General features: G+C 32.7%; 8 protein-coding genes and 1 long non-coding RNA gene across 20 annotated transcripts in view; 6 read left to right on the top strand and 3 right to left on the bottom strand.

Annotated features, from left to right (window-relative positions):
- Positions 1-2795, top strand: part of LOC109363307 (sulfoquinovosyl transferase SQD2-like) — a 4392-nt gene extending 1597 nt beyond the window's left edge. The window contains exons 4-11 of one of the 2 annotated variants that reach the window (XM_019609540.1): positions 265-382; positions 491-564; positions 725-780; positions 863-946; positions 1083-1170; positions 1252-1329; positions 1618-1674; positions 2088-2795. In XM_019609540.1, coding sequence (XP_019465085.1) covers positions 265-382; positions 491-564; positions 725-780; positions 863-946; positions 1083-1170; positions 1252-1329; positions 1618-1674; positions 2088-2610 — 1078 coding nt within the window. In that variant the 3' untranslated portion in view covers positions 2611-2795. Of the gene's footprint in view, positions 1-264; positions 383-490; positions 565-724; positions 781-862; positions 947-1082; positions 1330-1617; positions 1675-2087 lie in introns of both variants that reach the window. The other variant, XM_019609531.1, reaches the window with a different exon arrangement.
- LOC109363286 (protein NRT1/ PTR FAMILY 8.1-like) lies at positions 6469-10318 on the top strand. 3 transcript variants are annotated; one of them, XM_019609503.1, is made up of 5 exons: positions 6469-6541; positions 7721-7895; positions 7987-8204; positions 8646-9196; positions 9438-10318. In XM_019609503.1, exons 2-5 carry the CDS (start codon positions 7769-7771, stop codon positions 10261-10263), a joined length of 1722 nt encoding a protein of 573 aa, XP_019465048.1. In that variant the 5' UTR covers positions 6469-6541; positions 7721-7768; the 3' UTR covers positions 10264-10318. The 3 variants fall into 3 exon arrangements, with proteins under 3 accessions (XP_019465048.1, XP_019465055.1, XP_019465064.1); XM_019609510.1 differs by having other exon boundaries at positions 6486-6522; XM_019609519.1 differs by lacking the exon at positions 6469-6541 and adding an exon at positions 6657-6729.
- Positions 15485-17052, bottom strand: LOC109363277 (UPF0503 protein At3g09070, chloroplastic-like). Its single transcript, XM_019609492.1, has one exon. The coding sequence runs from the start codon at positions 16852-16854 to the stop codon at positions 15604-15606; it is 1251 nt and encodes a 416-aa protein (XP_019465037.1). The 5' UTR covers positions 16855-17052; the 3' UTR covers positions 15485-15603.
- LOC109363258 lies at positions 24857-28131 on the bottom strand. 3 transcript variants are annotated; one of them, XM_019609480.1, is made up of 4 exons: positions 27971-28131; positions 26628-27011; positions 25247-25925; positions 24857-25216 (listed from the first exon to the last, which is right to left on the bottom strand). In XM_019609480.1, exons 2-3 carry the CDS (start codon positions 26975-26977, stop codon positions 25271-25273), a joined length of 1005 nt encoding a protein of 334 aa, XP_019465025.1. In that variant the 5' UTR covers positions 26978-27011; positions 27971-28131; the 3' UTR covers positions 24857-25216; positions 25247-25270. The 3 variants fall into 3 exon arrangements, with proteins under 3 accessions (XP_019465025.1, XP_019465008.1, XP_019465017.1); XM_019609463.1 differs by having other exon boundaries at positions 24857-25925; XM_019609472.1 differs by having other exon boundaries at positions 24857-25925; positions 26628-27003.
- LOC109363242 (IRK-interacting protein-like) lies at positions 31361-34614 on the top strand. Of its 3 annotated transcripts, XM_019609445.1 has the most exons (3): positions 31385-31413; positions 31605-31661; positions 33060-34614. In XM_019609445.1, the coding sequence occupies exon 3, from the start codon at positions 33126-33128 to the stop codon at positions 34380-34382; it is 1257 nt and encodes a 418-aa protein (XP_019464990.1). In that variant the 5' UTR covers positions 31385-31413; positions 31605-31661; positions 33060-33125; the 3' UTR covers positions 34383-34614. The 3 variants fall into 3 exon arrangements, with proteins under 3 accessions (XP_019464998.1, XP_019464990.1, XP_019464981.1); XM_019609453.1 differs by lacking the exon at positions 31605-31661 and having other exon boundaries at positions 31361-31413; XM_019609436.1 differs by lacking the exon at positions 31385-31413 and having other exon boundaries at positions 31461-31661.
- Positions 39621-40305, top strand: LOC109340193 (21 kDa protein-like). Its single transcript, XM_019577832.1, has one exon. The coding sequence runs from the start codon at positions 39676-39678 to the stop codon at positions 40303-40305; it is 630 nt and encodes a 209-aa protein (XP_019433377.1). The 5' UTR covers positions 39621-39675.
- LOC109363223 (methionine aminopeptidase 1A-like) lies at positions 41545-51743 on the bottom strand. 2 transcript variants are annotated; one of them, XM_019609408.1, is made up of 16 exons: positions 51578-51741; positions 51060-51110; positions 47053-47241; positions 46716-46791; positions 46518-46565; positions 46403-46447; positions 45141-45240; positions 44650-44701; positions 44524-44565; positions 44326-44387; positions 44123-44221; positions 43760-43833; positions 43597-43666; positions 42685-42750; positions 42508-42596; positions 41545-41775 (listed from the first exon to the last, which is right to left on the bottom strand). In XM_019609408.1, the coding sequence occupies exons 1-16, from the start codon at positions 51649-51651 to the stop codon at positions 41695-41697; spliced, it is 1218 nt and encodes a 405-aa protein (XP_019464953.1). In that variant the 5' UTR covers positions 51652-51741; the 3' UTR covers positions 41545-41694. The 2 variants fall into 2 exon arrangements, with proteins under 2 accessions (XP_019464953.1, XP_019464961.1); XM_019609416.1 differs by lacking the exons at positions 41545-41775; positions 42508-42596 and having other exon boundaries at positions 43565-43666; positions 51578-51743.
- On the top strand, positions 42689-43679 carry LOC109363237. The gene is made up of 2 exons (XR_002109478.1): positions 42689-42796; positions 43534-43679. It is a non-coding gene; the product is annotated as an uncharacterized LOC109363237 (long non-coding RNA).
- On the top strand, positions 60126-65375 carry LOC109363197 (scarecrow-like protein 27). Of its 4 annotated transcripts, none has more exons than XM_019609387.1 (3): positions 60126-60413; positions 60598-62046; positions 64066-65007. In XM_019609387.1, exons 2-3 carry the CDS (start codon positions 60692-60694, stop codon positions 64835-64837), a joined length of 2127 nt encoding a protein of 708 aa, XP_019464932.1. In that variant the 5' UTR covers positions 60126-60413; positions 60598-60691; the 3' UTR covers positions 64838-65007. The 4 variants fall into 4 exon arrangements, with proteins under 4 accessions (XP_019464932.1, XP_019464940.1, XP_019464923.1 ...); XM_019609395.1 differs by lacking the exons at positions 60126-60413; positions 60598-62046 and adding exons at positions 62146-62432; positions 65093-65375 and having other exon boundaries at positions 62617-64867; XM_019609378.1 differs by lacking the exons at positions 60126-60413; positions 60598-62046 and adding exons at positions 62147-62432; positions 65087-65375 and having other exon boundaries at positions 62617-64867.

Here is a 65803-nt window from a genome sequence, read left to right as displayed (position 1 = left end):
ACCATTGCTTATTATTTGTCGATTATCATTCAAGCTAATCTCATATGGTGCTTGTATATGTTGTTCACTTCTAATTTTAGTTTCACTAGTAACTTCTGATGGCATTCATATTAACATCATCTTTCGAAATTTGACTTCTTAATATCAATTTAGTTTTTAGAATCTTCTTAGTTCGACGATATGTTGTTTAAAGTTATTGTTGCTAGCACAGCCAATGCTTTATACTAATGATTTTCTTTAAAACTAAAAAAATGGAAAATGCAGCTTCCCTCTTCCCTGGTATCAGAAGGTACCCCTCTCTTTGGCACTTAGTCCCCGAATAATTTCGGCTGTCGCTGAATTCAAGCCTGACATAATACACGCATCATCGCCAGGCATAATGGTTGGTCTGCAATTCCTGTATCTCTTCATTTAGTAACTTTTTGATGCTAAAGAGTAATATAAGAGTGAAGGCTTCTTTATCTCGTACCTAAGAGTGTCTGAATTTTAGGTATTTGGTGCTCTAATCATTGCAAAGCTTTTGTCTGTTCCTATTGTCATGTCCTACCATACCCATGTACCGGTGTAAGTTATACTTCACTCACATATTTTACATGAGAATTTGTATTGTGACGATTCTTCTTCCTACCATTATTTCCGAATATATTTCACATTTTCAAAGCTATGATATCGGAACTTCTTGAGATTAAATCAACTAGTTCTTATTGCCGATCTTGTTGTGCAGATATATTCCAAGATACACCTTTAGCTGGCTGGTGCAACCCATGTGGTGGGTTATAAGTACGTATGCGTTTTGCAGCCTTTATCCGAATCGAAATCATTTCTTTTTCTGAGAATAACATGAACTTACTGTTTTATGTAGAGTTTCTGCATAGAGCAGCGGATTTAACTCTAGTGCCATCGGCTGCCATTGCGAAGGATCTTGAAGAAGCTAGAGCAGCAGCAGGTGATCTTAAACAAAAACCTTATCAAGGGTCTTAAAGCTTTGCTCGATTGATAACTGCGGCAGAACATAAGCATTTATTTATTTACCTTTTCAATGCCGCAATTTTATCTAACTTGTTTCGATTGTTGATGTCCAGCTAACCAGATTCGTCTCTGGAACAAGGGTGTTGATTCTGAAAGTTTCCATCCCCGATACAAGTCCCACGAAATGCGATTAAGACTGAGGTGTGGACCTTTTGTTATTTTCATATGCTCAAAGTTTGATATAATGAGTCTTGATCTTATTCTAAAACATGTGTCATACAGCAATGGTGAACCTGAGAAGCCCTTAATAGTTCATGTTGGAAGGCTTGGAGTTGAGAAGAGTTTAGATTTCCTCAAAAGGTAAAGAACATCTTAAATTTTTCCGAACATATAATTATATAGAAGCTTATGCAATCAATATTTAAAAATGCAGAATATAAACCGGAAAAGCAGTGAAAAATTCTTTGTTGGTTATTGATGTACCGAACCTGAAAGATTGTTAAAAACATTTTCAAGCCTAGCAATTTACCTTAACATGCCCCTAGTTTCTTCTGTTATTGCTTCAGCTCTTCATAGCATGGTAAGTAATAGCATGTAAACTTGAATATCTGTATCTTTCATTGACATTTGAAAAACATGATTTTGCAGTCTCATGGATAGGCTCCCCGAAGCGCGAATTGCTTTTATCGGAGATGGACCATACAGGTGAAATATAGTTACATGTCTTTGCTTTCTGTTTCTTTATCAAATATTTGATGTTACTTTTAAGTAATGTGTTTTCATAAGTAAATGTTTGTATATTAATACTTATAGCTCCTTCATTTCTATCATATAATGGCAACTTACATTGTGAAAAGGGTTTTCTCTTTTGCCATTTTGTTCCCTTTTTGTAAACTGATTTGTCGGAGTCGATGAAGCCTAACTCAGCTGCCTCACATGTCATACTTTTACTCCAAGATTCAAATGTTACTCCCTTCATGATCTCCAGGTCACAAGGCAAACAATCTTATTGTTGCGTCGAGGCTGACCCTCTTAAAACTTACAAAATCTTAAAATTCGGTAACACAATGTATATAAATCTTTTGCACGGTTTAGTAATATGGGTTATTAACTGACAGGGAAGAGCTGGAGAAATTGTTTGAAGGTATGCCTGTGGTATTCACCGGAATGTTAGGAGGGGAAGAACTCTCACAAGCATATGCCAGTGGAGATGTCTTTGTCATGCCATCAGAGTCAGAAACACTCGGTCTCGTCGTTCTAGAGGCCATGTCTTCAGGGATTCCAGTGGTGGGAGCACGCGCTGGTGGAGTCCCAGACATAATCCCTGAAGACCAAGACGGCAAAATCGGCTACCTCTACACTCCAGGCGACCTCGAAGACTGCTTGACAAAATTAAAGCCTCTGTTGGACGACAAAGCGCTAAGAGAAACCATGGGCAATGCTGCGCGATTAGAGATGGAGAAATATGATTGGAGAGCAGCCACTAAAAAGATTCGAAACGAGAATTACGACGCAGCCATTTGGTTCTGGCGCAAGAAAAGGACTGAACTGTTAGGACCCTTACAATGGCTAGCTAAGCTCATTTTACCATCTCCAAAAGCCAAACTTATTGGTGATGCAAATGCACCTTCTAAGGTTTAGTCTGGTTCATTATTGGATGCTGATTTTGATTGAAGCATTGTTTGGGATAAACATTTGGTTGATTAGTATAAATGCATTCATTTGCTATATATATTGGAACAAAAGTTATAGTGGAATGTACCTCATTTTGTGCCATTATAAGGTGGACTTAAAAGTTGAATATCAATTCATAGTTTGTACATGAGAGTAATTGTCATTGACCAGAGAGAAACTTCTGTAGAGACATATATCATGTCATATTTGGAAACAAATGTATTTATGTTTTTTGTGATAATATTTATGACTGGATTTTATTGATTATCTTTACCTACATACATTTTCACATAAGTCTTTCTGGTTATAAGGTACATTGAGCAGATAACATTACTGAATTTATTCACATTTAAAACAAAAATATGGAAGAGCATAACATAAAACTAGAAGATGACAATTGATTAATGTGTATTATATGATGACAAAGTTCATGTATTTGCAATAATTTCAAATACCATCCAATCCAAACAAAAAGTTAATTTCTCTATAGGGAAGGTTTTGGAGCTATGTTATTGGTGTATTTTATGATTATCAAATTTTTCATTTCTCTTTATTTTCCTCTAAATGATCTAGATTTGAGAATTCTTATTGATTCTTCGTTGATAGAATGGAAATGATTAGCATAAGAGGGATCTGCAGACTACGAAAATCAATAGGAAGATCAAAAAGTTGGAAGGAGAAATAAAATTTTAGTTCGGCGCATGGAATTAGCTATGTACTTTATTCGAAGAAACTCAACTCATAAATAGACCATAAACTTTATTTTCTATTCATTTCTATTTAAAACTTAACTCGCAAATATATCCTTAAAAAAAAATTGGTTTTAATAAACAACACCTAAGAGGAATATTTTAAAGATGATGAGGATTAGGGGAATACGAGGATACAAATAATTATGATAATTGTGAAGCTATCTTGGAACTGAAGAGATGATGTTTGGATTAATAGAAAATACATGAGAAAGGTCACGTGTATATATTATTATTATTTAATAACAATAAAACATACATGACATTCATCATGAACATGTGACATTGTTTTTCTGAAAAAATACATACACGTGAACTTGTATTTGCATGGGAATAATATCATATATATATATAAGAAATCACTTTTGGAATATATGACTGTTAATCCCAATGTTCTTATTTACAACGGGCTATAAGTGAATTATTTACAATGTACGGACCTGTCAGAATCGTCCAAGACGGATAATTTAGTACAATAACACACATAACCATAAACCAAGAAAATAAATACAAATGCTTACCTTCATTACTTTTATTTTTATTTTTAAAAGTCTGGCTTATCTTAATCTAATTTTTTTGACAAGTTGTCTAAATTAAATGCATGCCCTGATCACTCTATCTTGTTTGATTCTTTTTTCAAAAAATATCAAGAGTGATAAAAGAGCACGTTTTAGAAGAAAAATAAATAAAAGAGAAGATATAATACTAAGTTGACATATTGTGTTACTCTAACATGTAGCTTTCTGGACAGTAAGTGAAAACCTTAATAATTATATTTGCATGTCAATAATTCTACCTTATATATGGTTATGATTTTAATCAATTCTTCATAAGACTTCTATTTCACTCACATTTAAATACTCAATGAACCGATATTATTAGGCTATACTAAGTTAAATGAAACCACATCTTCTTTCTCAAAGTTTGTATCACTCAATCTATTTCTTATTTTTTATTGGTCGAAAAAGTAAAATATGAATTAAACATATATTAAATTTATATTTTTTGACTAATAAGAACAAAATGGGTACATAAAGTGGTTCACATTTTAGGATAGAAAATGTTCTCAGAAAGTAAATATCTCGGTCTTGCAAATCTTGATAAAATGGAAGTGTAGATGTTTAATGATGATTTTAAGCAAGCTAGTTCTAAAATGGTTTGGATGGGAAGATTTTTATGATTTTTTTAGAAGTTTAGAGTTTTTCTAAAAGTTTGAATTTGATGAAGTTGGATGAACAATGCTTTTTTATTTTTAGGATTTGCCCTTCATAAAAATCTAGGTATTAGAGTTCACGTTTTAAGGCAAAAATAAGTTTAGAGTTATTTATTTTCCATTGATTCTTTAAATTGTTTTTAAAAAAAATCGATTTTTCTACTCTTAAACTTAATCATATTTTGGATTCTATTTGATTTCATAGTTAGCAAATCAACACAGATTAAGACTAAATTCACACCCCTAAATTGAAATACAAAAACATGATAGGGTAAGTGTTGCATTCCACTCCAAAAGACCACCACCTATGTCATGATGTCTACACAAGACTGTCATGCCCTTTGAACAACACATATTTCTATCATTAGCCACATGTCATTTACATATTGTACTCACTTTCTGCTAGACAATAAAAACAAACATATCATATGGTTATGAGACGTACAACATGTTATAAGTCAACTATCCATGTAATATTAATCTGTTAGAGTTGTCCAACACAGGTAAAGCAACTCTTGCTTATCTGGGATAGGTCCGACAAGACAAGATGTTCGGCCATGCTAAAATCTGTCATAAAATGTATCATGTTCCTCTTTACTATAAATAAGGGTACCCCATAGGAAAAATATCTTATCTCTCATTTACTCTTGCATATTATTCTCTCTATTCTTATTTCTCACTCATATACTGACTTGAGCATTAGATAACATTTTTCAAGTACTTCCTTATCGCTCCGAGAATGGTCTCAGGCAAATTCCAAAAGAGTCTTTACTCGAACAACCGCACATCCACCCACATATCACAAAAGAACATTAAGTAAATAAAACATTAATTAATGTCTTATTGACTTTTTAAAGTAACAAATGAAATAAATTAAGGAGAAATTAATAGCTGAAAAATTAAATTATATTATGAGAGAATATTCTTGAAAAGGAAAATTATATATGTAATGAATATGTATTCTCAATACGTATCTACATGTGATTCTGACATAATTCTTCAATGGTTGTATATTATGTAATTAGCAGGACCAGTTTTTGGAATTATTTTCTTTTGAACAAAAATTCTAAAAGTAGTTTTACTAGTAAATTGTCTATTTGAATGCTGATTTGGAAACCCATTATTTAAAGGAGTTTCATTTCTTTGAACTTGGTCCATATATTTGTTTCTATACAACAAAAGAAACAAAATTTCCATAAAAAGATAAAAATTGTTTAAGCAGTTCCCATTTAAATTGGTAAAGTGTGCAAGTATCAACTGATTTGATAGGATTTACATTCCTTTTCCATTTAGTCCATATATCTATACAAATACAAAGTTTTCTTCATTTCATTATTACTTTTTAGGACATATATTTACAATTTTTTCTTTTAAAAAATTATGACCAAGAGAGTGTATATATATGAGTTCAAAATCAACTTTAAGATGAAATTAAAAACTAATCATAATAAACAACATTAGTATTTTATGTATAGTTTTTTGGTATATAATAATAAGATGATATTTTTATCTGAATAAAATATCTTCTTAATAACTAATATCATCTTTTAAAAAATCTAATTAGTAAATATAATATTTTTGAGTGCTTAATATAATGTGTTACTGAGCTGTGATGTGCAAATATCCTTCCTACTATCCAACATTTTTCTAAATTTTAAAATTCAACTATTATTATTTTCTTAAAAATAAGACCTATTTATTAAAATGTCCTTAAAAATAAATTTATTAAAATATGTAACATTAAAATAAAACAGTTTTTTTATTAACAATAAATAAAAGGACATAATTGCAAAATCATATGCATAGATCTCTCTCTTTATGGCCTATATAAGAAAACAAAATACATGGAGTTATAGCAAGTACATAGGGAAGGAATCAGAGAACAAAGGGAAAAGGAAAACATCCTCAATTACTCTGGTAATTGTTTTCTGTAAAGGTAATATCATACTTTTTAACTATTATGGTCACGATATGGTTTCGACAACTTTAATACATAGATATCTGTAATAGTCCTAGACCCAGATTTAAAACCGTGATCACGATAAAATAAAGTTCCTATCCCATCACTGCCCTGAAACTACTGTCATACTCTAGAATATAGGTTTGCATGCATCATTTCAAAAGGTTCTTTTTTTTTTGTCTTCATCACCTTTGGTTAATGTTTTAAATTATGGCTGCAATTGCACTAGCTAGTGCAATTGTGGCCATGACGTTGTAATTGTGGTGAACATAATGTAACTGTACTTTAACACCATGTTGATGTTGGTTTCCTTTGATCTGATATATTATTGAATTCTGGGGTTGAAAATAATCTTGGTTTCATTTTGGTTTATTTTTTTGTTGCTATTTATTAGTGATAAATACACCAACAATGTGTTGGTCTAATGATGTAAGACCCTCCTCGATTTCTGGGAGCAACATTTGTTGATAGGGATTAGTTCCTTACTTGACAAGGTGAAGGATACCTTTGGTAGTACAAAAAAAGTGATAAATCGGAAATTTTCTGTATGCTTTTTGTTATGTTATGAAAGTGGCTTGTGGGTTTTATGTATATGGGTATCTGTTGTTTCTGTTAGGTGTTGCTACCATGCTGTTGGTTTGTGTTTTGAGTGCATGTGATATCATTATAAGCATTCTGCTGCAAGATTAATTGAAAAAGTTCTAAACTTTATTAGTGTATCTCAATTTTGATCACAATAATGGTAATTGAAAATTGAAATTAAGACCTTAAGGGGTTCATTTCATTTACAGTCTATAATGATCATGTGATTGGGAAATATAGCATGAAATTCCATTTCGAATTGATTGATTTCAGTAATGGTTTTCCATCTGTGAATAGTTTAGCACTTCTTATATGTTATGAAAGAAATGTTAAGTTTATGGGGTTTGGAAGGTCATGGTAACAACTCAATCCTATATTCATGTAACTCTGTGAACTATATTCATAACACGATTCGTTGAACAAACGATGCACGGATGAATCACATTAATGGGTACTAGAATTGTGAATCACATTGAAAAAACTTATATGCAGTTTGCTCAATTTTCATGTATGCTTTTTGTTGACTCTTGTATCTTTAATTGTTTTTAGAAATTTGTAAATTGACCTTTGTAGGTAACGAAGAGAAAAAGAATCATCAAATAGGAAACCTCCGGTCATAATATGGAAGATTTCACAAAAGTTCACGACGATGACAACTTATATACTCAAGATGGTACACTCGACATTAAGAATCAACCTGCCAACAAGAAGAAGACTGGAAATTGGAAAGCATGTCGCTTTATTCTTGGTATTGATATTTTTTGTACATTAGAGTCTTTGCTTGTGTAAACATTCAAACCATTTGTGTACACATGAGATAATCAAATTAATTATGACAGGAAATGAATGTTGCGAAAGATTGGCATACTACGGCATGAGTACAAACCTTGTTAACTATCTCCAAGAGCGTTTCAACCAAGGAAATGCAACTGCTGCGAATAATGTTACAACGTGGTCAGGGACATGTTACCTTACGCCATTGCTTGGAGCCTTTTTAGCCGATTCATACTTGGGAAGATACCGGACAATTGCCACTTTCTCATCTATCTATGTAGTTGTAAGTTCATTTTAAAAGTATTGGCATTTAATCTACACTTTTTCCAATCTGAGCTCGTATTTTATTTCCGAAGTTCCTGGTCATTAATTATCAAATTTGGTTGGGCAATCAAGTTTTATTAATATAAAATGTGTTTCCTTTCAAGCATAATCCAAAATTTCAGTGCAAAGTTCATGTCACTTTGTATTTTGTTTTGAGTGGTCAAGCTAATATAATTTCTTTTCTTAAGCATGCTGTTCTTAACTCCATAACAAGGTGGAAAGTTTTATTATAGTTTGAGAACAGTTTGGTACTAATCTTGTCTCTAGTTTCATCTACTAATATGCACATTACTTTTTTTTACTCTTGAGCTGTGTTTCAAAACCTTTTCATGATGATTAAAATGATAAATCAATAGGAGTGTAAGCCGTGTTAATCGTGAATGCCGATTTACTTTTGCAGGGAATGACCCTTCTAACATTTTCTGCTATATTGCCTGGACTAAAGCCTTCTTGTGATGCTAATGTTTGCCATCCAACATCGGGACAAACCGCTACTTGCTTTATAGCACTCTACTTGATTGCTCTTGGAACTGGTGGTATCAAACCATGTGTCTCGTCTTTTGGTGCTGACCAATTTGACGACAATGACGAGGATGAGAGGAAAAAGAAGAGCTCTTTTTTCAATTGGTTCTACTTCTCAATTAATATTGGTGCGCTCATTGCTTCATCGGTTTTAGTTTGGATACAAATGAATGTTGGTTGGGGATGGGGTTTTGGAGTGCCTGCAGTTGCAATGGTCATTGCAATTATATTTTTCTTCATCGGTAGTCGATGTTATAGACTTCAAATAGCTGGAGGCAGTCCCCTTACAAGGATTTGTCAAGTTATAGTCGCAGCCTTTAAGAAATCTAGTGTACAAGTGCCAGAGGACAAGTCTCTTCTTCATGAGACTGAAGATGCAGAATCGAACATCAAAGGAAGCCGCAAACTTGAACACACAGATAAAATGAAGTGAGTTATTAAAATTTTGTTTGCATTTTTATAAACAGTGATGAATAGAAGTACTCTTTTAGTTCTTATTTCTTCATCATATTTGATAAATCATTGGTCAATTAGATCGGAGTTGACAAGTTAAAGTAGTTGCAAGAATCTCCTTTTGATCTTGTCAACTTCAACATAAAGCATCTGTTATTTCTACTTTCATTACAGAGCTTAGTTTAAAATCTCTAATGTAAAAAACCTCTCTTCCCAGGTGTTTGGATAAAGCCGCAGTAGAGACAGAATCAGACCGCGTCAAAAGTTTGCCAAATCCATGGAGGCTATGTACAGTAACACAAGTCGAGGAGCTCAAATCTATAGTTCGATTACTCCCGGTCTGGGCATCATTGATTGCCTTTGCAACCGTATACAGTCAAATGGGCACCATGTTTGTTTTACAAGGCAATACAATGGACCAACACATTGGCCCGAATTTCAAAATTCCATCAGCATCCCTCTCCCTTTTCGACACTCTCAGTGTCATCTTCTGGGCACCGGTGTACGACAGCGTCATTGTCCCATTGGCAAGAAAGTTCACCGGCCATGAACGAGGATTCACACAACTTCAACGCATAGGAGTCGGCCTATTCATCTCCATCATTTCCATGATTGTCGCTGGGATTTTAGAGGTCATTCGCCTCAACATTGTCCAAAAAAACAACTACTACGACCTCGAAACCATCCCCATGACAATCTTCTGGCAAGTACCCCAATATTTTCTTATAGGAGCTGCAGAAGTTTTCGCTAACATCGGCCAAATGGAGTTCTTTTATGGTGAAGCACCGGATGCAATGAGAAGCTTGTGTTCAGCTCTATCACTCACAACAAATGCATTGGGAAATTATGTGAGCACTCTTCTTGTTACTATTGTAACAAAAGTAACAACAAGAAATGGATCACTTGGTTGGATTCCAAATAACATGAATAGGGGTCATCTTGATTACTTCTATTGGCTTTTAACCATTCTCAGCATAATCAACTTCATTGTGTATCTCTTCATTGCTAAGAGGTATACATACAAAAAGGTTGCTCCTTATTGATATGTTCATGGAATCATTTACAACTATATTTTCTATATGTTTGTAATTTCATATTGTTCTACTTTATTTTTCATTTTCTTATGTTTAATTATGTATAAAACCTATTTGGGATGTTTTTAAACTAAGAATAGTTTTGTTCTGTCTTACTTTTAATAAAATTCTCTTCTTTATGTTCCTATATGTATATAAGCTATTTTCTATTTTCTAGGACATGGTTGAGAGCCGGTTTTTGGAGTGAAAATAGGGAAAATAAATGTTTTAGAAGTTTCTATTTCATACTTTCTAATCTTTCTCATTTCATGACTTTTCTTCCAAAAATTAACTTGCAAATATATCCTAACCCGTCGAATTTGTTAGGTTTTTTAAAATGATATCTTTTACACGTGGCACCTTAGCAGTGTTTGAATGTTCAAATCATTAACCACCAAAGTACTAGGTTGCAATCTTTACCACTAATTTTTATGAGAATGTATTATTATATAAAAATGAAGTAATTATAAAGTGCAACTTTTTTGTATTATTTGTGTACTTGTAGAGATTTATATATAATCAATATATCATTTATTATTTATTTTGTTATTTATATTTAAAAATCAATGGTGACTAAATACGAATGGTGAATGATGCAATGATAGTGTAAACTATTACAGTTAAGTACATACATATCCTTTCTCATTATTATAATGTTAAAATATTTAATATTTATTGTTTTGATTTACTATATTTTTATGAGAATGTATTATTGTATGAAAATAAAGTAAAATTATAATAATAAAGATTTAATATCCATATTACTTATTAATAATCTTGTTTTGATTTAGTAAAAATCTTAACTGGTTTAGTGGTTAGGCTAGCAAAATATTCATCGGTTCCATATCTTTTGATTTCTTAAAGTCAAATACTGATTTATATTTTATTTTCTATCTATATCAGTGTTATATTAAGATGTTCGATTTAATCTGATTCAAATATTATATGCGATTTCAGGTCAGTTTAGTGGAAGTTTTTTTATAAAATATTGAAATTACACATACATTCAAAACTCATAAAAAAAACGAAAGCATAAAACTAAAAAAAAAGTAGTGTTTATTAATAACATCAAAACAACATTAAAAAAATGTCCGATAACAATGTAAGAGCAGCATAAAACAACAATAAACACCAAAACATCAATAATGAAAGCAAAAAATAACAAAATATGGCAACAACAACTCAATAATAATAATTAGAATGTGTTCCACAATGAATAATAACAATAATACTTTTATAAAAATAGAATTGATAATAATGCATCTAATTAGAGTCAGCATCGGAATCCTCTTTATTTGGTTATGAGATTGGTTAAAGTTCTAAAAAATGTACCAAATATAATCAATATGATTTAAAAATATCAACATATACATGTGTTATAGAATATAACAAATAAAATAGAGACACAATTTTGGAGTTGAGACTTAGGATTAAGTCCGGAAGACATTTAAAAGTGTTACAACTTAAACTTTACATATTATTTCAGTATGGTTTGGATCTAAGAGATTGAACCAAAATTCGGATCAGACTGATCGGTCTTTTAAAAATAAATTCAATACAATTCCAACATATTCGGTTTTTACAATTTCAATCTATTGGTTTTTGGTTTTATTTTTTAACCGAGTTGAATTTGAACACCCCTAATAAATCATCCTGTGGTTGGTTCAAATAATATATGATAATTCTTGTTAAATAAAACCTGAATTTGAGCCTTGCGTAAAGAAAAGTTGTCTAAAAGCTAGTCTACTATATGATGGATTCATCTGCTCAAAATAATATTATATCTATAAAAGATATATGTGACTAGAAAAATAAATTTTTTGCATTTTATGTTAGACAAATATATAACTTGACATAGGTGTTATCATCTTCTCAATCATTCATTTTCTTAGATCTGATGGATCAAATGAGTGAGTGCAATAAGTGATGAGAAAAATATAATCTTAAATAACTTTTAAGTTTCACCCATTTGGTCCGTTAGATCTAAAAAAATGAATGACTGAAATTGAATATAACTAGTGTAACCTAACTTGGTGGAAACATGCCCTCCTTTTTCTATTTATATTATCTATTTTGAAGAATTTGTTTCTTCCTATTCATCTAGTTTAGATGTTTAACAGTATACTAATTTGCATTTTCTATGTTTAGCCTTATTTAATACTTTCTTGATTTATAGAGGTAGTGCAAAAGATTATTAACCATATAGAAAGAAAGGGTATATTAGGGGAAAACACAAGAAATGTCATACAAATTAACATAATCAAGGACGTCTTTACCCAATATTATTAATATTGTATCAGTCACTAAACTAACCAGGATACTAGTATAATGATATAGCGATTTAACCATAGTTCATTAACTAAACTGCATACTGGCGAAGTTAGATATACATATATAATATATTAACATTTATGTTGAAAAATCAATAAAAAAACCAATAAAAAATTTATTCATTACAAAATTAATTTTAAATAAAAATCAGTCAGTATAACTGATAGGTTCAATTGAAAACCGGTTGATATGATCAATTTCAACTGATATAATTACATGACTGATATAATTATTATATCATGTCAGTATTGAAACCAATTTACTGATTAAACAGTTTATCACAAACTAATTTTTACAATAGTACTTATATTAATAAATAGGAACAAATGTAGTAATATTTATTGACATGTTAAGCGGTGTTACTTTACCATCCTGGTTTATTAAATTGCACGAATATTACTTTTTTTACATATACATGCTTGTAAATCTAGGTATATCATTATAATCATTGAAATGTCAAAGTTTCAAGAGTCCACAACATCACATCAAAACGATAAGGACTATTTATTTGTTCACAATAGCCTATAACTTTAATGTTTAAGTAAATAATACTTTTGTATAAGCAATTATTTAATATTATTCAATTTATATATATATATATATAACAAAATATATCTTTATATCAGGAGATAAATTATTTCATCTGACCACTAAAAATTTAATTTTTTTTACACATGTCATAATTTTAATAGTGAGAATAGATAATTTGAATGGCGATGATGCAGTGACTCATATAGTGTAAGTCAGTGCATAAATCTTTTTCTCTCCCTATATGTAACTTTGAGTGTGACAAATCCCCGACCCACATATTCTGGATAATTTGCTTTTCTTTGTAGTTGTCAATTCTTATCTTCAAAAACTGCTTAGTGAAGTTTGTGCATGCCTACAAAACATATTCTAATATAATGAAATAGCCCAAAGAATCTCAACTGTTCAACCTATCAAAAATAAGACAAAACTTAGGTATCCTAGTTGCACTGTTCCTTAATCAACACACGACATGTCAAAATTGTATTTTTTTCATGAAAACAGTTACATGCCGTATATGGTTTACTTGGGTATATGTTTTGTCACTTTTTGCACATTTGATTACTTCGATACGTGGTAATTTGAATGAACTTTTTTGGTACTATCAAGAGTATCTTTTCACTCCTTTGGTACTGCCCCTTCCAATGACTGTCGCTCTCACGAATTGAACCATCAATCTTGGGGATTTAGTGAAGCCTTAAATAATTAGACCACCGCCTTGTTGGTAAATTGAATAAACTTTGTTTTGTTTTTATTTTCAGATTATTAACCAATTAAATGGACTTTTAAATTATAGTTAAAAAGAATTGAACTTGACATATGATGCAGATTGAAAATCAATTCTTAAAATTATGTTGAATATAATCAATTCTTAATGTTCTTGATGATTTATCCTAACAAGTGAAAGTTATTGTGGGATGGAAGATGGGTTGATAGTTTTGGAAGGTGAGATTGAATGATAAGGAAAGTTCATTTTCCCATGGGTGGTATATAACGTTTTCCTTGTGTGAATAAAGTTATAATATTACATACGACAACAATAATCAAGTCTTAATTCCTGTAATTAGGTTCGGGTGCATGTATCGAACGATTATATTAACAACATAATAAATAATTACAAGTGAAGTGCTTCAGATGAGAATGGCCTAACATGGCAATAGCAATAATGCTCCTAAATATTGTTCTTCTCTACACAAAATCTGCAATATTGTTCTTTTACAAACATGGAGGGTCAGAAATCTGAACTCTTATTCCTATGCTACTTATTATTTTACTGTTCCCCTTGCTCTTGTTACTCTGTCAACACCCTTCTTTTGTCCACACACTTTGTGAGTGTATAACCCAAATGCAATTCGCTTTACGATTCTTCCATATTTCGAGTAATGAAATACCACATCCTATACTTGATACTTGTAAATCAATCATTAATAAGAAATATATAACCCCATGACACATATCAATATCATATACTACAAGAACTTATTGAGGTTGCTGTGCACATAAGTGAAAATATTGCAACTTCTCATGATGATTTCAATGTCCAAACAATCTTAAAATTACCAAGTAACAGTATACACTTGCAACATTAACATAGAAATGTCAAAGGAATTTACTCTACTTTTATAAAGAAATTATCAAAGCAAAGGTGATGTTTTATGGGGACCACTTTCTGGAGTAAGTCACATGTAATAAAGTTTGATTAATTGATGTCAACTGAAAAAAGAAATTGACAAAGGCTATCTCTTGGTGCAATCAAAGCAACAATTTATGACAAAAAGCAAGAGGGGTGAGCCCACCTTGTTACTACTTTTTTCGGTAGAAATATATATCATGTCAAAGTTAAAATGCTCCTAAATTATTATCCCGGGTACCAACAACGTATTGGTCTAGTGGTGTAAGGTTCTGCTAGATCCACAAGGTGACCAAAAGGTCAAGGGTTGGATTCCTGGGAGCGACATTTGTTGGGAGGGGCAGCTACACACCCCGAAATGGATTAATTTCTTATCCGAAGAGTGAAGGGATACCTTTGGTAGTACCCAAAAAAATTATAATCCTTCCCTTCCAATCTTATACACCAAATAGCAAAGCTTTTAATACTGATAACAATCAAGTTTTAGTGTCGGCTTTAAGCTTTATAAGCATAAAGACAGAAAGAAACCATATTGTGTACAAATGCAAAGGATAAGTGCCATAAACCTTGCCATACTTCCCTGGCTATTTCTGGCAACGAAAGAACATAGCAATAACATGGGATTGAAGGAGAATATTCAAGTCATAACTGCAGATATTTGGAGTAAAAGAAACACTGAAAAATCCTATTATCAAGATGAAGTTAAAGAAGCATGCTACTTATGAATACATTGGGCAGTGTGGTTAACACTTAAGACAACAAATTGCAGCAAAATTAACAACATACCAAACTAAATAAAACACCATATGAACCTTCAATGTTTAATACAATTTAGGCAAGGTTCTTGGTATTGAATTGGCCTGGTTACTAATTTTAACAGAACCATTTCTCTTGCTACCTCTTGTGGGAGTCAAGTAAAGTTGTAAGAGACCATTGTCAATGTTTTTAGGAGAGTACCTTGCACTTTTGTTCCTTTCTAATACAAACTCATTTTTTGCCTTCTTTCCATGTTCATTGCTCTCATTACCATTCCTCCTAACAATACCAAATGATCCACCTATGTTCCCAACATTTCTATGACTAACACTGCTATTACTCCTGAATAATCGGCCATTGAACGTGCCGTTAACATCTCGATTACCATTATGATCCCCTCTCAGATCTTGCCATGATTCGGAAAATGAATGCCTAGCACCCTTATTAGCTCTGCTATACCTATCTTCATCCTCATCCTCATCCTTGTTACCACCTCGCCGATGAATAAAACCCCAAATACTCCATGCCTTGCTCCATCGACGCGACTTCTTAGAATTAGACCCTTTCGAATCGCCATTCCCAATCACAGATGAACTATCTTTGAAACCCAACTCGGTTGTCTGTTTCTCTGAACAACAATCACCTCTCAACGAATTCGGCCTCAAATCGCAATCAACGAAACCACCCAACTTAAAAGCATTGACATTGACACTAGTATTAACAATGCTACTGTCCTTCAACTCCACCATCTCATTCACTACGGCTGTCGCAGTTTTCTTTATCGAATTAGACCGATCAATACTCTTCCTCCTCCTAAACGATAAATCATAATACTCTCTTGTTTGTGCAGATCCACCAGGAACATTATCATCATCATTATCATCAAAATTGGTGGGTTCCTCAACAGGAAATTGTGTATCAGTTCTTAAAACATGCATAGGTGCATCTTCTACCAAAGACAACATAGTATGCATTCTTGGAACCATTGTTCTTCCGATCAAATACCCATCCAATGAAGCTCGATGCTCGTCGAAAGAGTACATTGGATCATTCTCAAATGACATTCTACCAATGTCAAGTGAGAATCTTGGATCAGTGTCACAAGAACGCTTTCTCAAACAGTAATCAGAGATTGGATTCTCAACTTGAAATGTAGTTGAAATGGTTTCATTGTTATGCTTCTTCATCTTATGTTTCTGCATCCATTTGTGTAACTTGTTGGTGAAAAGTGAAGGTGCAGACCAGAAACTACCCTTGAAATGTTTTGAAGCTTTTTTGGATTGTTGTGGAGAATTGAGATCTATGTGGGTCTTCATTGTCTTCAAAATTTGTTCTTTTTTTGTAGTTGGATTTTCAAATTCACATTTCCCGAATTGGGGTTCTCTAGAACCCTAATTTCGTCTTCAACAACGTTTTCTTCTTAGTTGTTGTTCAATGCTTTGTTGTTGTGGGAATCATAACATGGAATGGTGAATGTTGATGTTAATTGGTGAGTGACCAAGTGAGTGAGTGAGTGTGCTATTTTACTTTAAGCAAGAGTCCTTAAAATAAAGAATATGATTCCTCTCTTTTACTAGAGAGTCAAATACTGAGAATATGAAGGGATGAATTTTTTGAAGTTATTTAATTCAAAAATAAATAAAAATCTGAACCATTAAAAATTTACTTTTGCCACATGTAATGATCTAAACTATGTATTTGACTCTCCTCTAATGGAGAAGAGCTAGACTCTAAAATAAATGACTCAAACTTAAAACACCACTTAAGAACTCATCACATTTCATGCAAGACTCATATTTTAACTTTTAAGGAAGACTTATCTAAGATTCACTTAAGAGTAGGTATAAAAATGCTCTTATCGTAGGATATGATATTTGATTGTCATTTTGAAGACATATTACTATTAGTAAAGGAAAATGATAGTTAAAATATGTAAATTAGTTTTTATCATATTTTACACTTATTAATAATTTATATATATTTCTCTAAAATTAAATACCTCGTTATAACTAATAATAAGTTTTCTATTTTTCAAAATTTTAGTCCATATCATTATAAATTTTATGTATAATAGTATTAATCTATAATAATAATAAATTTATTGAATTAAAAACTACTAATATTTTTTATGATATTTTTTTTATATTTTTAGTGGATTTTACAAGTAGTCTATCCATTTTAGGGTAAAAATATTATGTTATAAATCTTTTTCTAAGAAGTTGTAGGGTACACAATATAGACATATCCCTCACAGTGAAGGGTTGTGGCACAACAATGTGGTAGTGATGACATGAGCAATGAAGTAATGATGATGGTAATGAGGATATGACAAAGATTGTATGTCCCAAGATATTTTTGTCTTTATGTATCTAGCCAATGAAACTACATAGAATAATTTGAAAATATTAATTTATATTATTATAATATATTTTTTTATTTAAGTTAAATTTTTTAATTGGACAGGACACCGAGTGGGACGAGAATGAAGACAGATGATCCTGTACAACGAGGATAATGGTGTGGAGGGGTAGCCATGGTTATGGTAGTTAGTGACTTGATATGATTGCATATGAAGTTCGGTTACTTATACAATACAACACAAATATTGGGATACCTAAATTTGTTTACATTTAATTACAATATTATCTAGGCATGTTATGGTAAGACCTCATAAATTTGAAATGCCTTGAAGATATAAAATATTAATATTAATGATATGAAATAAGTTAAAAATGATTATATATCGAATGTCATAAAGTATTACTTATCCATTTTCAAGCGCACAAGATTGGTTATTTAACAAATCCACTTTTAAAAAAATAAAGATGTGTTTACTCATCTAGGTTAATTGATAAACATGAAGAAAAGATTGGTTAATATAGTTACTCATAATTATAAACATGTTCCAACTTATCTAATATATGAATTGTTTAACTTAAAAAATATTAATCTATGTTTTAGGAATTCGAGGACCACTAGATTTTAGTACCAAGATGAGAAGAGTTTTTATCTGTTGGATAATAATCTATGTTTTGCTAAAAAAGATTTTTTGCATGCTTTAAGCATAAAGTAAAAAGTGATTTATTAAAGCAAAGCAAGTGTCACAACAAAAATAGAATGTTCTCTACAAGTAGACAAAGTAATACTCTGAATTTGGAACTATTCTCCATAAAGTGTCCATTCTCTTAAGATTGTATAAGCCCAACAACTATGAAACATTTAATTGTTACTCACAATGACTTCAATTATTTAGAGAGGGGTCATTTATCTCTAACAATGTATCATTCTTTCATTCTTTGTCTCAGGTCTATTAAGTATTAGTTAAAAGAAAAAGAAGGATGTGGTCTTCTTGTAGCCAAGCAAAAAAAGTGGTCGAAGATTATCTTGAAGAAATATAGAGTAATGTGAGCCAAGTAAAAAGAGTGGCTATGGTGAATACAACATTATTGCCTTTTCTTTTGGCTACATAAAACTTATTGTAATATACACGAGTACTTAGCTTAATGCATATCCTCTCTTCTTATTCTCATTCTCTTGTTCCAATATTGTGAGAAATATTTGAGTGTTTGAGAAATACTTGCGTGTTTGAGAAATACTTGAGTGAGAGTGATATTGGGTATACTTGGATTTTGGGAAGTGAGTGAAGCATTCAGTGAACTTGTAATTCTCTTTTATCATAGTGAAATAATTCTTGTTGCTCTTCAGCCATGGACGTAGGCAAATTGCTGAACCACATTAATTTCTCGGTATCATTTTCTCGATTATATTTTCTCTATGGGTCTTCCGCATCAAAAAAATGACATCAGAGCTCATAGAGCTCTCGCATGCTAAGTCGTGGGATCTAAAAAAAATTCTTAGTATGCTCTATGTTTGTAGCATTGTCTGATCTTACACATCATAAAAGAATTGTTCTTATTACTAGAAAAGTATAGTAGTGTGAAAGTCTAGGAAAGTTCTGTCTTAGAAAAGACATGGTACTTAAGAGTGTATGTTAAAGACTCACCTCTCTTTCCTACGATTTTTCCTGGTGTATCTTCACAGACAACGACATTGTTCCACTATATGGTTATCTTGGCGAGTTCTAAATTTGATTTGGAGAAATTTAATGGAGAAAATGATTTCAATCTCTAGCGACTGAAGATGAAAGCTCTACTAGTTCATCAAGGCTTGGGAAAAGCCTTGGAAGGTAGAAACAAGCTACCACAGAGTCTGTCTGAGGACGAGAAGGATGAAACATTGGAAAAAGCACATAGTAAAATTTTGTTGTGCTTGAGAGTTGAAGTTCTACGAGAAGTGTCAGATTAAACTACAACTACTTCATTATGGTTGAAGATGGAAAGCTTGTACATGACGAAGTCACTCACCAGTAGACTGTATTTGAGGAAACGAATATACACTCTTCAAATGCTGGAAGGAAAACCCATAAAAGATCATCTAGATGAATTTAACAAAGTTATTCTTGATTAAAAGAATATCGATGTTAAAATTGAAGATGAAGACCAAACAATTCTTTTATTATGTTCTCTTCCAAGTTCTTACAAGAACTTCATTGACACCATGATGTATGATCGAGAAGATCTAATCTTGGATGACGTAAAGGCTACATTGCATTCAAAAGAAATGAAGAAAAGAGTATCAGATTCAAGATATGAAAGGCTCAGGTGAAAGTCTCTTTTATAGAGGAATAACAAAGAGGCGAAATCAATTTCGTGAAAGAGGGAAGTCTAGGTTCAAGTCTAAAGCATAACCTAGAAAGTATAAATGCTTTCACTATCATAAGGAGGGGCATATAAGAAATAATTTCCCAAAGCGCAAAGGCAATGAAAATATTTATGAATATGGAGATGTAGTTGTAGCAAATGGCTATGATAGTGAAGATGTACTAATAGTCTTAGAACATGACTTAAAAGATGAATGAATACTTGATTCTGGATGCTCATATCACATATGTCCCATAAGGATTGGTTTTTCACTTACCAACCCTTAGATGAGGGCAAAGTCCTTATTGGAAATAATGCTCTCTGCAAGGTCATCAGTATAATTAGAGTCAAGATGTTCGACAGAATCGTAAGGTTGTTGACAAAGTAAGGCATGTTCCAACATTGAAAAAAAATCTGATTTCCCTAGAAACACTAGATTCGAAAGGTTATAGCTACAAAGGTGAAGGTAGAGCTATAAGAATCTCTAATGGTGTTATGATTGTAATGAAAGGAAAGAAAGATAATAGTCTCTACATGTTACAAGGAAACACAATCACATGTATTGCTGCTGTCTCATCAACAATTGATTATGATATCACTAAACTATGGCATATAAAAATGGGTCATGTTAGTGAAAGAGGTCTAGTCGAGTTGGAAAAGCATGGATTACTATGTAGTTAACAAGTCGGATGGTAGACTTATGTGAGAACTACGTTTTTGGAAAGGACTATCAAATAAAATTCCATGTTGCAGTTCATCGAACAAGAGACACATTGGATTATGTACATTCTGACTTGTAGAGTCATTCCTAAGTACCTTCTCGTGGTGGTAGTTGATGAACAATATATTACACACTATCCATAACCTTAATTTAGCATGATTGATGATTCTTTGTGCCTAATGGACTTTGTTTCATATGGTTCAGTGTTTTAGACCTTATTGAGCTAATATTCCTAAAATGAGTTAATTTGGGATTATTTAGCCTAATTAAATCTATTATCATTTTCAGATCATATTTTGCACCAAATTATATTACACATTATGAAAGTGGAGGGTACGTGTTGAAGTGAAGATTGTATTTTTATTTTGGGAGCTTTATTTGTAAATTCGGTTTTAGTTTTAGGCCATTATTTAGGGCCCGTTTTTTGTTTTACCCTTTGTAAAAAAGTGAACCTGAATTCCACTCTCACTCACTAGATTCACTCATTTTTAGAATTTCGTTTTCCCCTCTTTTGCTCTGCTAGGGATTCACATCTTCTTCATTTTCGGTTTTCATTCATCTTCTTCATTTTCGGTTTATATCTTCCACCGAATGGAAGGCTAAACTTGTAGACTAAATTCCTTTGCTAATGTATCACAACTCTTGAGGTTTTGTTATTAATGCATTTTCTGTTTTTTTATTGTTGATTTCTTCTATCTTAGAAACTTGTTTATGAGTTTATCTTTGCTTAGTTGATTTACTCTCTAGTGCATGAATGCTTAGTTCGTGTGAATTTGTTAACCGTTTCATGCTTATGCTGATTTCGCTTAGTTAGAGGCTTAGGTTTTGGAACTTTGAATTGATTATCGTTTAGTTACTTGGTTCTCAACAAATTCAGAAGTTAATGGTTGGATTCTGAAAATAATCTTTTGAAACCGAGGATTGAGTTGTGAACAAATGGACCAAAGGGATTTAACCGTTTTATTACATTACTTAACTATTGTTTCTGAATTTGATTTATGTTCATACTATCCAACAAAAAAACCCCTTTATGTGTGTTGAGTATAAGGTGTTTGAAACTTTGCTTGAAAGATAATCCTTGGGAAATGACCTAGGAGTCACTTCCTAGTACTGTGTTTGTGGAACCCATCTTGAAAATCCAAAAAGAGTATGTTTACTATTTCTTTTTTATTTTACAAGTTTAATTTTCCAGTTATTTTGATTTTGTTGCATTTATTTAAATTGATTAGGCTTTGAGTTTTGCCCTGAAACGTTTTGTGGATGTTTCCTATGGTATTAGGATTTTATTGATGCAAAGTTTTGGTTGATCATTGAAAATTAACATGTATTTCACTTTCTGTCCTACATGGTTCTTACTGCTGCATTTATTGCATGACTAGGAGAAGTCTTGACTTTTTGCATCCAATAAATCTTGAAATTGATAGAAAATTTCATAGTTTGGTTAGACAAGTTAGGAATTTAAGTTTAGATAGGGAGTCTTTTCATCTTAGTGTTAATCTACCTAATAGTGATACTGATTCTGCTGTTTCTATGCACTCTGCTGTTTCTATGCATTCTGCTGTTTCTATGCATTCTGCTGTTTCTATGCATTCTGTTGTTTCTGTGCATTATATTGCATACTCTGAAAATATAGCTGAACCACCCCAAATCCCACGTAAGAGGACATTGAGGGAGCTGGCTGTCATTAATAAGGCTCAATCCCTTCTCCTAGAATTATATTACACCCTCAAACTCTTTTGATGCATGTGATGTCAAATAAAAAGTATCACAGTTGTCATACCACATTCGTAAAACTACGAGGATGCTTGCACTCCCTCAAACAAATTATTCAAATCCTCTGTTTGGCATGGAATAAAGATGAATTGGCAAACGACAACAGACCAATCAAGATGGTTAATTGGCAATGGTCAGCATACCAACTTCTGGACTGATAATTGGTTGGGTGAACCTTTGGTCCAAGCTCTCAACATTCCCCAGGTTTGATACTCTATCCTTAAGGCATTTGTTGCTGATTTTATTCACGAATCCAAATGGACAATTCCTAATTGGTTGGCTGAAGGCTTCCCTCACATATCTCTTCAAATTTCTAGCAGAATCACTTCATTCGTGGATGACAAGCTCATCTGGCAGAACTCAAATGATGGAATCCTAACTCTTAAAGACGCCTATCTCTGCATTACTCCTACCACTAATCCTATAAACCGGTGCAAGTCAATATGGCATGCTGCAATTCCTCCTTCTAAATCCTTCACAACTTGGAGACTCATCAAAGGGAAAATGCCAACTGATGATAATTTGCAAAAAAGAGGCTGCTCCTTGGTTTCTCAATGCAATCTTTGCAAGACTAGCATGGAAAGCTCTCAACATCTTTTCATGCTTTGTCCTTTTGCAGACTCTCTGTGGCATTGGATAAGGAGTCTTTCTTCTATTATCATTAACACAAACTCTTTATCAACCATTATGTTAGCTTGTAACAAGAGTTTCAGCCCCCAGCTGAGGCATCTGGTGGCTGCTACTATAGTTCACACTATCAACACTATCTGGTATTGTAGAAACCAGGATAGATTCTAAGACATAACCATATCTTTGTAAAGGGCTATGATCAGGATTAAGGCTGCAATTACTCTATCTGGAAACTCATCTTCAGCCACGACTAATGTTTCCTTGCATGAGTTTGCATTTCTCAAATCTCTCAACATCAAAATTAACTTCAAATCTGCTGCAAAGATCATAGAGGTCAGGTGGTTTCCTCCTACTGGTTCTACTGTGAAAATCAACTCTGATGGAGCTGCTAAAGGTAGTTCTGGTCACTCAGAAGGGGGTGCTATTTTCAGGAACTCCAGGGGTGATCTCATAGCTTGCTTTGCGGATTACTTCGGTGTGCATGATGCCTTATTTGCTGAGCTTAAAACAACTATGTTGGCCATGGAATTTGCTAAAAGAAATGGTTGGAACAACATTTGGCTTGATATCTTCAAAGGGCATGGCATGATCCCTTGGAGGCTTTTAAATAGATGGATGAGATGTTGCACTACAATCTCTTCTATGAACTTCTTTGTTTCCCACATTTATAGGGAAGGAAACTCTTGTGCTGACAAACTTGCTAATTTTGGTATTTCGTTTAAGATTTTTTCTTTATGGCATGAAGTTCCAAGCTTTGTGGCATATAATTTCTTTAGAAATATGGTTGGCCTGCCCAATTATAGATTTAACTCCATGTAATCACCTTTACTTAAAAAAATGATGTACAGTGCCATTTCTATGAAAAACATTGTTTGATATACTTGTTGAAGTATTCTCTTCCATTAATGCTTCTAAAATATTGAATTGTTTGTTGAAATTGAGTTTGAAACGTAGTGATTTTTTTTTTTTAAATTTCTTGAACTTCAACCAATTAGTGATCAGTCAATAACCCAAAGATTTTAGATGAAAAAAGCTGTGGTAATGTAAGTACCTTTTTTGGCCAAATAGCAAGAAGGATTACTTGTCATTTTTGAAGAAAAAAGTTTGTACAAGTGCTCTAAGTTGTTCCTTTGTTAACAGGGTTGCCTAACAGGGTTGCCTCTGAAGTAGGTGAAGGTTCTTGAATCTCCTTAGCAATGGTGTGGAAGACACCCCAGAGAATTTTGAATCAGCTTTGTCTACGGACAAGGAAGGTATAAATAATATAACTAGGAATCTCATGGAGAGTTCGATCATGGCTCAGGATGAACGCTCTGTTGGTTCCATGAATCGGCCAACAAGTCTCCCTAGTATGTCATGGTTTTTTTTGCAATGATCGTACTAAGGTTTATTGCCTTCATTATCTTTGCTCTAGTCACAAGTGCAGAACATTATCCTCTGAGCTATATATAAAATAAGTTATTGCCCCTTTTTCCCTAAAAAACAGAGAAGTGTTTCAAGGTATCACAACATTACACATGTTAGATGGCATCCCATGTAAATTTATAATTGCCAAAACAACAACCAGTGGCAAAATAATGACTTCTAAATACAGATCAGATTCTACATAATAACAACATTAAGCACATTAAGCTATCACTTTTATCTTAAGACAACATAAATAACAACATATATATGTGACTTTGTTGAGTCAGACTCCTATTCCCCTCTTAGAAGCATCAAAAAGTGTATACAGATTTATGGCATGAGCTGATGAACCACCAAGTACAAAAATTGTCATCACTTTGGACTCCAAGCAAGAATGTCATCGAGTTGCTGAAGATTTATCGTAACGGGCAAGAGCATATTTCGTGCCTTAGGGACATTTGGAGCTATTTCTCATGCTTTGTTCTAGAATCAATGTAGACATTAAGCCTTTACCCGTCGAAATTCAAACCATATCTCATAATGATTGAATAGCAGACTATCATGTGTCTTCTTTCCAATATACTCAAGTCCTAAGCTCATAAGCCTCTTTGTGCACTCTTCTCCTCCCAGCCGTGAGCAGAACTTTATATTATGTGATACAAAGATTCGTCCATCGTAAGGTTTTAATTTAGATGTCAATCTTTCCACTCCAGTCCACACGAGATTATCGGGCATATGAAGAAATACGGCACTAGCATAAATCAAATCATACATTATGCCAGATCCAAACTTACTGAAATCCATGTCATCCCCCTTAACTATCAAAGGTCGTTTGTTTAAGAGGCCTTGGGCAGGAAGCTCATAACGAAATGCTGCCATCAGAGAGAGCTCATCCCTTTCAAGACAATGAAAGTGTTCAGGATTTAAATAGCGAATGAAATGCAAACCGACTCGAAGAGTGCCACAACCTATCTCCAGGACCTGCGATTCAGGTCTGAGTTGAGTGGATTGAGCAAGAAACTCAAATACATCTCTTCCACCTGCCCAAGGTTCACCATAGTTGCTGTGGTGTTCTTCAACTAGGAGTTCACCAGGGCACGGTAAGGCTGTGTGGTTATTTAATTGAGGTCCCTCGTAGTGTGATATGCCCTTAAATCTACGATAAGAAGACAAATTGTAATCCGTTAACCAAAAGGTTATTCATGCATCATGCACAAAGGAAATGAAATTAGGAATTGCAAGTTTGCAATATTGCTTCAATATATGTATATACATTAGAAACCTTCAGATATTATAAATTGAGAATTAAAAAAGCAAAATTGTGAAGATCCTGAAGACGATGCTTAAATTGCATTTACATAAAGTAATCAAATTTCAGTTTCAAGCATAGCATCATGTAAACAATATTGGAGAGACTGCAAAAATAGGCATAAGCACGGAAATTTCTAGAAACTCTTATTTCCACTCAATCTCTTGCATCTTTTCTCAGTTTTAGCTAACTCCTCCACATTCTCGGTGCTACCCTACAATTCAACCAACAACGACTAAACCTTAATCCCACTAGGTGGGCCAGTTACATGAATCAAACGACGTCATAGTGTTATATATAAATGCTACCCTACAATCCAGCCAGTTATTTTTCCCACGTTTTATATGAGTTCAAATTGCCTTGTTTTGAACCAATCATCACAGCTCCCTCAAACTATATTGCAAACTATAAATGGCACAATTCTCTTGGTTGCCATTCTGTAAACTTTACATAGCGAGTGAAGTTAAATACTGGTAATCCCAAAAAAGAAAGAGATATAGTCATATACACACAGAAGTGGACAAAACATATTGAGAGGAATAGCCTTACTCTCTAAGATCCACAAGTTGTTGAGCCCTCGTGCGGGGGTTAATACCCTTCCGAAGCACATTATCATGCATATGAAGGCCATTTGCATGAATTTGATCTATCACCCACTCTACATCCTCCTTCCTTGTTGACAACGGAATGTTACCGTGGCTAGACTCAGGCACACCAACATCAATACTACTTGTGCTGGACACACTGGTGTCTGAAGGTTGAGGGCAGGAGCAAGATGAGAAAGAGGACAGCAGGAAGAGCAGAAAAACAGCAGCCAGTGAAGCAGAGAGAACCAGAACAGGCACTGTTATGACCACACCCTTCGACATGGCTCGTGAAGCTGAGCCTGAGAGTGCCATCTATAACTACAGCTCTTAGTCCGAGTCTGTGAATCTAGCAAGCAAATGGAAACTTAGTAAACATGGTATTGCGGTAGATAAAATAATGGCTATAATTGGACATTAAGGATAGGTGCAAGGAAACGGAATGAACGAACCACTTTTCGATATTTTATAATGGAATGATGTGAATAATAAGTTGGCCCCATCTCATTCAATCCCATACCCCAAATTGGGGAGGAAAAAATAAAGGGTAGTGGGTTCCATTCAACTCCATCCTATTTTAAAAAATCAAAAAATAGGAACCTTCCCTTAACCTTATTTTAACTTATTCCAATAAGCTTACCAGCTACTACAAAAGCTTATGAAAATAAGCTAAAAACCTCATAGGAAGGTCATAAGCTATTTTCATAAGCTTCCAAACATATGCTTAAGTGCTTATAAGATAACAGTGTTTTAAATTGTGGTTGCAATTACATCGCGTATAGTGCACTTGATGTGACCGTAATTACAGTTGCAATGCTATTGCAGAAACTCCCCAAAACCACAATATTGCGGTCACAATTGCTTTGAGGAGTGCAATTTAAAACATTATATGATAAGATAAGCTCTCTATAAGCTCTTCCAACACCACTAAATATCATTCCATTCATTTACATCACAATCCAAACATAATAAATCCATAAAATAGAAGAGTTCAATAAAAGCATTCCATGTATGGTAAATAGAAAGATGAAGCATTGAGTAAAGTCACATACTTCACCAATCAATTTCTGAACTTACAAAGGTTGGATTTTTGAAGTGAGTGATTATCGATGCAATGAAAAAAAAAACCCATAAACTAAAAATCCAAAAATAAACATACCCATCAATTCCATCATCAACAGTTAACTAAATCTGAATCCAATTGAGCAATAAATCACAAAATATATGCAGAGATAATAAAAAAAATACAGCAAAAGAAGCAAAATGTTGCAATGAATCAAAGACAGAAAAGAGTAGAAAAAATGGTACCCTTTGGAGAGTAGATCTAGAGAAAGAAAGAGTAATTAATTGAAGAGGAAGCCAAAACATGAATCAGAAGATAGTGATTGGATGAGTTGAGTGAGAGAAGCTTAGATTTTGTATATTAATCTATTGTGTAATTATTGTTATTAAAAATCAAATAAGCTGCATCTCACACTAAAACTCCACTTTTGTCTTCAAAAGTGCTTTTTTCTTGTTCTTCACTCATATGAGAGAAAAATGTATGGTTGAATATTATATGAGTTTTATATATTATCATTTATTATTTATTTTATTTATTATTGACTCTTTAAAAAACATAAAAAATGAATGATGAATAATATATTAAATAAGAATAAATCTTTATACTGATATTGCATATGTATAACATTCTACTAGCCTAAAGTAGCTATAATATAGTTATGCCCACTTGTCTAAGTTGTATTTTTTGAACTTGTAATAATGAGTTTTAGGAATATAAATTTGTTTTTAACTATCTATTTTACAAACTAAGATATTATTTATGATTATTTTTACAATTCTATTATACTTAATTAATAGGAAAGATAATAGGTGAAATGAATGACTATAATTATTATATAGATAGATAAAATATAAATTAGGAAAATATGGCATAAATCAATATAACAACAACCAAGTCATAGTTAGATTAATTGATATTAACTACATGGGATGAACAATATCATAATATCTTATTTTAAATAAAGTTAATGGATAAAACATTGACTTCTAAGTATCTCATAATCATTTTGCCTATGATATTTATTGGTATTCCTTTATAAATTAGACCCACTTTTATTTGACTTAGGGCTTTTAATGGATAAATTTATTTTTAATATCATCTTGTTTACTATGTTCAATTATCCAATATAAAATTATCATTTGTACTATATGAAATTTACAGTCAAACATTTGTGATCTTATAGGTGTGTGATACCTCATCTTATGTTCTCATATTAATATTGATCCCATTATACATATATGACCTCATAAGTTATAAAGAGGTTTCCAAATTCCACTTCCTCCGTTTAATATTTCTCCATCAATCTTCATAGTAAGTATATATCCTCCACATACATTAATAGAGATAGAAACTAAAAATATAATATTAGTTACTTCACAAATTTAGAAGTGGGAGAGAAAAGAAGAAGAAAAATGGAGTTAAAATTTACCTCTCATTTTTGGCTAAAATGTGTAAGACATAATGAAGTATCATCATAGCACAAGCCAGAATTATAGTTTGACCAATCCAAGAATTGGGTTGTGATCAAGGCAGTTGGGCATCGTGACTATACCATTGCTTAAGTCACGACCGAGCCAATTGTTCACTCTAACCGTACCAGGCAATAGGATATGACCGAGTGATACCATGCCATGACCGAGACTTGACGCATCAGACAAGACACGTTGGCTCATCATGATCAGGCCTTGGTGTATCAGACAAGACCTTGGCGCATCAAGCCAGTCCTGCATTAGGCAAGGCCTTGGCACATCAGGTCAATCCTTGGCGCATCAAGCCAACAAATCTGACTGAAGCATGGCGCATCAGTCAAAGCACCTTGGCACACCACCTGACCTTGTCTTGGCACATTAAATCCAGCTTGGGCGCATCAGAGGCGCACCAAATCTAGCTTAGACACATCAGTTTTATTTGGCTTATGATACTTTGGTGTTACTTCTAGAAAGATGAGATTGTAGTAGAGCATTTCATTTTAGCATGTGTTTAATTAAGAATTAGTTAAATTTGCTAAAGTTGTTAGGATTCAATTTCTAATTTTAGAAGGGTTTCTTAAGACCAAAAAATAGTATAAAAGCAAGCCATGTATTCATTTAAGCACATGAAACAAAATTCATATCCATTCTTCCAATAATATTTTCAAATTCCTTTAAGACATAGGAATGAAAAAATTCTAAATAGTTTTCAATCCCCCATTCATCTTATGAAATAAGTAGGAAAAAAGAAAATTGACCCCTTTAACCAAATAAAAGTTTTTAATGCGTTTAAAAGTGATTTTTTTCGTTTTTCAAAGTCCACTTACATCTTTAATTCCTTAACCAATGCTCTTAAACTTTAACAAGAATCATCCATAATTATATGGACAAGAGTAATTGTATTTTTTTCAACTCTCATATTTATAAACTAATTTTGATAAATTCAAAATTTAGATTTTTAAAATTAATATTTTTAAATAATTTTACCAATCATTACTCTTAAGATAATATTTGAGCAACCCAAATATGAGAACTTAATTTGAAAAACTAAAAATATATTCTCTTTCGTCTTTATATGCAACATTTCATATTGTTGAATTTCTTTATGTGGGTTGTTTAAAGTAAACATCACTTTAAGGGAATGTTTATTAAAACGGATCAATTTTGCTAACCATCTTAAAGAAATATTTAAACTTAAATTTTCTTAACAAATAGAGAATTTAATTACTTCATACTTAAAAGTTTTTTAAATCATGAAATGGCTCATCCAATCCAAATACAAAATTAGGATAAAAGTACAAATTACAGTATATTTTAAAAAAGTAAAATATAAAGTGGAAAATTTTATTTAAAATCCAGTCCTCAATTTATAAAAAAAATCTATAAAAGGGTAAAAAATGTAATGGCAAACTGTTTGATTATTTATCTAAATATTTTTATTTTCTATTTTTTCTATACATTGAATTCCTGATGAAAAATTTAAAAAATTTCTTTATATTTTCCTGAAAGTATACTATTACCAAATAATTGCTTGTTACAAAAACTAACCAAAAATAATACATGAAATAACTTAAATATACTCATTAAAAAATTATAAACCAATTTGAACTATTCAATAACTATGAAAAATAAATCTAGAATTTATCTAAAATAAGATTATTATAACACCACTAACAATAATAATAAAGTTTTAATCCTATTATATAGTATTATAAATGAATAAGTTCTTTAAATAAGATGTCAATGACTATTAGTTTTTACTTCTAGTTGGACTCTTGGTTACTTAAAAAATAAACAAAAATATTATTTGTGATTGCTTAAGTAAATTTATTTGAATGCATATTTATTTCTTAAATTTTGTCTCTTGAGCTCTTTTTTAATTTGATTTCATAAAATTGCCATTTGCTACTAACAATGAAAAAATAAGGTTGTTGGAACTAAAAAAAAATAATGAAAAAACTAAATAATTTTTTTTAAGAGAATAAACTGTTTCATCATATTATGAAATAAGTTAATTTTTATATCACTTCACTACTAAAATAATAATATATATCATATTTAATTATTTCTTCCTAATTTTAACTTTAGCAAAAAAACTGACTCAAAATATAACTAAAGAAAAAAAAAATTAAAATACAAAATAGAACTTGCAAAATAGGGTTTTGCTTCACTTTCACTGAACTACAATTCCTCTTCACTTTTTGTTGCAACAAATTAAGGTTCTTGCTTATCTTCCCACTTCTTCTTATTCTCCAAAATCTATTCTTTCTTGCTTTGTTTTTATGTTTATGATATTTTACATTTTGATTTTCTTCCTATACATTTCTTAATTTTCTCTGTAAAGCATTGATTATAGCTATTTTTACTCATCATTTGTATGTCAATATATTTTCCAATTTTTTTTTTTTAGGTTCAAGGGTATTATACTTTCTGGGTACATTGTATTGCTGAAATGCTGTTTTTCTAGGTAGAAACATCATTCTTAAATCCCACAATTTGATTTCCATTATGAATGTTTGATTATTTTATGTGTTTTTGGTTTTATTCCCCAATTTTTTTGATGTATTGACATTATGAGCGTTTTGAAGATTCACACTTTATGTTGTTGTGTTAGACTAGAATTATGCTTGTTTAATCAGACTTTCTAATCATAGACAGACCTAGAAATTTTAGGTATTTATTAGGAGCAAAGGCAACAATCAAGTAGTAGAAATGGCGATTCGCTATGATGTTTAGTAGAAAAATTCTCGTTACCTGGGGTGAGCGCCCCGAGATCTCCAAACTAGGATTACAAACTATATTTTTGCTTGTGGATAAGAGTTTCTATTGTACCCGAAGCAATATCTGCGTTATATTCGATTTTTTCTTAACTGTTGCTGCTTCTACTAGTCAAAATTCGAAATGTAGTCGTAATGTATTAGTAACTGAAACATTGGAACTCTGGATCAAAGAGTAGACTGTCAGAAGATCCTCGGTGTTACTATTAGGACTTCAGGATATGGCTAGAAGTGTTTTTTGGCCAGTTCGTAGTAAATTTGAAGTGAATAGTAGTTGAAATGTGACTCAAGTAGGTTATTAGTTGCCAATGATTAGTTAAAAATATATCCTTCAATCATACATTAGAAAAATATCCATTAAACATGCCATCTGGATCAGATTTCTATATAAGATGCTTGTCGTAATTTAAATAAAATCATGTAGCTTCCATTTTTATTTTATTAACTTCTCTTTATATTGTATTGCCAAAACTAACTATTGTCATGTGTTAGATGTGTTTTACTGTAAGGCGAAAAACAATTTGAACCTTTAGTTTTAGATATGCTATACACAGAGAGTGGATTGAATGGTTGATTGGTTGTCGAGGTAGTTATAGAGGCTGAGAAGCTATGGAGAAGAAGGACTTGGATATTCTAACCAATAAATTGACTTGGAGAAAAGAATAACTTGCTAAGATGATATCAGAAGCTGCCGAAGAATACTTCATTTTTTATTCTAACCAGTAAATTTGAATCTGAACATCGTCACTATTTTCTGTAGTAATTAGTTATCTCTTATTTTGTGTTAATGGACATTGTCTCTCTTTCACCATGTTCGGGTGCCCCTATTTTCCTTGTATGCATTAGCAGCAATACCTTCAAATGCCTGGGACATGAATGGATGAGTTTTTAAAACATTACCTCCTCAAAATCTCCCTACTCCTAAGCATAATGTGACACACACACATGTTGCAATGGAACCTGTTTTATTTATTTGTTGATTATAAGCACTTTTGTTCTGAGATATGAATTGGAACACTCATGTTATGTAGAAATATAAATTATTTTTGCACTGAACACCTTGATTGAACTTCTTCGGGAACTTTCAGGTTGTGTGTTAATTTTGGTTCTGTAGAGAGAAAGCTTGTTCAACTGCCCCATTGTTAGAGTCAGCTATGCTACCTACTGGAGCAAAAGAGGCCCAATTACGTGAGAGCAACAGTCAAAAGGTCCATCCTCAACCTATGGAAGAGGCCATGAATCAGAACCCAGAAGCTGTGGAAACCTTAATATCTCAAGTGTTTACAAATATCTCTTCCCTTAAATCAGCTTATATCCAGCTGCAAGCTGCTCATACTCCCTATGACCCAGCTAAAATCCAATCGGCTGATAAACTTGTTATCGGTGAGCTGAAAACTCTGTCCGAGCTCAAGCATTTCTACAGGGAAAACAACCCAAAACCAGTCTGTGTGTCTCCCCAGGACTCACATTTAGCCGCAGAAATTCAAGAACAACAGAGCCTCTTGAAGACATATGAGGTCATGGTAAAGAAATTCCAGTCTGAAATCCAAAATAAAGATTCAGAGGTCCATCAATTGCAGCAGCTGATTGAGGAGGCAAAGCAGAAGCGGTCTAAACTTGAAAAAAATCTGAAGCTCAGAGGTTTGTCAGGCAAAGAATCAGAAGATGGAAACGGATTTTTCCCCGTTGATCTAACTCCAGATCTCTTCACCTCTACCGTGGAAGCAGCTGCAAAAGCTATACATGATTTTTCTAAACCTTTGATCAACATGATGAAAGCGGCTGGGTGGGACCTTGATTCTGCTGCCAACTCAATTGAGCCTGATGTTGTTTATGCTAAGAGAGCTCATAAGAAATATGCATTTGAGTCTTATATATGCCAAAGAATGTTCAGTGGCTTTGAGCAGGAAAGCTTCTCTGTAAAATCAGACAATATTACAGTATCTAAAGAGAGTTTCTTCCACCAATTTCTTGCTTTAAGTGAGATAGATCCCTTGGACATGCTAGGCCAAAACCCAGATTCCGTTTTTGGGAAATTTTGCAGGAGCAAATACTTAGTGGTGGTTCACCCTAAGATGGAAGCATCATTCTTCGGAAACTTAGATCAGCGAAATTTTGTAACGAGTGGAGGGCATCCAAGAACTCCTTTTTACCAGGCATTTCTAAAGCTTGCCAAATCAATTTGGCTGTTGCACAGGTTGGCTTACTCTTTTGAGCCAAATGCAAAGGTATTTCAAGTTAAAGGAGGGAGCGAGTTCTCAGATGTTTATATGGAAAGCGCCGTCAATTTGGTAATGGATGACAATGATGAGAAACCTAAAGTTGGTTTAATGGTTATGCCTGGGTTTTGGATTGGGGGAAGTGTTATTCAGAGTAAAGTTTATCTCTCTGGTATGAAGGTTTCTGAATGATTCCTAAATACCCTTAGCCTTTCAGCAAATGCATGTGGTTTGTTTCTTTCAATTTTTATTTTCTTATCTTGTAAGATAATGCATATATGATTTATGATAGAACATTATGGCATCATTCGATCCATGTAGCTGACCTTAGCTAGTGGGATATAAGTTTGGTTGTTGTTGTAAGATAATGCATCAATGTCTGTAATTGTGAAGATCCTTTTTAGTGATTGTATGTGTTATTTAACTTGGGTCTATATAATATAATTATCATCTTTAAATCAAATGTTTTAGAAACTAGACTTGGCTTGAAAATGACACAAACTTCAGATAATTCATAACAAGATTGATGCTAAAGAAACTAAAGAGAAATAATTGATTCTATCTGTTTAGTTTGTTTGGATGGAAAATTGAGAAGAAAGAAATTGACATTATGTATAAAAAGGCAAAAATATCTCTTAATTATTGATTGTTAATTTTAAATTTATTATATATTTTATTATTATTATTATTATTAATTATTCATCTTAAATGTTAATTTTGGTAGATAATTACTTTAAAATGTCTTTTAATAATTCTAACTTTTTATCATAAATATGTATAAATTGCAATAACTGAAGTTTATATATTGTATAGTACCCTCAATTTAAGTTTACACATATACCCTCAATTTAAGTTTACTAAATTTAAATTTTGTAAGCTTTTATAGATTCAATATTACGCATATAATATAATTTTTAAAGGTCATGATATACAGACATTTTTTATTGAGTTGTTGACATTGAATTTCAGTTAGAAATCAATAAAGTTATAATTAATTTCAGTTAGAAATCAATAAAGTTATCATTAATTGAAATGGGTTAAATAAAGTTATAATTAATTTAATGATAAATTAATATGGAAATAAGACTTTTGTGAGACCCATATACAATAATACAAGCTACCTATGTGCTCTCCATATGATGCTTGGGCTGGATTTCTTTAAATGGTCCAGACTAATTTCAATATTGAGTTTAATTAACTAAAACAAGTATTTAATGAACCAAATTTAAATATTTCAAAAATAATTAAGCTCATTTACACATTCCCTTATATGTTTTAAAATAGAGGTGAATCGAATGTATGAAATTGTCCCATGATTCGAGTTTGCATTATCAACTGTGATAGTGAACATCTTTTCAATTCCCCATTCTCTTAAACATCGATCTCCATTTCCTTACTAATGATTTCACCCTTGTGATTTTTCATGAGGCAAAATTTCAAGATTCTTTTTTGTAGCCTCCAATCTTCATCAATGAAATGTGCAGTCAAAGACATATAACCTAAATTTTGGTTTGAAGTCCAACAATATGTTGTCATACAAACGCGACTCCATGACTTTGCAAACCAAGCCTTTATTTTGTTTTCTTTTCTTCTAAAAAGAGTTGATAACAATCCCTTACAACTATGAACCTAGATGTCACAGTAAATCTAGGTTTTAATTAGTTAATCATTTGACAAAACCCACACTCTTCTATAACCTTGAATGTCATTTCATCACAAATAATAAATTCAATCACAACCCTCCGACAATCCTCTAAGTTATAGCCCATAGAACTGGTTCCATCTAAAACTTCATTCTCTACATTTTTTGACATAAAACCATGAAGTGTTCAATGCTTACCCATTTTAGAAAAAATCTATTGACATCTTCGTGTAAAATGTTTGCGCAAAGAATTTGTACCATGTTTGTGTGAGTTACAAAAATATGTACTATGATAATGATTACATTTGGCTTTATGTTGGCCCTTTGTCTCTGTAAAAGAAAGGTCAGTGAAGTGATCCCAAATAACTGATTTTTTTTTACCCCACCTTCATTTTTTTTACGAGCCTCACTTTTCTCAATTATTGTAGGTGTTTCTATAGGAGAGTTTCAGTTTGTATTTATGGGAGGGTTTGTGTCAATAGAAAAGTTTGAGTTTCAAGTTTCAGACTTATTTCCAGTATCCTCTTTGTTTGTCATTTTTTATCTAAAACAGAAAAAGATAACAACCAAATTCTTAACAAGAGATCACAACAACAAAGAATTAAATAAACCTCTAAATATGAAGAAAAAATATATGAGTCATGAAGATTCAAGAGTTTAAACAAGAAATTGAAGAAACGAGAAATATCTAGATGATAATGAAGAAGAACTCTAAGAGTATGCTAATGTCAAACCCTAGTTGTGGGTAAAATTGGAAGATGGGAACGAGTGGCTCAAGTGGGATTAGTAGGACTATATAGAAGTGAAATTGAGTAGCTAGAGGTGATGGGGTTACCATGGAAGAAAGACGAGTTTTATGGGATGAAGTTGTTATGGAAGAGAGAAACATATCAAGGTGGGTAGTTATACAAGGGAAAAGTGTGAAATGTCAAGAATGAAAGTAAAAGAGAATAGAAAGTGTTACATTATACTACATTGTTACAAGTTAAAAGGAGGCAAATATTGTATTATAAAAATGTTTATTTAGTATGGGTTGAGTGACCCTAAGGGAGACTCGAACCCGTATTGACCTAGTAATGTCTCAGTCCTATTTTATGTGGGTTTGACCCTTCTGGTACATTTGACTGGGTCTAACCCAGCCCGAAGTGTAACACCCCAATTTGCTTATAGGAAAATATATAATTTCAAGGTAAGATTTATTAAATAATATTCAAGGTAAATGAAATATTAAGGTATCAACATCTAATCTTACCAGAGCATGAGAGTATTAAATAATATTTCTAATCCTCATAAAATATATAATAAGTAAAGTCTCTCGGTATAATAAATCATTGTCTCCCAAGATAATATTAAATAATGTCTTTTCCAAAATAAAATCGACAAAATGTTAAGGTAATAAGAAAATATTAAGGTATCAACATCTAATCTTACCAAAGCATGAGGGTACTAACACAATTACACAAAATAAAATTAGAAGACTTTGTGAGTCGTAGGTAAAGTATAATACTTTAAATCTTCAACAAGCTACTCAACTACTCCACCTATAATTCATTTATACATACATACAAACAACAGACCTTGTTGAGCCAACACATCATTAACCCTCCTTTGCCACAATTAGCTAGACCTATCTATGAAAGATGTAATACTGCTATTGAAGACCTTTTTCACACCTTCAGAGATTGCGGGAACTCAGCTCTATTTTGGCATCATCTGGGTTTCAGTACTAAAACCTTCTACACCAATTAATCCTTCATGTATTGGATGGAAACTCATGCGAGACTCCCTAATGGACATCTCTTATTAGCAGACATTTGGTGGTCCTAGAGGTGGCGAAACCATATAATCTTTGGGAACATGACTTGAGGTATTCGTTACATCTATAGGAATGTTCACCATGACTATAGGGATTGGTTTACTATTGATACAATGGCGGTTGAAGAAACCCTACCAAATGACCATTGGTGTCATCCAGAAGCTGAAAGAGTTAAACTTAATGTGGATGGTAGTTGTGACCTTCATGATCAACATATTATAGGTGGTGGTGTTATTCGCAATCTGGATGACCTTTGGTTATCTGGTTTCAGTGTTTATTTTGGAACTCACTCTTCTATCCAAGCCGAACTCTTGGCCATTGAGCATGGTCTCGAGTTAACTTGGAAGTTGGGCCATCGACATGTTACATTAGAGAGTGATTATCTTGAAGTTATCCATATCATTATCGAGAAGGTGCGGATTTGCTTTGATCCTATTACTAGTGTACTTCATAACATTTGTGGGATGCTTAGAAAGTGAGACATTCATATTCAGCATATCTATCGAGAAGAGAAAATGATGGCGGATTACATGTCTAAGCTTAGTATGGGGTATCAGGAGAACCTAAAAATATGAGATTCTCCACCCCTTGGAGCTCTTCTCATTTTGCAGATAGACCTTTCTCATTTAATCTAGTTGCTTTCTAGTTTCTTTAATTTCTGATGTACCAAAAAATACTATCTCATTTTCACTTAAGATGAACTCGTTTTAGGACTACTTAGGTAGTGACATAGGTCATCAAGTGGAAGAAATTTATAATCATGGTTAACACAATTTAGTTAGGATATCATTCCTTTAGTCTCGTGGATTATATTTTCTTTAGAATTATAATTAATTGAGCAATTTGAATTTTGGCTCTTCCAATTCCTTCATCTTGATACATCGGTCATTGCATTTAGCAGAACAATAACAAATTTTAAAGTCAAACAAGAGCCAGACTCAACATATGAGAAAATGCACTAAAAAATTAAAAGATAATAACATTTATATCTTTTAATTTACATTGAAGTTGCAATTTTGCTCTTGAAAATATACTAAAAAATATAACTGCCATCTCCAGTAATAGAGAGGAGTTATGCATTGATTTTTTGAAAATAAGAAGATTTGAAATAATATAAAAAATTAGAAACAAAATATATTAAATTCAACCACCCATAGAATAACAGACATTATTGTGGTTTTAGTATTTCACATTATGTCAATTCTAAGCTTAATTTTGGGTGGTTATATATCATTATATTTTGCCACCCAATATATAAACTACACAAACTTGTCTTCTTATCTTAGCTTCTATATTTGTTTTCTTCTTTTCCGGTGGACAAAGACATTGTGGCATTGCCTTAAAAGCTGCATGTTAAACTCTAATTACCCGACATAATCATCAACAATCTCTTATTAAACTGTGTCCAGCCATTAAAGTTTCATGCATATTCCCTTCATATTAAGCATCAATTAACACTTTCTTTCTTCTTAATTAATTTCTGTACAACCATTGATCGAAGTTACTATAATCTAAAGGCAAAAAATAAACGTATAACAACAAAAGTTTGAACAATTTTACTTTACATACAAGTGCACTCAAATAAGGAAAACAACTTTCTTAAACAAGGGTCTCCAACTTGTTATTCTTGGAATTATAATTTACAAGGGTTGAATATCTTCGAGACGAATCTATTATACAATGATAATATAAAGCATGTGCTTTTTGAAGGCACAATATAATATAATGAATGTTTAATTAAGGTCAATGCCAATAATGTTGTTGCTAATCCCATTTTTTGAGGGACAAGAACCTATTAAATTTTTATATATTCTTATTCTTCTTTCTTAGCACAACTCATTGCACATATAAAGGACTTAAAGTAACATAGGAAGAAAAGTAAGTTAAATATGTGATCATGTGTACTTGTGGAGCACTCTATATAAGTACTATACTTCATTACAATTTTCATCAACCATAAAACTTCATTTGATAATTGAGAACTCTCTTTCATTACCTTCTCAGAGTTCAATAATCACCTAATTAAGATGACAAAACTCAACCTCACTTTACTAGTCACTTTCATTTCTCTTTTCTTTACAAGTATCCTAGTTAAACCTTCTTTTGCCAACCATAATTCTCAAACAATGTCCTACATAGAATCCTCATGCAATGGTACCCTCTACCAAGATTTATGCATTCGTTGTCTTTCCAAATATATAACAAATTATTCTACTATAGATGGTCCTCAACACTTAGCACATGTTGCTTTATCAGTGAGTCTCTCTAGGGCACTACACACAAGAGGGTACATGTTGAAAATTTCAGAGGAACTCATTACAATGAAGAAAGATAAGGAGTACCTAACAGTGCAAGATTGTGTGAATCAAATCAATGATAGTGTTGATCAACTTAGCCAAGCCATCAAAGAACTACGTAGGTTTAACCAACTTGGCTCCACCATAAATGATAACATGTTGTGGCACATAAGTAATGTTGAGACATGGGTAAGCACTGCTTTAACAGATGCTAGTAGTTGTGTGTATTCTTTTAGTGGTCATAGAATGAGTAAGAGAATGGCTAGTATCAAGGTTAAGGCACAAAATGTTGCTGAAGTCACTAGTAATGCATTAGCTTTGTTTCATAGATATGCAACTAGAACCTCCAAAAAGCCTTAAAACCTAAAAAAAAAAAACCTTTATTTTTAACCAACCCTTTGTTTGTTCATGTATGTATTTTCTTTGGGTGGGTTTTTCCATCGTTAATAATCAATTGTGATATAAATATATGTAATTCATAGTACTATTTCCATTCTTAGATTATGGTATTAGTATCCTTTGATCTAGGCTCTCTAAGCTAGCCACAAGTTAACTTGAAGTTAACCAAAAGAAATGTAATAAAATAAACAAATGAAATGAAATTTATTCTATACGACAAGGTGATGATAAATTTGAAAGAGTGATTTCTGAATGCAAGTAAAATACAGGAAAAAGAAGGACGGGTACAACATATACAAAGTTGGAGGATATCTTATTAAGTAACCTAATTCTAACAGCCCATATGACTTCTAAAACTGATAATGGAAACTTTATAAGTTAACAGATAAGGAGCGATTATGGTCTTCAACACATCAAATCACAAACAGTTTTCACCTCTCCCCATTAAAGAGAAAATGAAGGTACCAAGAGAATTCAGGATTTGGCTGAGGAAGACCGTTGTACCAAAAACTCTCTTCAAATACATACAAAAGGAATAGATCTGAGAAACATAAATTCATGTATGATTTTGTATCTTTGTATGATTCATGTATGATTATGCAAATGGAGTATCTAAATCTCCAACCCAATAGCGGAAGATGGAGATTGATGATGTTCGCCAAGGTGGAGATTGTTGTGTAATGACTCATATCTTTATATAACAGTAATACAAGTTATGAGTTTGGGCTGATGTAAAGGGGTTGGGGTAGAGAACTATATATATTTATGTTATGTAACCTAATATAACAAGGAGAAGAATAGTCAAACACTAATCATTATTCTCTAATAATATATAGTGGTAGCTGCTCAACGCTCTCAGGACGTAAGCACAATTGACCGAACATCATTACCAAATCTCTTATATTATTCTCTTGTCTTTATACTATTTACTATTTACTATTTGATTGTTTGCTTGTTCCCAACAGATGATATGTCTAATAGAACAAAGTTGAATTTAAAATTCAATTTCCATCACTCAAAGTTTAAAGAGCTTCTATTACGAGATTCATCTCAATCCCAACCTATAATATTAAATCAAATAGCTGCAAGCCCTCATTATATTTTATTCATCATATGGTGGCACCATGAAAAAAGTGGATGTAATTGTTGCAAAATTTAGGGTTTTTTTGGAGATGTAATATGAAATAGAGATGCAAAATGTCACCATTAAATTGGGTTTTGCAAAAAGATATTCTATGTAACCATACTTCTCACCTAAAGTTTATGACAAGTTACAAACATGATACCCCAAACAAAAAAGAGCAATGAAATATATTTGTCTATTATTTAGAAACTGCTCGATTCACACACTTATGATGAATTTAGCCAAGGAAAGACATTGGGTGATGTTGGTAACCTCCCTGATAAAACCTCAACACCAGTCTCTGTCACCTAATAATGAAAAGGGAGAATCATATTAAATAGGTAGAATGTGATGTGATGCATTACTAAATAGTGGACCAAATATAAGTACCATTAAATTGCAACTAATTCACTGACCAAAATAAATTACAGACAAGTAGCTATGGCTTTTAAAGCACTATTTGGCAAGACATTGTGTCCTCTACAGTATTATAACAGTAGCACGGTGTATTCCAAAGAGTTGCGGTGGCAACACACAATAGAGAACTCAGTTTTGAGAGAGATAGAGGTAACAAGGAGAAGAGACAAAAATAGAAAGGGGTTACGGTTTTAATTTTTAACTCATGAATAGGCCCAAAAAACCTACCCAACCCTATTTAAAAAAAAAAAACTGACCAGCAAGCCAAAATGCCGCCATTAGCGCCATGGCCCCGCCACCGCCATACCGACATGGCAGCTTTTTAGAGCAAAAGGAGGACACAACCATATGGCGGGATTTCCCAAATGGCTAATGGCGGTAGCCCAAAAAACGCCACCGCCATGGCCGCTATTGGGCAACATTGGGTGTAAGTATGATTTGCTCTTGTATTATAGTGGTGAGAGGTAAAAGTTACCATCTCCTTCCTTGAAAATTTCATCCAAAACTTAATATCAATATGATAGTTTTCTTTAGTTATGATTTTCAGCATGCAAATACCATGTGTGTACTTTTCAGGACATAATTCTGAAACTAACGACACTAGGAAAAAAGTTAGCAAGTACCAAAAGAGTGTGCTCAAATTGAGCACTTCGTTTGCCGTCTGCCGTAACAGCAGTCCATCCGTCCGGCCACATTCGATCACGCCACACACCTATTAAAATTCAATAACAGAATTATGATGGGCAACCATGACATGAAAATTATCCATTGAAACAATTTAGAAATATGAGATACTATACCAGCATTGATCATTGGTTCAATAGTAAAGGTCTGTCCAGCTTTCATCACACCAACAGCTTTATTTCCTGCTCGTGGTTAAGGTATTGCATGTGTTTTCCTTTTTGAAATCATGTTCATGTTTAAAACAAATTAAAGGGGTAGGGGAATGCAGATAGAAGTACAATCTGTGAAAACATTTTGTGAACTAGTAACTGGTAAGTATAGTTTTGGAAGCAAAACTTTCGTTACTGGATTTGACATGAAAAAAGTTGGCAAACAGAAGAAAAAAAGGCATAGGAATTACCGGTGTTTTAAACTAGGTAGTCAATTACGGACAACAGAGCATAGCGGACGACCCTAAAAATACTATAGCGGGATAGCAGTAGCGGGATAGCCACTACAACTAAAAAAATATAACAAAGTATTTATTTTATAGGCTATACATATAAATACACAAAAATACTAACATACATGAAATTAAAGATATAACTTAAATAAACATTCATAACATATAACCAAAATAAGTCTAAGCCTTTTAAGGCTTTAATATAAGTGTATTACAATTCAAACTCTAACTTTAAGGCCTCAAAACATAAAGATTAAGCCTCTAAGGCTTTAGCAAAACAAATTTAGACTCTCTTCAATAGTCATCACTATCACCAAGAGTTTTGTGTTTTAGGGAAGATGTATAAAAATAAAGTGAATTTAGAATATTGCGACTGCATCACGTAATGCAAGAGAATGAATAGCCGAGCTATATAAAATCATTACAACTTTTGCATCAGTATTTTTATGCACAAAAATAGTCCCTTTATTAAATGAGAAGTACATACTGCGGTAGACACTAGATTAAACATCAGAGGCTAAAGAAAATAATTTCCAAATATGTTTTTCTCATACCTTCCAGTGCTTTTAGACCACAAAAAGGATACTTCCATAATGAGGAATATTTGGTGCACAATGGAAGAGCTCTCCAATTCCATGACCACAATATGATTTAACCTAAGGAGCAAGATGAATAAGATTTAACTTGAAGCATAGTCCATGTAAACAAAGAAAACTCAATAGATAACCTGGAAAAACATCATGCATTACCACTGAGAATCCTGACATTAAAGCATGACGATTAACAACTTCACCAATTTCACGAAATCGTACCCCGGGTTTTACTGATTTTGATAGAAAATGACAAGTCAGAAACAGATATATTAATTTATAAAATACTATGCACATTTTAAGGACAACAAGTAATTAAGCACACTGCAATCACAACATCAAAAGGACAATACTTATTTTATGGTTATCATCAGTTATAAATTGATTTTTAAAACATTATCCAAACTGATATAATTCACAATATCAACTGATAAATTTTTCTGTCCGACCGTACTTCATATTTTTAACACTTAAAAAAATTATCTTCTGATTAAGGATTAGGTTCAAACTCGATGCACATACCAATAGATATCGCCTTCTCTAGGCACTCATACGTGCACTTGACCAGCTGGCAAGACTCTTCATCAACATTACCCACAAAGTATGTCTCATTGAGATCACCTGCTCAAACATGATTAACCAAGTGGTGAGTTATATAGAGAGAGAGAGAGAATCAAAATTATAGATAGATACACACACGCATTCGTGTTGGGTAATGAACTCACCATGAACACCTTTATAGTATACAGTGACATCAACATTTACAATGTCACCATCCTCAAGTTTCCTGCAAAATGACTATTATCAAAAGAAGTTCTCAATTTGATGAAATTGTCTACTTGACGACCATGCCTTAGTGGCACACTGCCACTTGCCCTAATCAAATGTTAATTATCAATACGAAAAAGAACAGAATAATCTACCTTGCATCAGGAATTCCATGGCAGATAACTTCGTTAACAGAACTGTTGGAAAGATTGGAGTTCAATGTTAACAAATACTGAGACATTCAGAAAAAAGTCGAATATATACAGAAGGAAAGTACCTACGTGCAGCAAGATTTGGGAAAGAAATGGTAATTGAGAGGTGATGGATATGCTCCTGCGAAGTTAAAAAATACAGAAAAACATTCAGCAATGCCGATCGCTATATTTGATTGCCAATGACATCATGAAAACAACGGAACTGTTCAGATAACAGGATTATAATGTGATCAGGAAGCTTCTCTTTAGAGTACTGTCGTTACTGTAACAAGGGACTTCCATTACTGATAGTCCAAGAGGCTGGGAGGCCTGACTATACTTTTGACATATTTTTCTCCTCTCTTTTGGGGATATATTCTCCCCAGCGGCCGAACCCGGTTGTACATGACCTATTTTCTATCGAATGAAATTTCATTTGTAACATCAAAAAATTCTTTCAAAGTTACTGGCTATGGTAACACTAAGATTTTCTAAATGTAATATGACACGCTTTCTAAAATTCAATATAAATAAATTGGGTAAAAGTGTTTTAAAAATAAACTCATCAAAACTAGTACCGGCAGCAATTGTTGCCTCATGAACAACTCTGTCAATCTCATCAGTAGTCACACCAGGCCGAATGATCCGGGCAGCTGCGTCCAAAACCTCCCTTCCAATCTACAGATTAACATGCTTAATGAGACGAAGTTTACATCAGCATACAAGAGAAAAACAAACAACTATAATCTTTAATGAACTATTCACTGCAAAATTTACCCACATTATACATATAAAACAAAACATTAACGAAGTTTTCTATTTATTTTAAAAATCATAAATCAGTGAAGAGATTTTTCTCTTGTCTTGGCCCCTCCAATCATGACTTGAATCGTGAACTCATAAATTAGAAACCATATCTTTTTCCAAATCATGGATCTTACTATTCAAGGTTCGCCATAATAATTAAAGAAAATATTATTAACATGATAAAATTGTAAAGCTATGTTGAAACTGTAAACAGTAATTTCTTTCTTTTCTATGGATATTCCAGAGTGGAGTTTTTTTCCAAATTTTCTCTATCAAATTAATAACTATTTTCCAGGGCCTTAAGTATAGGGGGTTCTTTAATAATTCTCTCAATTTTAATGACTATCTAGTATTTACTAGAACCTTGCACTAGAAACCCGAGTTTATTTTTCATTTGCACCTTGGTTTCTCTCACTTCCACATTTCACCTCCCATCAACCACACCACCCTAGGCCTAGCGGCTGAGACAGGATTGTTCACTGCCTCTATCCATCTGGGCAGAGCATGTGACAAGCATCTCAGAACTCAGAAGCCATCTCAGACCTTTCTACCAGCAAGGCCACATGCACCCTTCTCCACCACAATCTACCACACCACAGTAGCTGTTTGGTTTCCTATCCTACCGAGTTATGTGATGCTGGAAACACGATATATTCAAGATTCATGCAATACTGTGACGAACCACAACTCCACGATGTGGTGTGCCATTCCAGGCACAAAACTTCCATGGGATATGTATTGTTGATAGGTTGAGGACTCACATCAAGTCGCATGGAACACATTGTGATCCATGATATAGAAACTACCATGATTGTCATCATTGATCAACACAAATTAATTCACATGACCAAACCATGTATGTGACATACAATTGGTTTGTAAGAGACAATACAAATAAGCAACAAATTAAGCGCCATGAAAATGAGGTCACGAATTAGCTTTACATTTACGGATGAGTATAGACAGGAGAGGAGCAAAAATTGCTGCACCGTTAGAATTCGCAAAGGCAAAATTTAATATTAAAGGAACATACCCGACAAGTTTCTCTCATTCTCTGAATTAGATCTGGAGATTTGATCTGCATAATAATATCAGTTGGAAAGGAGAACAAAGAGAATACTGACAATGTCCAATTTGATCTTACCCACCTCAACAACATGCTGGAGATCACTATTGGGCTCAACTACAGGAATTCCCTATAGTTAAAAACAGAAGAGATAAAAACTATTCAGAAACCAATGAACATTAGATAAGTTATCAAAAGATGACTACCAATTAAATTGAATCAGAATGTGTCAAAAAGATAAATACAAGATAGTTTAAGACTGAGAACTAAGATTACCCACATCATCAGCCCAATCAGGTTTATCAATATGAGCTGGAACTATCCGTTTAATAGATATGGGATATGGTCGCAGTGTCCTAACAAAAGCAGAAATGAACTTTAAGATTCAGCAAAGTGAGTAATTAGAAATAAACTGAATTTTTAAGAAGAAAAAAGGTGCAAGTCTTATGCTACAAAAATCTAAAATGCTAAAACTAACATGTTGATGAAAAGAAGGAAACTATGAAATGTAAGGACAGGAACATATCCATTCCAATAATAAATAAACTTGGTCATCAATAGAATCAAAGCAAGATGTCTAAATTGTAAAATATGAAGTGTGGGCACTAGAAATCTACCCAGTCCAATCAAAGTATGGAAACTTTGGAGTCCGAGCCTGGCCTCTCTTCAAGCAGTATAACCAATTTTCACCCAGTTTGTCTGAACTCTGCTGACCTGGAGCACCCGCGCTAAGTGAGGATGATAGCTTTGCCTTCAGATGCACTAATTTGTGCGAGTTCCATGAAGACTTGAAACATTCCTGAGTGCTGTCAAGAAATATCAGAATTGGCCCAATATTAAGGATACAAATAACATGCAAAATAATGTTTTGTCTCATTCAACTGTAGTAACAGTACATGTCTCGGTCTCTCAGAGTAACTCTTCTAACCATGGTCAACCTGCCGGTTGAGCTTCTACATAATGCCATTTAGAACAACAGTGATATCCCTCTCACTAAATTGCTAACACCTAATAACTAAATTTTCTACTATAAATATCAATTGAATAAGAACTTTCTTCTTTTGTTCACAACTACAATGATGCATGGATACTCTAAAGTTGCGGGAGGGGGCACCTGTAACATATTTTTACTTAATATATTGGTTTTTAAATTATTGTAATTTTTATCGATGACATAGAGTCAACAAAGTTTTACATCGGCTATTGACTACCTAATACCACATTCTTATTTTATCAAGGCTTAGGACTGGCTATGTATATCATGAAGCAGGTATAGACACTAGATTTAGTTATCTTGTATGAATCACACAACACAAAGGGGAAATTGATGAAGATGTAAACCATAAGATTCAAGCAGGGAGGACAAAGTTGTGTAATGCTTCAAATGTGCCACTCGAGTCTAAAGAATTTTTTACTGCAATACATCTATAAGATCGGCAATATTATATGGATTGTATTGGGTGTTAAAATGTGAGTAAGAAAATAAAGTCAATGTCACAAAAATAAAATATTGCATTGGATGGGTAAATATACTAGACAAGATAACATTAGAAATGAATATTTTAGGAAGAAAGTTGAAGTAACTATTACTGTAGAAAAATGGTAGAATCGGTAGAATCGGTTAGTTTGGACCATAATATCCTCATATGTGGTTCTCTACATGATACGTTACCCGGTCAAAATACAGGTACATTAGAGTATACTTAGCTGATATGTTCGATATGCTTCTTATACTTTATTATTATCATCGACTATTATTTAATAATATTTTATAAAATATTTTATTTTAATTTTCTTTAATTTAATTTTATATTAAACTTGAGTCATTTATGATCTAATATAATTTCATAATTTGGTTATGTTTCACTTATGTGTATTAAATGAGTTCATTTAAATTGAGGAAAAAACAACTAAATTTTTTTTTTAAAAGAGGTAACCTTTTATTGAGGTTGAGCCCTTTGAAGTAAAAAATATTTTGGATTGTTCAAGTAAGTCCATCACCACTCAGTACACAATCCTATCAAAATCCAAATTTAATTTCCAATACACAATCCTATCAAAACCCAAATTTAATTTCCAATGCACAATCCTATCAAAACCCGAATTTAATTTCAATCCTATATTGGTTTGTTCTTATATTGCCTTATCTTCTTCAATGCTCTTGGCTCTGCAATGACTATTGCATCATCTTTTCTTTCACCCCCTATCTGTTTTTTGCTAGACTTATTAGCCTCATTCTCATATGCGGTTGGAGTTTGGAGTTGCATCATTAGAGATATGACAGCTTGAATTCCAGGGATGAGGAAGATGATGTCTTCAATGGTGATTCACTTGAGACTGAGTATCCATACACGAATCGAGGTGTATTGGCTTAGAAAAGTATACTCATGAACCGATTTACAATTCCCCGGCCAAACCAGCAAATCTGGTTTCTATTGTTTGGACACATGTGAATGTGACCGTTAGATAAGCCACATATTGACCCGATCAAATGGAAGATAGTCAAATTTTCATGGGCATAGGGATGCAAAGAAAAATCATAGGCAAATAATTAGAAAAGATTTAGAAATCAATGCTTAGTCCTTGACATGATTTATGATAGAACATACATTATGACATCATTCAATCCATATATCGAGCAATAGAAACCAGATTTGCTAGTTTAGCTGAGGAACCACGAATAGGTTCGCGAGTACCGATTCTCGGTGCTTTTGCGAACCAATACATCCCGGTTCTCACATTGATACACAGTCTCAAGTGAACCATCAATGAAGACATAATTTTCCTCATCCCTAGACTTTAAACTGTTATATCTCCAATCTCGGAAGCACGAATTCGTCGAATACCCTCGCGTGTCGGTGTCCGATACGTATCTGACACGGATACGCTCGGATTCGCGAAGGATACGTATCCGTAGAGTATCCAAAAATTAAAATAAATAAAGAGTGGGGATCCACTTACTCCACCCATCGTAGCCATCAATTTTATGGAAATCTAATGATTTAGATTTACTAACTAATTAAATTCATTGGATTTCCCTAGAATTAATGGCTAGGATGTGGAGTAGGTTTAAAAAACTTATTCTCGGAGTAAGTGGATCTCTCCCCATAAATAAATATCAAAACACGTATCAGATTTATTTTCAATAAAATGTAGGATGATATAAATTCGTTTTCAATAAAATAAGATAAGATAATTTCGTTTTCAATAAACACCAACTTATTTAAAGGCCACAAAGAGTCATACTAACATACTGTCATACCGCATTGATCCTCTGATAGCCGATCTACCATGCCAAACTCTCCGATCCATAACATCGCCGACAAGGAGGAGATGAAATTGATATTATTTATGTTTCTAGGGCTAGACAATAAACAATTTTATGAATTATTCTACTATATTTTCTAGTTTTGGTAATTTGAATTTTGGAGGACAATGATTTTCAATTTCCATTATATTTTTAACTTTGGATATTTTTATATACGTATCCTTAAACGTATCGTATCCTATATTTTAGAAAAAATGTGTGTCAACGTATTGGATACGTATCGTATCCGACACACGTATTCGTATATGTGCTTCATATTCTCCAATGATACAACTCCAACCGCATATAAGAAGGAGACTAATAGCCCTAGCAAAAAACAGAGAGAAGGAGAAAAGAGGAGGTAGCAATCGTCGCAGAGACAATGGCACTGGAGAAGAAGATGGGGCAGACAAATTAGGGTTAGAATGAAATTAGGGTTTTGATATGATTGAGTATTGGGTGGTGATGGGCTTACTTAGAGAGCCAAAAATAATTTTTACTTCTATGTGCTTAATTTTAAAAATAAGTTACCTCATCAAAATAAGTCTTGAAATGTTTTTTCTCAAAATGTAAATGAAAACATTTATTAAATTTTCTTTAATCAAAGTAATATATTTAACTGAAAATAACCAAATTATTAAATCGTAAATGACCCAAATTAAATGTGGAATTAAATCAAAGAAAATTAAAATGAAATATTTTAAATTATCCTATTAATTAATAGTAAGTGATAATAATATAAGCATAACATATACTCTAAGTATACATCTAACATACCAACATTTTGATAGGGTAACTTATCGTGTATTGCATACTCATACCAAAGAGAACTGCATATCAGGTTACTATGTATCAACCCTATCTAATAAGAAGGTTTGATTGTTGTTGTGTGGTAACTTTGGAATCAAATTACCATATAGTGGTGATTTAAATTGCGGACTGCATCACCTTATGCAACCACAGTACTGTGGCTGCAATAACCGCTAGCATCGCAACCACATCACACCATAATTGCAGTGTGACTCGGAATCACAATGATGTGGTCATATTGAGCTACAAAGCAACTACATGAGACCGCATTTGGATCACTTTGTATTGTACCAGGCCACATCGGACCATACCGGATTGTATTGAATTCAAAAATATATTTTTTAATCACAAAATAATTCACGCCGCAATCGCGAGTGCAACTATAATTTAAAACACTGCCATGTAGTCATATACTCTAGTTATTATTTCATTTTTATGATGTCCACTGAGATTCCATGCCAAATAAAAAAACTACAATAATTAACAGAATAGAAAAGATTCACATACCAGAAAGCAGAACCTTTGCGAGGAAGCTTCAATTCCATGCATTTTGGACACCTGAAGAGTAAAAAACAAGTTAAATTAAACATCTAATACATAAGGACACGCCCTTAGATTATTCCAACAGCATTATAACCTTAAACCTTCAACAATATTATAAGTTAACCTTAAAGTCTTAAACCCAATGGTAAGACCATCAAAATAAACTTAAAAATTGCATCTTAAACGACCCCATTTGACCAAAACCAATACCAAAGCAAAGTAACAAGTTGATTACTATTAAGAATTTCACACAAATCTTAATCTCAAATCCCAAAATTGCATTGTCCCAGCAGAAACAACAGAAACCTCAAAAAACCATTCAATCACAACCAAAAACTAAGTCTTTCACACCAATCAAACCATTCATTCACAACCAAAAACTAAGTCTTTCACATTAATCAAACCATTCAAATGATTAAAAAAAACAGCATATTAAATCCAAAATTTAAAACACAAAAAAAGTCAAACGAAAGAATATGAACTGAAGACTCGCAGGTTTTCCACAGGTATCACAGGAAAGTGTGTTGGTATCAGTGATTTCAGATTCAGCAGCCATGGATTGAAAAGTAATGCTTCAAAGACTCAGAGTTAGGGTTTTGAAGGTGTAAGAATAGAAGATGATCAAAAAGTAAAGCTTTGAATTTGGGCCTGGCTCGTTCCACTTATGGCCCATTGGGCCTATTTATTATTTTTTATATATTATTATTATATTGTTTATCATTTATATTTTATTATTAATAACTCTTTAAAAAATAATATAAATGTTTAGATAATATATTAAATGTGTATAAATTTTTACACTATCACAATTTATAAATATTACATTTAAATGTTAAATGAGCATGCATGAATAAAGGTCTAGCTTTTGATGAACATAAAAAGGATGGAAAGTATAGACAAGCATTATTTTTAAAATGTCTAGGTTGTTTTTCTAACACAGAATCAAGCTCTCTATTAAGTTTGATATTTTATAAGTTTATTTTTACCTTAAAGATATTTAAGAACATATTTTATAATAATATTTTTTAATATTATTATGCATATTTCTATATAGGTCTAGTGGCTAAGGGTTATGTACATTTGTAAGTATAAATTTTAAATAGACTTACAAATATTTTAAGTGGTATTTCTAATATCCGTACAAAACATATTTTAACTTATCCAAAACGGTTAAATTTATATTGGAAATTAACCTATCCAATAAAGAACTCGGTAAATCTTTAAAGTTGAATGTTCAATTCTTGAGAGCGACACTTGTTAGGAGAGACAGCCACAAACCCCAGAAGGATTAATTCTTCACCCAAATGTGAGGGAATACCAATAATGGATCTAAGACGCGGAGGTAGAGTGTGCAACAAATATTAAAAATTAAAATAATAAATATCTTAAATATAAAACAATGAAAATATTAATATCAAAACCACAAATTTTAAATATACATAATCAAATAATTTATATATTTCATAATTGATCTATATGTGATTTCATATTTTTAAATTATTGAATTATCAAATCATTTTTAATGTTATTGAATACGTCTCGCCTAATATAAGTGGCTAGACGGTTTTTCATTCATGTATCTCTCACTCAATTACGTAACCTATTTTTCACAATTTTCATAGTCGAAAAGATTACTTCTACCGTTATTGTGACAATAGATAAAATTATTATTCAATATTAACTTCAAAAGAAGATAAATTAATGAGTAATGTGTCTTTCACATTTAAATAATTTATCTTAAGATTATTGATTTCATTTAAAAGAAGCAAGTTCAACCATAATACACATTTTAATAATGTAAAACTCAAGTTGATTATCAAACATCGCCAAATTAATTGATCAAAAATCATCATATAGATAAAACTTTATAAATTCAATCAGTTTTGTTATATTAAACATACAAAACAAATTGGGTGGACTTACACAAAACATACAAATAAACAACCAAGTATTTTTTTCAGATAAATGATCATAAATATTCTTAAGTTGCTTATCAACAATTGTATAAAATTATTCAACATGATAATGCTTATTTTTTCATGAAATATATCATTTTGTTTACAAAAAATAAATTTTAGACTTTTTAGAATTGTAGGTAGTATACATAGTCTTAAAAAATGAGGGTGTGCATTTGCACACCCCTAACAAGCATATACCATCGTCACTGGGGATACTTTTGGTAGTGTCAAAAAATTAGTGTGCATCTATAAATAAGTGTCTATTAATTTATAATGTAAATTTATCCTTTTTAGGTAAATTAAAATGTATTATTTGGCCGAAATTCATTATAATACAAATATAATCTCAAATAAATATTAATAATAACAATAATTATTATAGTAACTAGTGTGATGATAGACACATTATGTCGGCTCATATTCTTACTTTCTAATGTCAAGATTTAAGTTTTATATATTTCATTTTGGAGAATTAGAATATATTTTTTTATATTAATTATATGTTATATTATACTTTTTTAATGGGGGTACTTTACATTATCCTTATATCATGTTAACATTGTTCTTGTCAATGTTTGGCATATTATATTATATTATATTATATATATATATATATATATCCTCTTTATGTATATTGCTTGACATTAGGATTAGTTCTATTCATATTATAGTATAAGAACATTAAAGCCCATGTTTAGTACCAATCATATCTCTTTATATTCGCTGTTTGATTTTATTTTTATTTTTTTATGTTTATTTTTTTTATGTTATTTATTTATTTAAATTTAATTATTTGTAAATTCATTAATCAATCACAATAAAAAAATAAAAAATAGGTATATTTGTAGTTTTATGCAATTAATAATTATATTTTTCTTTAAGCATAAAAATTGAATTTAAGTTGTAAGAGTTTAGGGAATCGAACAATCGGTGAACGACTTAAACTATATCTTCCTTACCCATCGAATAGAAAAGGAGTAAGTGGTTGTCATACTAGTTCTTTTTCCTATCATAATGGAATTGGCAGTTGATGGCTAATGTAGTTATTATCCTTCAAAACTCTTATCCTAATTTTATAATAATAAATTCTGTTGTGTGAATTTCAAAAATAATCAATTAGTCGTTAGTATCGTTCTTGTAAAATCAAAAAATCGATATAATAGTCAATAAATGTTGTGTTTATCTGAACCATTAATAAATAATATTCTTTTTTGAAATTATATCAAAAGCGAGAATCAATAGTCAATAGCAATTTTTTTTAATACAACTAATTATATAAAAATTCATTCAAGTTCTAAGGTTATGGAAGTGGTGTTAACTCGAGTCTTATTCTTCTTGTTCTACTAGTAGAAAAGCGGTCATTGTAGTGTCTTTTTTCTCTCTAATATAGATAAGGTGATATATGCTAATGTTATATCTATCTATGCTATTAGTGTAAAACTGGTGAGCGATTGGCATAATGCCTCTTCTTCTTCTTTAACATGGATAAATTGATACAGGTCATTGTTGTATCTTTCTATCCTATTAGTAGAAAAGTGGTGAGCATATATCTTATTGCCTCTTCTTTCTCTCAAATACGGATAAGATGGTGTAAACCAACATTTTTTTCTTTTCATTTTTCTTAATCTTAGTTTAGAACTTGCATTAAAAAACCCTTTGAACCTCTAGGGTTAGAGAATCATCTACTTAAGTCTTATCTTCGTATTTCATTAGTAGAAAAGCGGTAAGTAGTAAGCGGTTGTTATATTGCCTATTCTTTCTCTCAATATGGGTTAGGTGGTGTAGGCAAATGTTAAATATTTCTTAACTATAGAACTTCCAACCTCTTATAAATTTTGAAATAATTTTTATAACTAAAATCAACCCAATACACACCATTTTTCTATCCAAGAACTACATAGTTTTGATTTCCCTATTGCACCTAAATGTCGTGACCTGATTTCTAGGCATAAACCTATAGGGGAAGAAAGAAGGAGTTGTCACTTCATTTTTGCAGACAAAATGCATAAAACTCTTTTCTTCCTAATCTAGGAATGTTTTTATTTGCGAGTCAATTTTCTGAAGCACAAGATTGAATTAAGGATCGAGTAAGATGTAAACACCTTGCCCGCTTCTACTTAGAGGATACCTTTTTTAATTGCATGGACCATTGTGTATATTGTAAACTTGTTTGATTTTTTCTTTCATTATTTATTTATTTAAAAGGACAAAAAATGAGTTTTTTTATTTTTTGTCTCACAAGAGTTTATCTTACTCCTAATTATCTCATATTTCACATGGAAATCAAAACTACATCGTTATTTTGGTAGAAAGGGTTTGATTGATTGAGATTATTTTAATTAGTTTAAGAATAGAAGCGATGTATCACGACCATTCAAAGACATGAAGGATAAAATGTTTCATCGCGACTATTCCTTTACATCTTTATCATCTTGGCCAAATAGATGATAGTTGCAATTGCAAGTTTGAGAAAGATGGTCTCTAGGACCATTTGACTTGGAGTCTTATGATGCATATGAATCTTGTTTGTTAAGAAATATGACTTAGTCATAATTCATTACTAATAGTGAATAAACTAGTAATTTGTTGGGACTCATATATTCATATGGACCAATGAGATCAAGTGCTGAAAGAAGAAGGTTATGTCAACCTCATTAGATTTATTTTTTGTTTCTATGTGATTTTATGTCTTATGAAGCAAAAATCTAAATCCTTCAAACAGTTCCATGACTATATGCTAGAAGTGTTAGAAAAAATGGCCATGTGACAAATAATAAGAATGTAACTTAAGTTTGATAATCATTAAAAGATTAAACATATCATATGAGATGAGGATTTTGACAAAGAATAAGATTTATGGATGAGAATTTAATAACCATGAACCAGTGTTGTTAGAACCGGAAGGTCCGACCGCTGACCGGACTTGAAAACGGCTTTGGTTTGCCGTCTTAACTGAATGAGAGTTGGACCGTTTTGAACCGAAATCACCCAGTCAGACCGGACGGTTTAACCGTTTAAACCGGTTAAACCTAATACGGGACCACGGGACCTCTGCCGGTTTGACATCCAGCTCGGGTTTCATAGCACTGCCATAAACAATGGGCATGAGCTAAAAATATAAATATTTGACAAGCCAAAAGCACAAACATGTCCAAAAGGATACATCATCCAAAGTTTAAAGTTGTCTAAAACAAAAATGTGTCTAAATGGTTAAAGCATTCAAAGCCTACAGCCATCAAGAGGACAACATAGCTAATAGACTTGCGCGTCAAAAAATACTTGTCCAAAAAGTTGTCTAGGATAAAACACATCCATTAATATTAACCATTTCATGTCTTCTAAAGAACATCCGATACTTAGAAAAAGATGTATACATCGACAGTTTTTTACTCTGTTACTGTATTATCCACCATTCATTTTTAATTATTATTGACTCTTAAATAAAAGTAATACAAATGAATAGTACGCGTTGATGGCATATAAATTTTTATATTGTCAATGCATAGATATTAAAGTCATACTCAAGCAAACATTAAATGTATATTTTATGAAAAACTTGATTTGCAAATTATTGAGGAATCTATATCTTTATATTGAATTTATTCTTGATCATTAATCCAATGTTTCTAGAAAGAAAAACATGTAGTTCTAAGATCTTTGTTGCATAAATGTAGTTTTGTACTTTGCACATAAAAGGAAACAACAAATATGAAGTTGTAGAGCATTAAGACTCAATATTCCTTTTGAAGAGAGAGTCTACCATACAAGCTAACATAAAGGATATTATTAAGAATACCGTAGAAGCATATGAATATTGAAGAAAGACTTCTTATATAAATACCAATACATCAATTTTGAAGAAGAATGATTAAACAAGATAAAAAAACGCAAGAGAAAAAACGAAGAATATAAATCTTTGTATAGTTTGGATTCTCTCTAAAGAAATTCGTTAGAAAAGATTGCACAGAAAAAAGACAAAAAGTTGTTAGATTATGCACTAATATTTATATTTAATTGTTACGGTCTAAATATACAATAAATGCTTAGAGGGTCACACAGATATAATTAACTCATTCCACATTTTAGACATTTTCCAATTTTCTTGCAACTATGGGATTTATCGTTCTCGGATCTAGAGATTGTACACATCAAGCAGTGCTTTGCTTCGAAACTGATCCAATGTTGAATCTGTTTACAAGTTAAGTTTTAGAAGAGAAATAAGAGAAACAGAAGGTTTTAGAGTCACCTCACAATATATTTCATGACTCTAAAGTTATAATAAAAAGTAGTAAAAGATAAAGGTTATGAAATTACTCAATAATTTTATTATGGTTCACTCCAAGAGTTACTTCTGGTCCATTCACTTAGAGTATTTTTCTATTATTTCTCCAATAGTTACAAATATTCAACATCTATTCAAACAAGAAATCTTTCTCTATCAAGCCTTTAACGCTTTACTACACACTAAGTATTCTTTCACTTATCAAGTTTCTTCATAATCTAAAACTTAACTAAGTATTTTTTCGATATCAAGACTCTCCAAGTTCATTCTCAATCAGATATTGTCAGTATAATCTTTAACAACTCACCATGGCTGAGAATATATGATTATAATCGTAAGATCACTTAACTCTAAAACTCAATTATAACAAATATCCCAAAATATCGTTCAAATATTTTATTTTCTTTTGCTCATAGCTTTTATACAAAGCTATACAAAATGTACAATTAAGCTTAACTAAACTTCAGAAGTAGTCTTTTTATATAGTTGATATTTTAGGTCTTTGCAAAATCTAAAATGATTTTCAACTAAGTACTTATTTAAAAATAGCATGTATTACAGTATGTTCCATTTTGTATGATATCGAGAAGCTATAATACAAGGAATCTATTGTGTCTTGAAACAAGTTTATTTGTCCAATTAATGTATTGAATCTATTGTATTTGATTATTTATTCTTGATTTCTCAAGAGAAATTCTCTTTTCTATTTACCTTGACCATAAAGGAGTGTCTTCTTTATGGTATGAAGTTATTTTCTGATTATCCTTTTACGTGTGTGATTTTGTCTCTTTGGTCTGCATAGAACATAAAGTTTGCTTTTCCAAAAATTCTAAGTGTTGCGGTGTTGGATTTATTAAGGTGTGAAATTTCATTAGATATGAGGGGGTGAGAGAAAAAGTTTATAAGTGGAAAAGACTCATGAAACTAACGTATTAAGGTTTTGGTTCAAGACGTGGTGTCTCACTTATAGCTCTTCACACTTCTCATGTTCTGGTAACAATGGAACTTCCCGGTGGTTGGAGCCTCCCCAGTCATAGACTGGTCCAACAAGGGGTACCAAAGTCGATGGTTCGATGGGACATGGTGGACTTAAGGGGAGTGGATCGAAAGGTGTGTACCTATACTTGAGAGGGAGATTGTTAGGTTTATTCAAGTGTGAAGTCTCATATTAGATATGAGGGGAAGAGTGAAAGAGTTCATAAGTAAAAAAAACACATGAAACTAATGCCTTAAGATTTTGGTTTAAGATGTGATGTATCACTTATGGTTTTCATTTTTTTTTTTACCAAGAAACATAACATTCAATTCAACAGTAATTATTGAAACAAGAAACATTATCATTTAATGTATATATTAATCATTTGAAATAAAAGCAAATGAGTTAACGAGTAAAGAACAAATAAACTTGAAAGATAAAATATTTAAAGTCATTTTACGTGATAATCATTGGACACACTTGTTATTGTACGCATGTGACTTTGAGCGCACATGTTATTAGACACAATTGTCATTGTACACTTGGTCCTTTAGACATGCTTGTTATTGTATGCTCGATTCTTTAGATGTGAGAACTCGTTAGACAAACATAATTACTCGACTTGTTGACTTCACATTTTATAGAAGTTTTTAAAAAATATTTAGTTTTGGATGAGTAAGGAAAACATTTCTTCTACACTTAATTTTCCAATTAAAAAACTTTGTAGGAATGATGAAAACATTAGACTTGACTTAGTAATCAAATGAAAAATATTTGATACATAAGTAGTCTGAACTCAATTTTGTTATTTAAATTTAATCATTTATAATTAATCAAAACACTCAAGAAAAAGTAAGAGATTAATTTAAAAAAAATAGTTACAAAAAAACATATTTAAGTCAAACCACTTTGGTTCCAATAATCATTATCATACTAATTATCAACCTGGTAAAAGTATTCATATAGTGATACATCGGTTCAATGAATAATTCAACAATTAAACAACATATTTAATTTATTTAAGAAAAATGATTCTTACGTTTGATGAATGCCTTTAGTTTGGGCCGATTATACTACCAAAATAATATTATAAAAAGCTAGGTTAGGTCACCAATCATATGTGTATTATTTGACATATAACAAATTAGGTTATGCTAGACCTTTTTTGTAAACAAACCAGACTTAAGTTTTTTAAAAATCTTATTTAGCTTAACATGATAGGTTTTAAGTTATGTAAAAGGCTTATTAAACCTAATAGATTGACCTATTTAGGTATATAATAAAATTCATCTTATACTATTTTAATATAAATAATATTATTATATATGTAATCTTAATCCAAAAATGTATTCAAAAATATAATTTAATTGCTAGGATTTGATGAGTCTAGTTAAAAGTATATTTATTTATCTATTTAAATATAGATTCGGTAACATATCTCAAAACTATATAGTATAATAAGCTTTTAAACATGTTAACACGTCACACCATACTTTTAAACAAGCATTGTCTAGACTTTGAAATTTTGTTGGTTAGGGATAACATCTCTCCACCCTTATCTATCATGGCCAACCATTTTTTAATATTAAATTATTTTTAATATTTCTGTTTAAAATCAATAAGTCAATTTGATTTCCGAAAAAAGTAAACAAAATATACACTTGAAAAGTTTTTCGAATTTTTTCTTGTTCTGTTTAATATATTTAGACTAAATCAATTTTTAATTTTAAACGCACTACAAAGAAGCTAAAAATAAAATAAAATAATATTAAAGTAGCAGATTTTTAATTTAAAAGTAGAAACAGAGGAGAGATAGGGAGAGAGCACTCAATCCAAAAAAAACACAAGTAACAAAGTGTTTCACTTCCACACAGAAAATACACAAGCAACAAAAATCACATTCATGGCTTTCTTTTTTTTACTGCAACTATTTTTAGCTTATTAAGCCATAGATAGATCCTGAAAGTGAAGAACAACCTTTAAAAGTGTTCAAGTTGTTTACTTTTTGTAACAATAATCACATTCATGGTTTCATTCTTTCACTGCAACTACTTGGAGCTTAACAAGCCACAGATCCAGAAAGTAAAGGACAAATTTTATAGGTGCTCAAGTTTTTTCCTTTTTCTGTTAATATCCAACCCTTAATGTTTGTAAGTGCTTTTTTTTAAACAATTTTGAATATCCTACAGAAAATTGAAAGCTTTTTTCCAAACCAAAATTTTATGTAAGCCTTGTTTTTGTGTTTGTAAACCATACTCATTTGTCAAAATTGAATCTTTGGAACAGGTTCTAGGTGGGTTTTGAGAATAAAGGTGTTATCTTTTGAAGAAAAACTTTAGTTGGTTTTGTGGGCAGTGATATTTGTTGTTTCTTTTGTTAGATGAAGGCCATGCCCTTGCCTTTTGAGGAATTTCAAGGGAAGGGGGTGTTTGATTTTTGTTCTGGTGCTACTTCAGATTCATTTTCATTGCTTTTGCGCCAACAACAACAAGAACAAAAGTGGAGCATAGAAAAAGAGGATTATTGCTATGTGGGAACTGAACCCACTTCTGTTCTTGAATCCAGAAGAAGCCCCAATCCTTCTTTATCCTCTTCCACAATGTCCTCTTCCCTTGGCAGTAACAACACTGTTGCAGCCACAACCCTCTCAGAGAATCTACCTCATACATCTTTGGAAACAAGCACAGAAAAATGTGGTATGAGGGTGGAGGATTGGGAGGGTCAAGATCAGTGTATTATGAGATTAATCATGGGTGATGTTGAAGACCCTTCTGCAGGATTGAGCAAGCTCTTCCAAACCGATGGTTTCGGGTCTCAAAATGTTGATTTCAATGGAGGTTTTGGTGTTGTGGACCAAGGGTTGAATATGGTAAGTGTTGTTGACCCTTATGTGCAAGGAAATTACCTTGGCTTCCCATTCATTGAGAATATAGATGGTCACAATGCGAAGACTGGTTCTTCGTCTGTCTCGGAATCAATTTTGGTTTCTGCTAACAATCCTTTGTTGGTTTTGTCACCCCCTGGTGTGTTTAATTCTCAGCAGCATCAGCCGGTGGTTGGTGTAGCAGATGAGAAGCCGCAACTGATCAATCCTCGGTTGATGTTTAACCAGAGTCAAGTTCCATTCTCAGAGAACCCTTCTTTGTTTATGCCATTGACATACCCTCAAATGCGAGAGCAGGAAGCTTTCTCTCAGCATAAAGCGAAACGGCCTTTGTCTGACACTGTCGGGCACGACACTTACCAGGTTCCGAGGTTACCCCGTTTCGACTTTGGGCAAGAGCTACTTGCTAGGAGGCAGCAAACACAGCATCCGTTCTTTCCTCATCAGCATCTGCAACAGCAGCTACAATCATTGGTTGTGCCATCTGCAAAACAGGAGAAGGTGAATTCCACTGGAGATGATGCAAGCAACCAGCTTCAGCAGAGTATATTTGACCAGCTATACAAAACTGCTGAGCTGATAGAAGCTGGTAATCCGGTACTTGCGCAAGGGATATTGGCGCGGCTCAATCACCAGCTCTCCCCAGTTGGTAAGCCTTTCCAGAGGGCTACTTTTTACATGAAGGAGGCCTTGCAGTTACTGCTCAACTCGAACATTAGCAATTTTTTTGCTTTCTCGCCCATCAGTTTCATATTCAAAATTGGAGCTTACAAGTCATTTTCTGAGATATCACCGTTTCTTCATTTTGTTAACTTCACTTGTAATCAAGCGCTCATCGAAGCTATGGAAAGGTTTGATCGAATAAACGCACTACAAAGAAGCTAAAAATAAAATAAAATAATATTAAAGTAGCAGATTTTTAATTTAAAAGTAGAAACAGAGGAGAGATAGGGAGAGAGCACTCAATCCAAAAAAAACACAAGTAACAAAGTGTTTCACTTCCACACAGAAAATACACAAGCAACAAAAATCACATTCATGGCTTTCTTTTTTTTACTGCAACTATTTTTAGCTTATTAAGCCATAGATAGATCCTGAAAGTGAAGAACAACCTTTAAAAGTGTTCAAGTTGTTTACTTTTTGTAACAATAATCACATTCATGGTTTCATTCTTTCACTGCAACTACTTGGAGCTTAACAAGCCACAGATCCAGAAAGTAAAGGACAAATTTTATAGGTGCTCAAGTTTTTTCCTTTTTCTGTTAATATCCAACCCTTAATGTTTGTAAGTGCTTTTTTTTAAACAATTTTGAATATCCTACAGAAAATTGAAAGCTTTTTTCCAAACCAAAATTTTATGTAAGCCTTGTTTTTGTGTTTGTAAACCATACTCATTTGTCAAAATTGAATCTTTGGAACAGGTTCTAGGTGGGTTTTGAGAATAAAGGTGTTATCTTTTGAAGAAAAACTTTAGTTGGTTTTGTGGGCAGTGATATTTGTTGTTTCTTTTGTTAGATGAAGGCCATGCCCTTGCCTTTTGAGGAATTTCAAGGGAAGGGGGTGTTTGATTTTTGTTCTGGTGCTACTTCAGATTCATTTTCATTGCTTTTGCGCCAACAACAACAAGAACAAAAGTGGAGCATAGAAAAAGAGGATTATTGCTATGTGGGAACTGAACCCACTTCTGTTCTTGAATCCAGAAGAAGCCCCAATCCTTCTTTATCCTCTTCCACAATGTCCTCTTCCCTTGGCAGTAACAACACTGTTGCAGCCACAACCCTCTCAGAGAATCTACCTCATACATCTTTGGAAACAAGCACAGAAAAATGTGGTATGAGGGTGGAGGATTGGGAGGGTCAAGATCAGTGTATTATGAGATTAATCATGGGTGATGTTGAAGACCCTTCTGCAGGATTGAGCAAGCTCTTCCAAACCGATGGTTTCGGGTCTCAAAATGTTGATTTCAATGGAGGTTTTGGTGTTGTGGACCAAGGGTTGAATATGGTAAGTGTTGTTGACCCTTATGTGCAAGGAAATTACCTTGGCTTCCCATTCATTGAGAATATAGATGGTCACAATGCGAAGACTGGTTCTTCGTCTGTCTCGGAATCAATTTTGGTTTCTGCTAACAATCCTTTGTTGGTTTTGTCACCCCCTGGTGTGTTTAATTCTCAGCAGCATCAGCCGGTGGTTGGTGTAGCAGATGAGAAGCCGCAACTGATCAATCCTCGGTTGATGTTTAACCAGAGTCAAGTTCCATTCTCAGAGAACCCTTCTTTGTTTATGCCATTGACATACCCTCAAATGCGAGAGCAGGAAGCTTTCTCTCAGCATAAAGCGAAACGGCCTTTGTCTGACACTGTCGGGCACGACACTTACCAGGTTCCGAGGTTACCCCGTTTCGACTTTGGGCAAGAGCTACTTGCTAGGAGGCAGCAAACACAGCATCCGTTCTTTCCTCATCAGCATCTGCAACAGCAGCTACAATCATTGGTTGTGCCATCTGCAAAACAGGAGAAGGTGAATTCCACTGGAGATGATGCAAGCAACCAGCTTCAGCAGAGTATATTTGACCAGCTATACAAAACTGCTGAGCTGATAGAAGCTGGTAATCCGGTACTTGCGCAAGGGATATTGGCGCGGCTCAATCACCAGCTCTCCCCAGTTGGTAAGCCTTTCCAGAGGGCTACTTTTTACATGAAGGAGGCCTTGCAGTTACTGCTCAATTCGAACATTCACAATTTTTTTGCTTTCTCACCCGTCAGTTTCATATTCAAAATTGGAGCTTACAAGTCATTTTCTGAGATATCACCGTTTCTTCATTTTGTTAACTTCACTTGTAATCAAGCGCTCATCGAAGCTATGGAAAGGTTTGATCGAATCCATGTTATTGATTTTGACATCGGGTTTGGAGAGCAATGGTCATCTTTTATGCAAGAGCTTGCCTTAAGAAATAATGGTGCAACTTCGCTTAAAGTTACTGCTATTGTAACTCCCTCCACTTGCGATGATGTTGAGCTCAATTTTATCCGAGAAAATTTGAACCAATATGCCAAAGACATTAACATGTCGTTTGAGCTCAATGTTCTGAGCATTGAATCACTGAACTCTCCTTGTCCTCTGGCTGGTCAATTCTTTGATAATGAGGCAATTGCTGTGAATTTGCCACTTTCTTCTTTCACAAATTACCCGTCATTGGTTCCTTCAGTCCTTCGCTTTGTAAAGCAGCTTAGGCCAAAAGTGGTGGTCACTTTGGATAGAAATTGTGACCGAATCGATGTACCATTTTCCACCAATGTACTCCATGCTCTTCAATGTTACTCAGCCTTGCTTGAGTCACTCGATGTAGTCAATGTGAGCCCAGATGTACTCCAAACTATTGAGCGGCATTTCGTCCAACCAGCCATTAAGAAAATTGTATTGGGCCACCACCACTCACAGGAAAAGCTACCTCCTTGGAAGAACCTGTTTCTTCAAACTGGGTTTTCTCCATTCACATTTAGTAACTTCACAGAAGCTCAAGCAGAATGTTTAGTGCAGAAGGCGCCGGTGCGAGGATTTCAAGTGGAGAGAAGGAACTCATCTCTTGTTCTATGCTGGCAGCGGAAAGAACTTATCTCAGTTTCGACTTGGAGATGTTGAGCAGCTTCGCTTTAACGCATATTTTTAAAGGTGCTTCTTAACTTACTACTGTCTTTGAGAAAAAAGCAATTTTTTTTTACAAGAATCAAACAATTCATCCAAGAATGTTGTCTATGTTTAAATTCATGCATTATTTTAGTATATCTCGATTACTGGATTATGAACTGAATTTGGCTTATATTATCGTTATACATATCGTTATACATATCATGAAAACCTTGCGTCATTTCAATTATGCAATATGTGTAGATGCAGGCATTTCGCTCTTGGTATCCCGATTCACACTGGTGGCAAACTTGTCCGGGAAGAGGCCGTCTTCTCTTGTTCTATGCTGGCAAAGGAAGGTTCTGATCTCAGTGAGGCAATTTGTGCATTTGACTGCTAACTAATTTTAAAATGCGAAGGTGCTTCGAAATTAACTGCTTCTGTTGATCTATATGAATTTGCCTTTGTTATGGTTCTATGCTAATTGTCTATGTTTTAGATTCTTTCCAATGAAGAAAACATCTTAATTAGAACCTAAATGGTAATTTATGTGGTTGCTCCTTAAATGTTAGTGTCTATACTTTCAGTTTGAGCACTTGATTCATGCATTTGCCTTAATTGTTGTTTAATTACTAGAAAGTAACACAAATCACTCTGAATCCATGACAAATATTATGTTTTTTTATGGAAAGAGAAAAAACGTATACATTGACGGTTTAAGAGTTTTATATTCTGAGTTCATTATCCACCATTCATTCTCAATTATTATTGTCTCTTAAAAAATGCAATGCAAGTGAATGGTGAAGGATGTAGTGACTTTGTATAAATTTTTACACTAACATTGTATAGATATTACATTTTTTTTGTTGGAAATTTTATGAAGTAATTGTGGTTTGTGAGCTGAGAACTTGTTGGATTAACATTGTTTTTTATGGTACAACCAATTATATCCTTTCACTCCCGAGGTAATGAATTAATTTT

The sequence above is a fragment of the Lupinus angustifolius genome, chromosome LG01 (assembly GCF_001865875.1).
Source record: "Lupinus angustifolius cultivar Tanjil chromosome LG01, LupAngTanjil_v1.0, whole genome shotgun sequence".
NCBI classification, from domain to species: domain Eukaryota; kingdom Viridiplantae; phylum Streptophyta; class Magnoliopsida; order Fabales; family Fabaceae; genus Lupinus; species Lupinus angustifolius.
Note: the sequence above shows the minus strand (reverse complement) of the source record. Positions and strands in the feature narration are given on the sequence as shown.

Bases quoted from the DNA above. Each gene is read 5' to 3' on its own strand.
- LOC109363258 (XM_019609463.1), bottom strand. From the start codon at position 26,977: ATGGCACTCTCAGGCTCAGCTTCACGAGCCATGTCGAAGGGTGTGGTC. The intron at 25,926-26,627 runs GTAAGGCTATTC...TTCTTATCGTAG, and splicing joins CAACTTGTGGATCTTAGAGA to ATTTAAGGGCATATCACACT.
- LOC109363242 (XM_019609453.1), top strand. From the start codon at position 33,126: ATGCTACCTACTGGAGCAAAAGAGGCCCAATTACGTGAGAGCAACAGT.
- LOC109363197 (XM_019609395.1), top strand. From the start codon at position 62,711: ATGAAGGCCATGCCCTTGCCTTTTGAGGAATTTCAAGGGAAGGGGGTG.
- LOC109363286 (XM_019609503.1), top strand. From the start codon at position 7,769: ATGGAAGATTTCACAAAAGTTCACGACGATGACAACTTATATACTCAA. The intron at 8,205-8,645 runs GTAAGTTCATTT...TTACTTTTGCAG, and splicing joins TCTCATCTATCTATGTAGTT to GGAATGACCCTTCTAACATT. The intron at 9,197-9,437 runs GTGAGTTATTAA...CTCTCTTCCCAG, and splicing joins GAACACACAGATAAAATGAA to GTGTTTGGATAAAGCCGCAG.
- LOC109363277 (XM_019609492.1), bottom strand. From the start codon at position 16,854: ATGAAGACCCACATAGATCTCAATTCTCCACAACAATCCAAAAAAGCT.
- LOC109363223 (XM_019609408.1), bottom strand. From the start codon at position 51,651: ATGGCTGCTGAATCTGAAATCACTGATACCAACACACTTTCCTGTGAT. The intron at 44,222-44,325 runs GTGAGTTCATTA...ATGTTTGAGCAG, and splicing joins ATACTATAAAGGTGTTCATG to GTGATCTCAATGAGACATAC. The intron at 41,776-42,507 runs GTACTTGCTAAC...TTTCATTATTAG, and splicing joins AATTTGAGCACACTCTTTTG to GTGACAGAGACTGGTGTTGA.
- LOC109340193 (XM_019577832.1), top strand. From the start codon at position 39,676: ATGACAAAACTCAACCTCACTTTACTAGTCACTTTCATTTCTCTTTTC.